This window comes from Amphiura filiformis, chromosome 4, assembly GCF_039555335.1.
Source record: "Amphiura filiformis chromosome 4, Afil_fr2py, whole genome shotgun sequence".
NCBI classification, from domain to species: Eukaryota; Metazoa; Echinodermata; class Ophiuroidea; order Amphilepidida; family Amphiuridae; genus Amphiura; species Amphiura filiformis.
In genome coordinates this window covers 30,763,732-30,835,820 of record NC_092631.1, presented here as the reverse complement: position 1 = coordinate 30,835,820, position 72,089 = coordinate 30,763,732, and the positions used below count along the sequence as shown (strand labels likewise).

General features: G+C 38.2%; 1 protein-coding gene across 1 annotated transcript; it reads right to left on the bottom strand.

The window, feature by feature from the left end:
* Nucleotides 1-51,436: 51,436 nt before the first annotated feature.
* LOC140150800 (solute carrier family 2, facilitated glucose transporter member 8-like) lies at nucleotides 51,437-68,228 on the bottom strand. Its single transcript, XM_072172929.1, has 8 exons — nucleotides 68,017-68,228; nucleotides 64,118-64,274; nucleotides 62,513-62,719; nucleotides 60,267-60,366; nucleotides 58,937-59,148; nucleotides 57,759-58,017; nucleotides 56,729-57,063; nucleotides 51,437-53,740 (listed from the first exon to the last, which is right to left on the bottom strand). Exons 1-8 carry the CDS (start codon nucleotides 68,145-68,147, stop codon nucleotides 53,576-53,578), a joined length of 1,566 nt encoding a protein of 521 aa, XP_072029030.1. The 5' UTR covers nucleotides 68,148-68,228; the 3' UTR covers nucleotides 51,437-53,575.
* Between the last annotated feature and the right edge of the window lie 3,861 nt (nucleotides 68,229-72,089).

Below are 72,089 nucleotides of genomic sequence, written 5' to 3'. Positions count from 1 at the left end.
AAATGGGCACAGAAATTTGTCTCAAATATGAATGAATTTTAAGAAACATACGGGATATGATGAACCAATGACCTGACGCCATGATAGTAGGATCTCATTAGTCGTTTTATATACAATGTATTATACCGTGTTGTCATAATACCAATATTTGACATAATATATAACGAGTAATATTTAGTATTGTAAATATGCAGTTCATATGCACAAACGAACACTGATCTTTATGATATTCAGGTTGTTGTACATCTCATATAACATGTCATATAGGAGGTCATATGTGTTGACCTTCTCCTATTGTATTTGTTCATCTGTGTATGGAGAGGATTAGCGCCATTAAAACTCCATCAGTATTTGGGCGTAGTTCAGTGAACTCACCAGATTGCTATTCCAAGTACTTTGATAAATACAGATAATATGTATTAATGGGTCGAGGCGATTGCCTTGAAAAACTAATAAATTATTCATAACAGTTACGTAATCAATCGATAGTGCGGACACTTTTCATTTACAAACCACCAAAATTCGTAATCTTTAGCGTTGGAAAAGAAACCACGTGAATAGAGTGTCATAGCCCTGGTTTTGCTATTAAGCATCAACATACACCCACTCGCACCGTATATTCGGACGCAAGCGACACTGGCTACATGGTGGTTATGTTGTTGGGTCTTCCCATTTGCATATTAATGGCTCATGGTCTGCGGTCGAGAAATTATGTAGCTCTACGTGGCGCGAGTTAGCAGCCGTATTCAAAATGCTTACTGAACTGTGCGAGGAGTTAGCACATGTAAAGGTCCGCTGGTACACAGATAACACCAACGTCCCTCGTATCCTTGAGCATGGTAGCAGAGAGTAGATATTCTTGAGAGGGCACTCTATTCACGTGGTTTCTTTTCCAACGCTAAAAGATCATGAATTTTGGTGGTTTGCAAATGAAAAGTGTCCGCACTATCGATTGATTACGTAACTGTTATGAATAATTTATTAGGTTTTTCAATGCAATCGCCTCGACCCATTAATACATATTATCTGTATTATCAAAGTACTTGGAATAGCAATCCGGTGAGTTCACTGAACTACGCCCTAATACTGATGGAGTTTTAATGGCGTTTAATGGCGCTAATCCTCTCCATACACAGATGAACAAATACAATAGATGAAGGTCAACACGTATGACCTCCTATGTGACATGTTTTATGTGATGTACAAAAACCTGAATATCATAAAGATCAGTATTCGTTTGTGCATATGAACTGCACATTTACGTTGCTAAATATTACTCATTATATATAATGACAAATATTGGTATTATGACAATACGGTATATACATTGTATATAAAACGACTAATAGATCCTACTATCATGGCGTCAGGTCAATGTTCATCATACCCCGTATGTTTCTTAAAATTCATTCATATTTGAGACAAATTGCTGTGCCAATTTTATTGGTGCACAGGTAGATCCATGTTTTTTTTAATTTTCATTTCCTTTTAATGAAAGAATTAAGGTTTTTCACTGCACGGGGCCACAGGGTGATACTAATTTTAATGCTATATTTTCAAAACGAATACGTGCTCCCGGTTGGCTCTATAGCGATTTCACAGAAAAGGTATTTCTAGTGCAATGCAGCGTCGGACTCTAGCTGAGAGCGTAGCCTAAGTCATTCCGGACTCCAAAAGGGCTCTCCATACACAAATGAACAAACACAAAGGAGGGTAGTCTCCTCCGTGACCAGCTTGATTTCGATGGAGCGGAACCAAATTGGCTGCGGAGGAGACGGGTCATTTGGATATGCAAATTAGGTAGTGTCGCTGCCCTGATGGTAGCATGAAACCTCATTTGCATGACTTGGCATTGTCTATTTTTTCATTGTCAATGAAGCACAACATCGTGCTATTGCCAGAATGGGTTCCTCGCGATATGAATACCATTGCTGATAAGATCAGCCGAGTTTCAGATTTTGACGATTGGGCCATTCATCAATCAGATTTTGATTACATTGATACTATTTGGGGGCCCCATACTTTTGACCGTTTTGCCTCTCCCGACACCTTCAAGATTCGGAAGTTCAATTCAAGATTTCGGTGCCGCGGCTCATTGGGCGTAGACACTTTTTGTCATAGTTGGTCGGGTGAGAATAATTATTTGTGCCCACCAGTTTCACTCATAGTGCACCCTTTGAGGCATTTACGAAAAAGTAAAGGTCACGGTACACTCATTATTCCTAGGTGGCCTTCGGCATACTTTTGGCCAGCCATATGCCCTGATGGTACCCATTTTGACACATCAATCCATGATTGGCGCTTGTTGAATATTTCATTTATCCCACCACGCATCACGCCCAATTCCATTTTCGGTAGCGCGCCCAATTTCATGACGCTAGCTTTGAGAATTGATCATAGATGCTTACCCAGGAAGATAAACAGAGGGTTTTGTGCCTCTGACCTTGGCTATTGCCAGGCTTGTGTTTAGATAATCACGAGGTCAAAGTACCCATTTAGACCTAAGCCTATTTGGGGCACGAGCTTGGGTATTTGCTTACTCGAGCAGTAATTTTGTATGCATTGAGGAACTTTGTTTTCACTGCCATATTGAGGCAGATATATGTATTATAGGCGCTTGCAACCATATGTATATTTGACGGTTTTTGGATGAATTTAGCCAGTTTGAGGCAAGATACTAAAAGGCTTTTTGTCACGAGTGACTGATTATTTGATATCAGCTCTACTATCGTTTCTATTGCGCATGAGTTCACTCTCGTATCAGTAGTGACATTGCCCTTCTTTTGCGTTTCTCTACGGCACGGTTTGCGCGCTCGACGCCGTTACCAATTGTTCACCAATAAGATTTTTTCGTGTCCTTGTCTGTTTCATTGTTTTATTTCTTGAGGTAGTAATAGAAAAGAAATCAATTTTCTGACGTAAGAATGGAGGAAGAAATATGAATGCATATCTACCCAGCAATGCTTCTTTATAGTATATATTTATATATATTATTGTGACGGGACCGAGCGGCTAGGTACTTAGCAAGTGGTTTTATAGGTGGGCTTGCCGGAGCTAGAATCCGGCTATGCACTGGAGGGGTCTGTGATGGACCTCAAAGAAAACTGCAGTGATATCTCGTTTTACTTCAATAATGTATTGTTGATTTATTCATGGCACTTGTCTCATCTATGTAACATACTACGGGTTCTCAAAATATACTTTATCTCCACAAAGTAGTACCATCTCACATATTGATCAACATCAGCTTTTAATCTGGCCAGCAGGCTGTCTCACGCGTCACAATAACCGGGCAGCAGGTAACCACAAGTTGCCGTACCACCAATAACACGCTACTCAACGGCAACAGTCTGATTTGTAAACCCGGGCCAAATTAACATGCTAAAATACGCCACACCAGCATCTAGAACGATCATCACCGGAGTGGGGAAATTTCCACTCCGGCGAAACCGCATGGTAAGCAGCCAATCAGCGAGGCTCAGTACCAGTTAATTGATTGATTGATAATGACGTAATGCAATTCGAAAATTCGCCTTTAAAAAGGCGCATTACGTGATTTGGATAGCAAAATTAAAGAATACTACTTTATAATATTTAATATTTCGAATCCCGTCACACAGCCCCCTCCCAACATTATTGACGCTCCGTCAAAATGTGATCTTTGAAACACTAACGGGGTTCGAAATTGTCTTACTCTACACATATATATATATACACAATTTACTCTACAACATTTTTTAAATATATAGCGTCCTATGCTCCTTCCGACTCAGTCATGGCAATGGTAGTCAGCTTAATCATCTGGCATGCCTGAAGCCAAAATATCCTTTGTCCAACATGGAGTCGGTCTTCTGATGACAGCAGATCCTTAGTCTTCTTCAGCTCCTAGCTGCGACCATTCTTCTAGACTCTGTCGATACTCTCCTTCCTCCTTCTCTTTTCTTTCTTGGTCCATGATTTGCCGCTCGAGCTCTTCTAGTCTCTCTTAGGCTAACGGTACCTAATGGGTCTCTGTCGGACTCGGCTTGGATTCCGACGTCCCACCCACATTTGGGGTCCATATGTGTCTTTCACATTAGGTGTTCCTTTAGGTTCTTCTGTACCTTCAACCTGCTCCACCATACGTCCACTCCCTGGGACTCTATTGCCTTTTCCCCATCTTGGGATGTGTCGCACTGCTACCTCTGGATTGAACTGAACTCTCTTCTTCTCTTCTGATCTTACTGGACGTTTCCTCAAGATACTTGGTCTCTCCGTGTCCTGTTTTGTACTTGAGTTCTTCTCTTCAGTTCCTTGACTCTCTGCAGGTTTGTCCTCATTTGCTACATGGTCATCTGGTTTAGGTGCTTCCACCTCTGGCAACACATCAGTCTCCAACTCAGACTGTTTCTCTGCCGGGACTGGAGCTTCGAAGACCCATGGTTCTAGCTCTGGTCCTTCATAGGGTTTGAGGCGGTCCGCATGCACAACCTTTGGTTTACTTCTGGCCGTCTTCTGTATGCGGAAGGTGACATCAGATAGTGCGGTCACCACTAGATAGGGACCTTCCCATGGCAGGGTGAGTTTCTTTGACAAGCCAGGTCTCCTCTTGACATCAAACAGCCACACAAACTGACCCTCCTTATAGATAGGATCTCGTGTTCGGCGGTCATAGTTTCGCTTCTGGCGCCTACTACTCGCTTCAAGAGCATGCCTAGCCCTTTCGTGTACACCTCTCATTCTCTCTCTCAACTCTTCTGCATAGTCAGTTGCACATTCTCCTTCTCCAGGCACTGCACCAAACACTAGGTCAACTGGGGCGGATACTTCGCGTCCTAACATCATCATATTAGGGCTTTCACCGGTAGATGCTTGTACACTTGACCTATATGCAAAGCCCACATAGGGTAGACACTTGTCCCACTCCTTCTGGTCTTGTAGTGGCAACAACATCAGCGACACTGCATTGGTTATGGTACGATTGTACCTCTCTACTAAACCATCAGACTTCGGGTTATAAGGGTAGTTCTTGTCTTGGTGATGCCCAGTATCTTGCACATTTCACTGAAAACTTCTGACTCGAAGTTCCTCCCTTGGTCTGAGTGCAGTTCCAGGGGAACTCCAAACCGGCACACAAATTCATGCACTAATTTGTTTGCTACTGTCTCAACACGCTGGTCAGGTATGGCGTATGCCTCCATCCATTTAGTCCAGTAGTCTCCTACCACAAGGACATATGAATTTCCTTGGTGAGTCTCTGTAAGGGGCCCTAGGACATCGATTGCCACTCGCTCTAGAGGGGCTCCAACACGGGTTTGCTGCAACGGGGCTCGACGTTTGCACGGAGGGTTCTTCTTACGGGCACAGTCTACGCACTGCCGCACATAAACTCTGACATCAGCGCTCATACCAACCCAGTAGTACCGTTCTCGCAGCCTTGGCAAGGTTTTCTCTCGACCCAAATGGCCTGCAGTCTTCGATGCATGCAGTGCATCAAGTGCCTTCCTCCTTAATGACTTCGGAAGCACTAGTAGCCATTTGAATTCTTTGCCATCGTCACTTTCCCATCGCTTCAGAAGGACGCCCTCTTTCACCGTCAACATGTCCCACTGGCCCCAGTATGTCTTTAGTGCAGCTGACTGATGTGCAACGTCTTCCCATTTGGGTCGTTCACCCCCAGATTCCTTCAACACTATAATGGGTGACATGGTCTCATCAGCCATTTGAGCTTCTCGGATAGAAGTCAGCGAAACTTCAGGCATGGTAGTGATACGCCTTAGCCATACTTCAGTGTCACTGTTCTCTGCTGCTTCTGTCACTGGTGTGTCCAGCATAACACCAACTCCTTCAACCTCAAGAGTGTGCTCTCCACCGCTACCATACTCGTTTTCAGTGCTGACGTGGGCAATCTCAGCCCCCTCATGACTTTCCAGCTCGAGTTCTGGCTCTGTCTGGGTCCCAATTTCATTTGTGGCCATAGGAATCTCATTTGTTTCTATTAACTCAGCCTCCTCAACTTCTGCCTCCTGTCTTTGGCTTTCTTCTGCCTCTTTGGCCATCTGCCCTTCCCATCGACCACACTGTTTACATGGGCGCCTGGACAAGCCATCTGCATTCTGATGACGCCTACCAGGGCGATATTCAAGGCAGAGATCGAAGCTTTGCACAACTTCCAACCACCGGGCGAGTTGGCCTTCAGGATTCTTGAAGTTCGACAACCACCTTAAGGAGCTGTGATCTGTCCTCACCTTCACTTGGCCCCCTCCCAAGTAATGTCTGTACTTCTTCAAGAACTCCACAATTGCTAGCAGCTCTCGCCTCGTCACACAGTAGTTCCTCTCAGCTCTCTTCAGGGACTTGCTACCATATGCTATCACCTTCTCTTCTCCTTCTTGCTCTTGTGACAGTACACAACCGATTGCAAAATTACTTGCATCTGTGTCCAGGATGTACTGTCCTGCTGATTTAGGGTAAGCAAGAATTGGCGCCGTTATCAATGCTTCCTTCAATGTGCCAAAGGCTTTCTCACAATCCTCATTCCACTGGAACTTTGCACTTTTCTCCGTCAACCTGTGCAATGGTGCAGCCGTATCAGCAAAATCACGTATGAATCGCCGATAATATGACGCTAGTCCCAGGAAGCTACGGATCTGTGTCTGTGTAACTGGCGTCGGCCAGTCCTTCACGGCTTCTATCTTGTCCGGGTCTGTGTGTATCCCCTTCTCGGACACAATATGCCCCAAATACCGGACCTCTTTCTGCAGTAGGGAACATTTGCTTGGCTTGACCTTCAGCCCGGCACTCCCAAATCTGTCAAACACTGAGGACAACCTTGTCAGGGACTCTTCAATTGTACGGCCAAATACAATGACGTCATCTAGGTAGACCAGCAACGCTTCCCAACGCAAACCTGCCAGCACATTGTCCATCAACCTCTCAAACGTGGCAGGTGCGTTGCACAGCCCAAAGGGGAGTACATTCCAGGAATACAGGCCACTTGTTGTCCTGAATGCAGACTTGTCACGGGCATCTTCGTCCAGCTCTACTTGCCAGTAGCCTGACGCAAGGTCCAAAGTAGAAAAGAACTTCGCCTCTCCTAGTGCATCGAGCGAGTCGTCAATCCGCGGAAGCGGATAAGCGCTTTTGACGGAAGCTTCGTTCAATTTCCTATAATCTAAACACAGCCTCTTTGACCCATCCTTCTTCTTCACAAGAACCACCGGACTTGCCCACGGACTATCAGAAGGTTGTATCAGACCCTTGTCTAATAACTCAGCCACCTGTCTCTCAACTTCTGTCCTCTGCTCAGGTGAAAAGCGTCTCAATGGCTGTCTAATAGGCTGGGCACCCTGTGTGTCAATGCTATGCTGGACCAACTTGGTACGCCCTATGTCATACTCGCCCCTCGAGAATATGTCCTGATACTTGACGAGTAGCTCGAAAATCTGCCTCTTCCCCTCAGGCTCTAAGTCAGTGGCACATCGTTCATACAATTCTTTCAGGTGCTCTGGAAGTTCCACTTCCGCTCCTACTTCTTCACATCTGCGTACCGACTGTTCGCATTCAACTTCCACATCTTCTTCCTCAATCTGGAGCAAACGGGCAACTACCTTTCCCGCCTTGAGCACCTTTTCTTCTGAGCCCAAATTCATAATTCTCACAGGTATGGTATCCGAGCTAGCGTCTACTACGGCTCGGGCTACCATCAAGTCATCATCTTCTATCCCCCGATCTATGGGTTCCACCAAACACATCATGCTACCTCTCCTATTACCAGCCAAGCATGCAGGGACCACCATTTCATGTTCTGCAGGTATACGAATCTCTGATGACGTAACCAGCTTTGAATACAATGGTTTGTCATCTTTTGTGCGACAATCCACTCTCTCGCCACGAATTATCAGCTGCAGACTATCAAAATCTATCTTAGCTCCGCACTTCCTCAGAAAATTCGTTCCCAGCAAGTTATCGCTGACTTGTGCAACGTAGACTGGCACACTCTCAACATGACCACCAACTTGCACTTCCATATAGGCTGACCCCATTATCTGCACTCTGGACCCATCAGCCTGTCTCAAGTATACCTTCTCTTCTTTCAATGGTGGTCGTCTCGCCTGTGGGATCTGACGGTACTGCTCCGGTGTCAATGTTACTTTGGAGGCCCCTGAATCAACACAAAGCATTACTCTCTCTCCCTGTATGACCGTTGAAACCCATAGATCCTTTATTTCCCCGGGCTCATTCTCCCCTATCCCCAAGGCGAATTCTCTTATGTCCGTGAGAAGTTCGGTCTCCCCGGTGTCTGACTCTGATTGTTCCCCTGTCTCGCAAATTGGTTCGGTCTCCAGCCTTGGTCCCTCCTCATAGGTGGCCTCCCCCAGGACCATTGGTTTGGCCTCGTTTCGTTTCCCTGCCATCTTGCAGGACAATTCCGGTACATGTGTCCTTCCTGATGACACTCAAAACATGCCAACGGGCGTTCACATTGCCACCAAACATGATCACGGCCTCCACAATTGCGACACTCACTCCACTGGTCTACCCTTCCACCAGCTAGCTGTGGACAGGACCTCTGCATGTGCCCTGGCTCTCCACATTTGAAACATCCCCGTGGGGAGTCTTGACGAGCTGGAGGACGCGGACTCACTCTACCATTTGGCGGTGGTTGCTGTGACTTTGCTGCAGGAGATGGCCGAGGACCCTTATTAACTGGACCTTGGCTCACACCACTCATCGTCTTCTCCATTCCTTCCACCTTCTCTAGCAAGACCCTCACCATCTCATCTTGACTCTGGTATCCAAGACTATCACTTCTCTCTACCCTACCAGAGGCAACTTCAGGTCTGGCTTGTTTAACTGACCTCAAATCACGCTCCATCTCGCTCACACGCGCAATCAACTCACTCACTTCAGAATCTCTGGGTGAGTAGTCTCTCTCTTCACTTGCTATTCTACTATAGCCAACCTGCTTCCCACGACCCCTGGTTTGTTCTGTCTTGCAGAATGACTCCACATTCTCAGCAAGCCCTATGGCATCCACCAGAGTTTTAGGGGTCGATCGGAAGAGTTCCTTGCGCAGCTCCGTATCAGCTATCGCCCTCTTAAAATGTTCTCTAGCTATGTAATCTTTCTCCGCTTTCTCAGACTTCGGGTGCGCCAACTCCACTAGTCGTTTGATCTGCTTCCCCAGTTCACGGAGGCTCTCTCCTTGCTTTTGCTCACGCCGAGACAGAGACAGGAAGTAATTCTCGGGACACTCACGTGGACCAAACTCTCGTTTAAGTACCTTCACCACCTTAGCATAACGAGCCTCACGTGGATTGATATCATTCACATTCAGCGTGGCCAGTGCCTCGTCTTGGCAACAAGAAAACATCTGGAAGGCTGCCTCCCTATCCGACCAGCCATTGTAGTCTCTACACGCATCGAACTGGGCGGCAAAGTCCTTAAATGAGCCTTTCCCATTGAACTTCGGGGGCTTCATACTTCCTCGTTTCTTAACTGTGTCGTCTGCACTCGTGGACTCATCCGTGGATGTCAATGCATGCTTATTTTTCTTCCTTCCCCGCGACTTCTTCCCCTTTGAAGGCTTCTTTTTATTTGACTTTACTCCTGAGGAAGCTTTAGTCTCATCGTCACTAGACCCCTTAGACTCCCTCAGAAGCTTTCCCGCTGGCTTGCTCCGTTTGGCCTTTTTGCTGACCTTATTACGCTTGCCTCCACTTTCGGACACTGTGTCAGAGTCACTCCCACTGCTATCGCTACTCTCAGTTTCACTCTCTACTTCTATCGCCTTCTTCTTTGACACCGATGCTCTCTTGGAAGACGATTTAGGCCTAAAGTCAGACTCCGATTCACTTTCACTGCTAGTTTCAGTCTCGCTAGCCAATTGTGACTTCTTCGAACACATCCGTACCTTATTCTTCTCCTTTTTGGACTTTTTATCCCCAACTTGATCTGACTTAGTCTCCTGGCCATGCAGAGTGCCCTTTGCTTTTGCCTTTCCCGATAGGGATCCAAACTTGGCCTCAAATTGGCTTTTCCCCTTCAGCCTCTTATCACGCCTTAAGGGGGGCGGTTGGCTTTGCTCTGCAGTGTCACTATCTTTGTGCCCTCGGCGCAGTCCTTTTCTTCTATTCTGCCGACCTTGTTTCTTAGACTGCCGTCTCACTTCTTCTCCTGAATTTGAATCATCGGTCTGACAGCCTACTTCCACCCCTTCTCTGGATGGCCATGCCATATTCACAGGCCCGTACTTTTGCTCACGCTCCCTGTCTTGCAGTGCTCGCAACTCTACCCCCCGCAATTCGGCTTCACGCATAGCACTTTCAAATTCGCTCTCTTTTTGCGATCTTTCCAGTTGGAATGCCTGACTTTTGGTGTTCTTTCCCCATTCTTGCAAGTCTTTCCACTGCCGCTCGTCACGTTGTGCTTGTGCAGTCTCTTTGCGTTCTCTCGCCATCTCTCGTTCCACCCTCTCACACTCTTCCTGCTCTCTACGACTATCTCGCAACTGGTTTATTCTCTCCTGCTTCTCTCGTTCTTCCCGTTCCATCAACCGTATTTTTTGATCCATCATCTGTAACTCCTGTTTCCCTTCCTCTTCCTCCTTATGCATTTCCTGTTTCCTCTTTTGCCTTTCATGTCTCCTAACTTGGGCATCAGCCTCAAATTTTTGCATCTTGCGCTCTGCCCGTGCATTTTCCTCCATTTGTTCTCTTTCCCGTTCCCTGCGTGCCATCTCCAGGTTTTGGGCATCCCGAGCTGCTTCCTCAAAAGCCCTTTTTTCATCCTCAACACTTCTTCGCTTCACTTCCACCTCCCATCGCCAATCCGCGAGTTCCTTCTCATACTCGCGTTTGACCCTATCCATCTCTGCTTCTTTCGACTCATACTCGCGTTTGACCCTATCCATCTCTGCTTCTTTCGACTGGTGACGTTGATATCTTTCCATAAACTCTCGGTCCAAATCTCTACTACTCACATCAAGCCTGTTGCTCGCTGTTCTCTTCAGGGCATCTTGCTCTCGAGAGTCAACATCCTCACTTGCCTCCAACCTTGACGCCATCTTCTCAGATCCCCTAGTTGTACCGTCGCCCTCTACGCTCCTGTCTAGCGCCATCACCATCAATCTCATCACTACCAGGTGCCTCTTCCTCAGACACATTTCGAGTCCTTCTTTTAACTCTCCTTTGCAACCGTTCTACTTCTCTCTTCTTCTGAGTCTGTTTCCTTCCTCAGAAGTACTATCCCTTCGTTTCCGAGTTATATTCTTAGAACATGCAGCCTCTCGCCCTCTATCATCAGGTTCATCCCACATATCTGAGTCACTAACAGCGCCTAAACTACCTCCGGACTCACTCTCAATATCACTTTCATTACTGCCTGCCTCCTCCAATTGATCTGGTTCAACCTTGCCCTCTGTTGCCTTTAACTCCGATGCATTACTATCACCGGGCCGAGGCCCTTCCCACTTCTCTTTCCATCCAGGGCTACCTCCATCTTTTCCTACTTCACTTCCCGACATTGCTCAATACTCTCACTGTTCCTCTATTTTTACTTCAACTTGCTCTTCCACCTCTCTTTGAATTCACGGTCTTCCACGACTTCGGGTTTACTACTTGCTCAACTTGTTACTCTCCGTTTACATCCCCGCAGTTTTCTGGGTCCATTTAACTCACAACTCCTCCTAATATCAGAACAAATCCCACCGCTGCCACCACTTGTGACGGGACCGAGCGGCTAGGTACTTAGCAAGTGGTTTTATAGGTGGGCTTGCCGGAGCTAGAATCCGGCTATGCACTGGAGGGGTCTGTGATGGACCTCAAAGAAAACTGCAGTGATATCTCGTTTTACTTCAATAATGTATTGTTGATTTATTCATGGCACTTGTCTCATCTATGTAACATACTACGGGTTCTCAAAATATACTTTATCTCCACAAAGTAGTACCATCTCACATATTGATCAACATCAGCTTTTAATCTGGCCAGCAGGCTGTCTCACGCGTCACAATAACCGGGCAGCAGGTAACCACAAGTTGCCGTACCACCAATAACACGCTACTCAACGGCAACAGTCTGATTTGTAAACCCGGGCCAAATTAACATGCTAAAATACGCCACACCAGCATCTAGAACGATCATCACCGGAGTGGGGAAATTTCCACTCCGGCGAAACCGCATGGTAAGCAGCCAATCAGCGAGGCTCAGTACCAGTTAATTGATTGATTGATAATGACGTAATGCAATTCGAAAATTCGCCTTTAAAAAGGCGCACTACGTGATTTGGATAGCAAAATTAAAGAATACTACTTTATAATATTTAATATTTCGAATCCCGTCACATTATATTGTGTGGTATTTTCATGACGCTGGTGTCTATTCTTCAGTCCGTTATCCGACTCCAAAGGGAGGGAATAATTTTACCCCTTAAAAAAAATTTAAAAAGAGAGGGGAGGAAAAAAAGAACTTGAAATCAATATGATTCAAGGAAGATTAATATAAAATGGACTGAATTAGGGGAAAACCGTATAACTGAGTATTATGTCTTATTAATAGGGATGCCCACTGTCCATACAGTTTCCACTAGAACGATTTTTCATTTACTGTGTGCGTGCACTCACACACGTATTGTCTATGGAGAAACTGATCGATACAAGAAATCCCAGGCCTGTTAAGGGATGAGTCTATAGGAATAACGACCAAACAAAGAAATTCTTGTTTAAGCCGTAATATTGTAGTCTTTCAACCCTTTCACAACTTCAGCTGTGTAACTTACAAAAATTCCCGCTAAAAAGTGGTTCTTTTAATTTTAGAAAATACATTAATAATCGCATTCGACTTTTCGTACTGATCGTACTATAGTGACCACCAGCCTATAATGTTCTAATCACACTATAGACTGGGATTACATGTGACGTCATTGCCAGGCAATTGGTCTCTATTGTTCCTTGTCCGGAAATATGCCCACGCAGTCAGGGACCGTGCTTTTAAAACTCCCGCCAGATCACAATAAGGCCATTGAACTGCGTAGTAGCCATACGTACTCATTGAAGTATAACGGTAGCACGTTCCCTTACCGACTCATTATTAATGTGTGGAAAGGGGTCAGGGACGGCATTCTGATCATTCTAATCCTTTCTTTTGAGGTCAATAGATAAAAGAAAGGCCTTGAACACTGGTGCCGAGTTGTAGATAATATTTAATCATCAAAGCTGATGGCATAAGAAATTTCGAGGAGGCAGCGCTTATTATTTCTTGTAAACACAATCTAATGTGGTACTCACTACATGTAGAAGGCCGGGCGGGTCTGCAAATTAGTGCATGAAGCTAGTAAAGATATAGCTTTATGTTCAGTTTAATCAATTAAAATACTATGGCTGGATATCAAAAAATCGCGAGGCATTAAATATTAATTTTTATATTATTATGACAAAATCCAGTCCCTTCTCAATTGAATAGGCTCCGAGATTAGACTTTCCTTTCCAAAAATAAATTATATGGCCTAGAGGACATGATATAGGCCTAATCTAAACCCATATTCGGTATCCAGAAACCTTTACAGTCTGAGCGGCGCTTGCACTCGCATCGCATTAAACTAGACAAAGTTCGCTAAACTGAGGCCTGCTTCAATTGCCAACCTTTATCGAGGGGCGAGTTTGAGGTTTCATAGTCATCTATTACCTATACCATTTTTCACCCCGATGTGGCAGTGATGTCAACGCGTTGTGAACAGCTGTTTCGCTCGCGCATCTATGCGGTGTCTTTAAGCGCGTGCGTATGTAGGCCTACACCAGCGCCATCGAACTCCAGCGAGTGATGCTGCGCCTAATAAAATTCGTTTCATATCTCTTTCCCGCCATGAGTGTCGCAAAATACATCATCTCCCCGGGGGAGTACATAGTTATGTTCATTGCATTCTGGAAAACGGACATTTCGGCTGGTGCCTTCATCACAAAAAATCCCCGATCATTACGATAATGGCGCGCGATCACGAACACCCGGCAAGCGGCAGAGCGTTTCAACCAATGACAAGTCTTGATTGTGTCCGTTTGTCTGCAATGCGCGTGCGCCACGCCGCTCATTGCAACCGGCATGGTAGTATGAAACCAGCACAGAGGAGTAAGATATCTTACTCCTCTGTGGAAACCAGCTTTATACTGACGTGACCCCGGATGTGACGTCACTGTCACATCAGGGTGAAATGTAGTCTCGGTACCAGCCGGTTTGTGCTCCTCCGTCACCGTTAGTGACGGAGGAGCACAAACCGGCTGGTACCAAGACTAGGTGAAATGGTATTGAACAACGCAAACCAGCCAAATTTGTCATAAGTTTGAATAGCCATTAGAACAACCGTGAATATAGTGTAAGAAAGTCTTACACATCTTAGTATAACCTTGTCGTTAGTGTGATACTGAATGCAGCGCCATATTTGGAATATATTCGTACACGGTGTGGGCAAATAGTTGCTCAAATGTAGGCTAAGTAGGCCTAAATCATGAAAATCGCTTAATCGGAATAATACTAACCAGTAACGGACACTGAGACAGCACTACGTTTGAAGTTTGAGGTAAGTAAAGCTTTTCCTTGTTATAAAAAACAAGGAAAAGGCAGTCATTTTTATCACAACGCGATATTTAACAAAAGTACATTTTGAGAGGGCCTACGCTGGTTCTTTTGATTCTAGTGTAAAATCTGTTCATCACATGTAGTCCGATTTGGTATCTATGGTCTCATCAAAGTCTTGAGAACTCTTTTTGATGTTATGTTGGTTAACAAAAACGATACTGTTAAAAATAGCGGTATTTATGCAAGCGACGTATCTATTGTGTAAAATGCATTGAAAATTATCGGCTAAAGAGGGCATAAATTAAAATCGCGAAGAGTAATAGCAACAATAACTATCTACATTCCAAGCGGAAACGCTATTAAAAAACATACCACCTTTTTCGGGCAATCGCTGAAACCGAAATATGAAATTCCAGGCCATCTGTAAAAAGTGCGTGAGCAGAAATGACCATGAACTTGGGTCACCGAAACAAGTGTTTATATTGGTGTCAGGCCTATCATAGTGATACAACAATTAGCCCCCAATAATGGCTTTCATTTGAACCGTTATTTGTTAAACTGCGATTTTTACTTTTTGAGAAATCAATGAATGGCATAACCCGTTAAATGGCGTACATACTTGTTTTTGATCCAAATGTAGGCCTATATCAGGGTGTTTCAAGAAATTCCTGATTCCACCGGAAAACATTAACCAAACTTTTTCCTGATTGGTCAGTAAATAGAGAGGACCTTCCTCCATGCAGAGATCAACTTTTTTAATGAAAAATTTAATGAGATGAGAACTACAACAGGTTGAAGTGACACCATTCCGTGCATCAGGTGTTCAAACGCAATTATTTCCGAATTTGGAGTGAATCAGACAAGCAAACTTACATAGTCATAAAATGTAACTATTTTTGAAGGCAAAATGTACAGGATGTTAAGAAATTTAAGAATGTTTAAGCCTACCGCAGCCCATCTCAAATCATGCACTTCTCACTACCATGTCCATTTCATATGCTATCCATCATGGCTTCCATGCACACACAGTGTATTGCTCAATGTATTAAAGATAACCTCTGAGTTGGAGCAAATTTCCCAAAATTGGTAGTGATTAATATTACCAAACTTATGCCATGATGAAATATAATAATTTTTGAAGATAAAATGTGCTGACCGTAAAAGATTGAACAATGTTTAAGACTACCGCCATTCATTGAAATAATGCACTTATTGTTCATCTCCTCTATGGAGATATTTTCCATGGCGGCCATCTATGATCATGCTTGCGGTTTCACCAAACAAACCATGGGTTTTGAGGTCTTATATTTTTGTTGTATGTCAACAAAATCGATTAAATTTTCAGGATGATCTTATTTTCATGTTGTTATAAGCAAATATAATGTTCCAGATAACGCTAGTTAATAAATACATTAAGAAAAAGTACCTTAAAATTGCCCTTTCTGTTAGTAATCCTTTTTGGACTTTAACTTTTTAACATGTTCTAGCAGCCCTATATAAAACCGTAACACTCAAAAGGCCATATCTCTGGAATGAAACGTCCGATTAAGATTATTTAAACGCCAAAATGTTTCTTTCATCAATTCCCAGCCAATAAGTTAGGTCTGAATCAATTTAAAAGTACTTCAATTTTTAGTGGACATGCCTATTATTAATGTTTTATGACTATTTTTGGAATGAAATACTTTTAGTAGATGGTCACTGGCTGACAGTGCCTGCTCTACAGGGTATAGGTAAATTCATTTAGTGTCATTTAGGGAAGAATTAAAATGGGTACATATAAATTAGCATACATGGAATAGCCCCTGGCTTTAACCCAGTGCCATCCAAAAATAATTATTTCCCTTATAAATAGATAAATCCAAGATATACATCCAAGATGGTTGAAATCATCCAGAGGTCAAGTGCTCAACCAAAAATGGGAGCGAAATAGTTAATTATTTCCCTTATATCATTTATTATACCTAAATAAGGAATTCAGTTGATTCTAAACAGGGCAAATAAGAAAATAAAAAGAATATATAAAAAGTTATTCCAACAAAAATACAGATTTCATTTTACACATTTTCAAAATAATTTTGCAAATCAAGATGATAAAACAGCGCGTTCATGTATACAAAGGTATTTATAATGACCTTCAAACTATACATATAATAGTTTTACATTAATGTTTTTCTAATAACGTCTTTTAATGCTTTCATTTTAATGTAACAAAATATTTACCATTGTAGCAAATGAAATATATAGATGTATTCGCAAACATGCATTGCTTTTTACAAACGTCATAAAAAGCACCATAAATAAACTATATGGAGGTAGATTTTAATATTGATTTTTTTCCATTAAGATTAAAACTTAACTTTTAAATACGTCCAATGTTAAAACTAAAAAACTTGAAAGTGTGTTTCGAAATACGTCCAATGTTAAAACTAAAAAAACTTGAAAGTGTGTTTCGAAATCCATGTAACTTGTCAGCGGTATATGAATTCAGGCATAATTGCAATAAAAATTCCCTTTAAAAGGGAAGGCCAGCCTCAATGCAGAAGAGGTCTTGTAAATAGTTTGGGTCACCGTGAAAGGGATTTTTAGGATCACGCTTACATCCATGTTACATGACAGTTCACCAAACCATCAATGGTGAGAACATGCACACTGAAACAGCAAAAAACATTAACTCCTATAACTCCTGTCAACTCTTTAATTCATTACTCCAAATTGTTCTGTATTTTTGTCTTTACTGCTTTTTACCCATGCTTATTATTAAAATCAAAAATACACTGCAGTTGTTAGTTAATTCGCTATGTAAACTCAACTTACATGCACATTTTATTTTATAATGATTTTATATTATTTCGCAATGTATAGTTTACTATAAAGTAGATAGTGGCAAGCACATGATAAAGGACGGATCATTCACTACAATCTTCACTTTTAAACTGTATTTTTTGAATGTGTTGCTTGTTAGTCCGAAACTCCTGCAAAGCTATGGACATGGCATCTTACCTACTCCATTCTGTAATAGTCTGCACTATGTGTTTTCTCAGTCTTCAATCATTTTGTTGAATGTAATTTTATGAATCAAATAAAAAAGATAGAAAGTGGCCTCACTTTAGTTATGTGTCATTTACAGTATTTATAATTTATAAAGTAAGACAATAATTTATTTATTTTCTATAAGTGCATGTCAAAATATGGGATATATTGTTCAATATTATAGCTAGCCCCTAAAAACTTTATTGTCCATCGGATTTTTCCCGTTGAAAAGACAAAACTGACGTTAAAGATAGCAATAATATCATCAATAACATTTTGAGTCGATTTTATCCATAAAACGATACAGGATAGGATAGATATTTACTTTGACTTCAATGTGGTCCATATAATGAAGATTTTGATTCTACAACATTATTAGATCTGTTATCAACATATCAATTATGCACTCACAGGCAACCAAACATCATGCTATGCTCAGTAGTCCACTGATATGACCTTGTTCCAGTGATCATTCCCCACTAATTACTAATTGTTGACCATGTCATTTTTTTGATATGCTGATTGCTGAACAAGTTTATGTTTATATGTGTAGGCCTAACCTATGATAACTTTTTAAGTCATAATTAATTCAAACATAACTTTGGCATTACTCAATCGTTTCTTTCGTTGAAACGGCAAAACATACTTTCTTTTCCTTGCAAATCGAATTAGCAGACATCAAAAACATTTCCACCACAAGAAGTAAAAAAATAATTCATACCAATAGAAGAAGGCTATAATCTTAGCTAATCTTTAGTGTACACAAATCCCATCTCAGAATTAGATACCAGCCCTATGGGCTGGCGAAAAGCTGCAATTTTAATGCTAAAATGTAGTTAACTGTCCTGGAACATGCCAAAGGGTAGTGTTACGAGTCATTAATGACTCAAGGCCAAAACACCTTTTAACAGAACTCACTTCAGAATACACAACAAAACGCACCGTTTGATTAAGTTAACAATATCGGAATCTTTAATCAAAAGTAAAGCATGATTTAACACTAATTTTGTGAGTGAACATAAATACATATATAATAGTAATATTAATGTTACTTAGGCAGCAGCTTTCAGTTCTTCTTGTTGCTGATTTCAAAGTTCTAATGTATATCCTAATTCACTTGGCCTGCAAAGATCACTGTTCAGCGAAGTCCACTGAAGATATAAAATCCTTGCACAGATGACAATCTCCAAAATGGTGCTCTTTTCACCTTTCACACAATATTTCTAATGGGCCTGCCTCCACTCAGTCCCCCTGTTTCCATTTACATTGACAGATGTGTTGATTTCATAAACCAGACTCAGCAAGTCGACGGAAGAATTTTATATTCCAACAACACTGTACATTTTCTTCTAAGCACCAAACCCCCATTATATAAATAGCTAATTACTACTTTCACAACATATGATGTAATCAGGGAATTCCCAAGCCCAATTGACCTTTTCGGTAAATCCCATAAGCCTTTGCGAGTACACCTAAGAACTCGTCATTCTGCGTCACGCCGCTCTGCGCCAATGCGCACATCGTTTATCGAACATCGTTACTGCGCATTGCAAGTCGGCGTGACGTAAAATGACGAGTTCTCAGGTGTACTCGCAAAGGGTTATGGGATTTACCGAAAAGGTCAATTAGAAGCATTAACCTTTCACATTACAACACTTCCTGGGGTTTTTCCCAAAAATGATGTCATCCACTTTACATGTAGAGAATTCCAAATACCATAAATACTGACTTTGTTTAATTGACAGAGGGGATTCCTAAAATATCATTTGACTCATAAGTAGGGAGCCTAGTTGTTCTAAATTGTAAGCAAAGATAAATGATCAAACTAAATTACTCATAGCTAGACGCAATTGTGCCATGTAAATTCCCCTTGTGGGAGACCCCTGAGTTACTACGGTTAAGGTTCTGCCAGTGCCGGGTTCTCATCTCATCTTTGAGACATTTCCTTGTTCTTTGTCTATCCTCTCAAATTTTGGACCCCTATTGATTGGACCCCGGTGATGGATCCGGGCCTGCACTTATACTCCTGTAGGAGTCAATTTTTTTTTCAAATAAATTTTTTAAACTAGGGAGACTGGGGTAATTGTAGCCCTGGGGTAAATGTGGCCCCTTTGTCTTTATCAGTGTGTCTTATACTATGCTTTGGTCAAAGTGACTTAATTTTGTACTGTATGAAAGAGTGGTCTTTATGCTACTGTTTGGTGATCATTATTATTCAAATAGCATTAATATTTTTACGAGGGGGGTCTAATTAGTCGAGCGACATCGAAAATGGCTTTAAAAAAGTGGCAAGTCCACTTTTTATTCATAAGGGTGGTACTTATTGGTTGTATCACTTACTATTTTGTATGGGTTTGACATGAAAGGTAATCAACAGTTCCCAATGATATAACAATTTTATTAAAAAAATTGTTTATTTAATGAGCTAAATTTGCATATTATGTAATATCCGGCTTGGGGTAAATGTGGCACCTGTTCATGTCTTATGCAAATTACTTGCATCTGACCCCCTAAAAAGCTATTTTGGTCATTAATCTGTTATATTTTGATCAAATTAGCCATTTGGGGGTCATTATTGAAACAAAAAAGATATATTCAGTATGTTTTCAAGTCAAAACAAGGAAGTGTAATGAACAGTCAGATTCGGCCGCAGTTTCGGCATGCAAAAATTAGCATAATAACAATTTTTTACAAAATGCCTTAAAATGACTTTTTCTGGAAAATAAACCAGTTCAAATGGCCTGAAATTATTGCAATGACTATATAACATGTTTTTAATAGTTATCAGGAAGAACTGGATTCACAATACTCTTTAAATTCTTTATTTTGTTCAGGGGCCACAATTACCCCAACGCACAGGGTAATTGTGGCCCCGAAAACTAATTAACATTATGTTAATTATTATGCAAATTGTAATATATTTTCAAATTATATTTATCACATATTATAGGTACCCATTGCCTCTATCCATTCATGCAGAAATTTTACTTCTCCAGTTCATACTTAAAGAATTACATGGTAGAAAAGCAAAAAGGGGCGACAATTACCCCGGTCTCCCCCCTAACTACTATACCATTAACAGTAGGTCTGTTACGTTACAACAACACAATTATTTCGTAACACATTAATCTTTTATATGGCTCTCACAATTTGCCGACAATCACACCTACCTTTGACTACATTTGCCGACAGTCACGTGGTTTTGACGACAGTAGTCAATTTTGCCGCCAAAATTGTGTATTGGGGTGTGTCACCCCCCCCTCTTCTAGCAGCTTCTAGCGACGGCCCTGGACTCAAAACTGTTTGAACAAATCGTTCTCTAGTACAGATCACAGCTAGCACAACAAAATGTAGTATAAGAACGTGCCTTGTCACCAACATCAAGTTCTGAGATGTGAACATGACGAAAGATCGATCAGATAACTGCCGTATTGTTTCGAGGCACAGATGGTCATATTGGTTGAATAGTTTAGATTTTATTCCATATAAGACGTAGCTGCTGACATGGCTGATGTAGCTCGTTCACGTAGCGATCCGTTGCCCCACGGTTAAAAACCACACCACTCTTCGTCATACATAAATTCTCCCACATTTCCCTAACCATAATATAATATGAAATTTAAAAAAAAAGGAAATTTAGTTCGGCAGAGCCTCCGCAGAGGTGGGGCTCGAACCCACGCTGCACTCCGGGGCTGCACTGCGCCTCTATCATGTCATGATGTATCGACATATCACTAGCGCCTTAGACCGCTCGGCCACATGACTTGTTAGTGTCATCGTGAAAACATAAAAAAGAAAGTATGTCTCAGACATATTGGGTATAAAATGTTAGAAGCTATGCGTTTTTGTTATTTTTTATATTTTTTTAAGAAATTGAGCTATGCGATATGCTATATATAGGCGTATATATTTTTTTACAGTCAACGGTAGACACAATATTTTAATGTACTTTTTGATATTCAAATACAGAAACATATTAATATACGCATACGCAATGAATAGTTTTGTTTATCTCTTTTACAATCATGGCTAAATGTATACAAATAACAACAACTGAACTGCAAAAAGACAAAATTGGATCGCTATACGATACTGAAAAATATCAACAAAACAAAATGAACAAAAGTCATGCTAAAAAAACGGCCAACGCGTAGCGCTATAGCGCTAAATTGGATTTCACATAGCAATGCTCGCGGGTGTCAGAGACATGCATTCTTTTTTTCTTGGCCTATGATCGCAACTTCGCAACTTCAACATACCACGTGACAAGCAAAGACAGAAAACGTACCATATTTTGGAATTGTATCTGCTTAAAACATTAATGTGTATTATAATAGAGCTACCATTATTAAGGTTACACGAAGAAACGTATAAAAAACGTATAATTATAAAAGACGTATAAAGTTGTTCTCTAAAACAGAGTTTTCTCAGTAATCAAATATCGCAGCAAGTGAAATGTTGGTGCATTGCATGTAGCTTAACATTTTTCTTGTGTGTTTATACAAATTTTTAGAATAAATTTGAAAATCCTTCGTTTAAAGCTGTTTTACGCACCATGTTCACAAGATCAAAAACGCGTTCCATGACGTTTTTTTCAAATGTGCGCTCCGTATAAAACCACGCCGAGTGATTGTTTTCTTCTTTTTTGTATTGTACTACAAATCGATTAAAGAAATAATGTTGCCATGGGGAAGAACCAAATTAATACAGTACCGATTAAATTTTAAAAGCCCGTTTTGGGGGAACATTTTCGAGAATCTTGCCTGGGAAAAAACTGTTTTGTGAAATTATCGATATCTTGATTACGGGACGCTAATTTAGACATCTGAATACCTACATTATTTCTCAACATTCTGCCAATTGCTATCCCATTTGATTCTCACTGCAAATTGAAGCTAGTATTGCAAAAAACGAGGTTTTTCCTCTATCAGTTCGTTCAAAATTTCAGCGCTGACATGTATATTTATTCTAAGAGCCATTGTGCGGACGCGATTGTAATCACGTATTGCATCAAATTATAGTTATATTACCGCTTCGAGAACACGCAATTGCGTAAGCTGATGTATGGCCGAGTGGATAGAGCGTTGGACTGGGAATCTGTTATGAACAATTTTTGTGGGTTCGAGTCCCCGTGTGGCTGAATTTTCTTCTTTTTTTCTCTCTTTTCTCAGTTTTACTTCCTTTCTTTCCTCTTTTCTTTCTCCTTTTCTTTTTTTTTTTTTTTTCATTTCTTTCTTTCTTTCTTTCTTTCTTTCTCGTTATATTTCTTTCTCTATCTTTCTCTCTCTGTGTTCTTTCTCTTTTTCACTATTTCTTTATTCTTTCTTGCTCCTTTCTTTTTAGTTTTATTTGATTGATTCGCTGACTGCAGTGAATCGTTATTTTTCACTTTATATAATTCAGAAATTTGTAGGCCTGCTAAGTCTGTCTTGTTGAATATTCTTCCCAAATTCTATTTTCAAATAATTACTTTTTGATATTGTTGTTGATGTTATTGTTGTACCCTTACATTGTAATCAGGGGAATAGCAGCATTGATTTATATCATCAAACATATCAAGGCTATAAATTCAAAATCAACACATTTTCCAGGGCGTAGCTTGATGAAAGTGCCCCCAATCAATTTTAAAATTTATAAAATCCTTATGAAAATTGCCGAAAACGGCTTGTGCCCCCCCCCCGGCCCTCATGACCCCCCCCCCCCCCTCCCCCCCCCGACTCACGAGCTCCGGGCACGAGCTAAGCCAAGTTTCACGTCTTGACCGTGGATCGATATTCTATTGTAAGTAGGCCTACTTCCCGGTACGCTTGTTCATTTTCTGCATGGTTGTTTCTGAATTATGAACTTACGCCCCTCTGAAATCAAGCGCATGAAAAACTCTCGGCTAACCTTAATATTGTTGAATTCTCAAGCGCATACAGACAATTAATACGAGGGGACTATGATGATACATGTACACAATACACAAATCGATTTTGATTTCGGCCACGTGCTCTGCAGGACACCGCGTAGGTTGCGAGGGTATGGAGCCCAGTCAGCCTACCATTTTTCTTGTAAGATGGTCTGAATTTTTGCAATTGATAGGAAAAGTCCACATAGGTCCCTTTTTTTCTTTCAGATATTAAAAGATTAGATTCCCATAAAGACGAAACAGTAATCTTTAGTCGGGACCTATGTAAAATTTACATAACATTTTCACCATCAATTCAGGGTTAATTTTGACTAAATTCAGAAAATATTTTGGCGTATATGAAATTGAAATAAAATTCTCTGCCTCCTATACCACATAAATTTTAGCTCGATTGGGTATCACGAATCGTTATATATGATGTGCAGTTAATATTCATATATTCTTTTATACATAGGATGCTTCAGTTTTAACACAAAAAATATTTCATTGAAAACCCTCCCACTCGGTGATTTCAAAAAGGTAACCACGCTTCCCTAGAATGTGCAATAAATTAGCATTAAAAATGTTCTTATTTTAGCAGCATTCTAGAAACCTTGGCGTACGGCGATCACTGCTGTAGTTATAATTAAAGACAGAGATAAAAAGAATTTATCGCGTCTGATGTCATCTGTCAATCAAATTCGAGCACGGTTTGTTTACAAGTGTCGTGATGATGACTTGCTGAACGCGGCGGTACAACCGGGCGCCTTATTGTTAATTCTGCACCTTCAAACATGCAAACCGTCTCAAGTTAGGTCTTGATAGTAGGAAACTTTCTTTGGCGAAGGCACCATGTCAACAATGCCTAGAAAAGCTGCTTTTTGCCTTGTAAAAGTACGTAATTTTTCGCCATTTGCTACTATTCCTTTTCTCCGATCAGCACCGGATAGATCGGTCTTCCTTTTACGCGCTATTAACCTGTGTAAACTAACCAAAGATCGTAATTGACGGTGACATCAGACGCGATAAATTCTTTTAAAAACGTAGATTGCATGGCCGATCAGAGTGTTATTGTCAGAGCACCTCGCACAGTGTCATCGCCCCAATATCTTCATGGCAGAAATCATGGTAGGTTGAATCCACAGCCACGCATGGCCATTTTGTTCCGACCTTTAAGACGCATAATGAGCCGAGGGACATACCGACTAAGACTACGGTCAATACCTCGGTGATTGACTTCTCTAGTGTGTAAGTGAGCTTGTATACGCCATGTGGGGTGTGCTCACACTACGCTGTGTGTGACTAGCTCTGTGTGGGGGTGAACATGTATACGCCATGTGAGTGAGTGCTCACATCAGAAAATCAGAATATTTTTGTCAGTTTATGAGTTCAAGACGCACGCTTCTTTCTCAAGACGCAAGCTAACGACTATCATATGTGTTGAACATATGTGACGTGTCATGTCAAAAGGAGACACTTTTGGGCAGCATCGTAAATGGAGAAATAGCCAAAAATCTGCCGGTGGGTGATTTTTTCACAATTTGGATTTGTTGCGAATTTGTGATGTTATCAATGTTAAAAATATTGTCTGATAGTTTCAGACCGGAATATAACTGGCATCTTGTATTTTTTGAGACATTTTTCAAGTTAATTCCTACTCTCAACATTGTCAATAATATTTTTAAAGGCCAATATCTCAATTTCCAATTTAATAATACCATAACTTCCGAACTCAATATCTTCGCTTAGGAATGTCCGATTTCATTGGGGAAAACGTTGTTGTGGAGCAAAATATCTCTATATTTAAAATATGTAAAAACCTCAAAATTCATAACCTGCCCAAAAGTGTCTCCTTTTGACATGACACGTCACATATATGTTCAAGTGCAAGGAACCAGATCTGGTTTCTTTATACTAAATCATTTAAGGGAGATATTCATCATTTTCTACCCCGGTATCCAAAGATTTATCGTCTGAATATCAATCGTGCATAGCACATTTACGTGTATCGATCCCGGGTATTCATTTCAGTGTCTCTGGCCATGGAGGTAGTACTACCTCCATGCTCTGGCTGTAATGTAATTATTAACCGGGCGATGTCGGTGTGCCTCGGACTACTGCCCCGGAGTACTGCTAATACAGCTCCAAGTAGTGATGACGCATGTCCTAGGCCTAAACTCACTTGCACGCAGTAATGTTACACCTTCTAGAAGTTTAAAATAATTATTATGTCACAACGTTATACATGATTATCAATGTCCTGTCTATTATTCATAGATGGTTTCTCATTGATCATATGAATTTATGAAAACTACATAAGATATGATGTTGTTTTTCAAATGTAACGAAATTAGAGTTTGTAAATTGCTTTAAGAGCTTTTAAGTATGATATAATTGTTCACGCTCCAATCACGACGAGTTAAAACATGAACCGAAATTGAAGGCCTTTTCTTAATAAATTGAATCGTTTGATAATGAATTGATATAGCCTACTTTCGTTCAATTAATTTAGACACACGGTTTATTGTTTTACTGAAAACTATGATATTCTTTGAAACAAGAAATGTCTTTAAAAAAGACAATGCCTCAAGAGATTCCAGCGGGCACCATCTGTTATTTGCCATAAGAGATACTTGAAATGCTAGCTTTAAGCCTAGTACAAGGAACTTATACGATGTCCTCATTTACAAACTGATACTATCTGTCCATCGTATAAGACTATTACCGTAAGGCAGCGTATTGAATGAATAATAAACAGTCAAGAATAAGCTCCGCCACCCGCTGTTTCGGATCCCTCACTGTCTCCCAAAACATCAAAAGCGTTGCACGTATACTTACTTAAGACTGTCCTTTTTCACATAACGCAGACAAAGTAAGGCCAACTTGCCTACAAATGGTCAAATTTTGGCAAGAAATATCTCTCTGCACTCCTATGCAAGTCCCACATCACATCCATCACATCGATATCGGCGATCGTATTTTTTTACTGAAGTTAGGCTAGGCTGGTTACCACCAGCGTCATGCACGTGACGTGACACAGCTAAAATAATCGACCGGAAATCGGGGATCATTAAAACGTCAACAATTTCAAAATACGCAATGACAGTAAACTTAATGGCGAGCGGTCCGAATTTTGAGCCATACAAGTTTACGTGGTGAACTAGCTTTATTTAAGCCATCTTGCAATGGTAATAATTCTGATGTATTTAATGCAGGAATACTTGCATGCCGGGTGGTAATCCGAATAATCAGTCCCAAAACAAAATATTCATTTACTGACATGATCGATGGACCCTGCATTTTTCAATACATTGATGCTGTAGCCTTCGTACAGAGTAAAGAAGGCTACACACAAGGAAGGCTATAATCACGTATCATGTGCCCCAGATGCGTATAGATAATAGAGGCCCTCCTTCAACTCCCAACTTGTGACCACGGAAATAGCTTAATAACTGTGTAGGAAATTTGAAATTTGGACACCAGAAACTTCAGGTTGAAAGTCAAAAAGTGTCAATTGGTACACCTTGATACAGAAGTTATCATACAGTGATAGTAAGATTTTTTCAAATAAAATCTCTTTTCTGTAAAATTGATTGCTGTGCTGAAAAATGTTGCATATAATGGGTACTTGCTTTTTTGTACAGTAATTCATTGTAAGGTACCATCAATGATGGTCACAGAATTCGGAAAAATACATTTGTCCATAACTTTGCTAATTTTTTTCCTACAGATATGATTGACCCTTCATTTTTCAAGTTAAATAATCACCTTTCTAAACAAAACAATTTCAATGTGAAATATCCTACTTGCAGGGTTGTCACCCGGACCAAAAAAGTACTAAAAAGGCTACTTGGAAATTTGATGATCATACCTAGCATCAAGGGCTTAGGCAGCCAGCCGTGTAGGGAGTGTTTTACACACCCAAATTTGTAAATACACACCCAGTTTTTGCCCACTTTGTACATAAATTTTAAATTTACACACCCAGTTTTTTAAATTTACACACCCAAACCTTCTGATCCTGCCTAAGACCCTGCCTAGCATGGAGGACAGGCCTAGGCAAAATAAACCTTTTTTTCTAATAATTTCTCCGCAAGCGTCATTTATGTCGACAAATTGTTAGCAAATCCACAGCAGGGTTGCAAATATACCATATGTCACTCGGAGTGCGACAATTTGTACAGATAAATTTATCACATGTATTTTTCTATTAATTTGGCCATTCGTCTGCATATTACCAAAAATAATGCATTTTGGGCGACCGTTTCTCCGTGAACGTTATTTATGTCGACAAATTGTTCGCAAATCCACCACAGGGTTGCAAATATACCATACGTCACTCGGAGTGCGACAATGTGTACAGATAAATTTATCACAGGTATTTTTCTATTAATTTGACCATTCGTCTGCATATTACCAAATATAACCCATTTTGGCCCACCGTTTCACCGCGAACGTCATTTATTGTGACAAATTGTTCGCAAATCCACCGGTTAGTTTTAAGAATATAATACATGGCATAAAATGTGACAATTTATCAAAATAAATTGATAATGAACGCTTTTGTGGATATTTGCCAATACAATTATACATCTGACATGTACATGGTATATGAATTATGATTATGTATTCAGGCTGTCTTCAGTCAGTAGTCAGTATGAGTACATGCAGCTGAGACTAGTCAATGCTAGTCTCAGGTTGTAGTAAGCTACAAATTTCAAATGTTGGAGGACTTGTTCTCATTGCTTACCTGTGTTTCACATCATATTTTGTGGTCAAAATGATTACAAATGTGTAATTTGCAATCATTTCCGACGGCTAGTAAGGATTTGGCCGTGACACTCGTATTCAATCCCTGTATAAAAGTGAATTCACTTTTCGGCAGTTGACACATCGTAAGTTTGAGTGACAGTTGCTAGGCATTTTAAATACACATAGTAACACTTAGCCTAAAATGTACGTACGTATGTACGACGAACGTACTGCGTACTACTTCAATAGTGAAACAGACTTATCCCCGTATTTAATTGACAATTCCATATTTGATTGCACCAACAAAGATGGCGGATGTCGATCGAGTACGTGCTATTTTATCAGCAAAAATACAGCTGATTTAGCCAAAGTCAACATGGGGTCATCGGTTATAATATTTTCCTAGCATATTGAGCTAACACCACAGCTACTTAGTTTTTCACAATATACTAGTAATAAAATAAAGAAAATCAGTAAGCTTAAGACGAATATACCTAGGGGAGATCGGGGGAAAATGGAAAAATTTTTTGTCCAGCCCAAACAGGATTACGAAGCAAGCAAGGCAAACCGTAAGGTTTACAAGATACATATTTGGTGCATACGCACCAATATGAACCTCGCGCCAATCAACCTTTTTGTTCCTTACGACCGGAGGAAAAGTTCGACATATCGCACGACTCTGTAGGATATTTGATTAAAAAGATACAGAGTTAAGTGCACAAAGTACAATAAGTGACTATATGTCATTAACCAATGATCGTACAGATACGCGACCACTGAATTTTTTGTTCCTTATGACCAGACGAAAAGTTTGACATATCGCACGACTCTCTAGAATATTTGGTTAAAAAGATAGGGGGTTAAATGCACAAATTTGAAAAAGTAACTCTATCTCATTAACCAATGATCCTACAGAGATGTGACCACTGACTTTTTTGTTCCTTATGACCAGAGGAAAAGTTTGACATATCGCACGACTCTGTGGGATATTTGGTTAAAAAGATAGAGGGTTAAGTACAGAAAATAGAAAAAGTGACTATATCTCATTAACCAATGATCCTACAGAGATGTGACCACTGACTTTTTGTTCCTTATGACCAGAGGAAAAGTTTGACATATCGCACGACTCTGTGGGATATTTGGTTAAAAAGATATAGAGTTAAGTACAGAAAGTAGAAAAAAGTGACTATATCTCATTAACCAATGATCCTACAGAGATGTGACCACTGACTTTTTTGTTCCTTATGACCAGAGGAAAAGTTTGACATATCGCACGACTCTGTGGGATATTTGGTTAAAAAGATAGAGGGTTAAGTACAGAAAGTAGAAAAAATTTACTATATCTCATTAACCAATGATCCTACAGAGATGTGATCACTGACTTTTTGTTCCTTATGACCAGAGGAAAAGTTTGACATATCGCACGACTCTGTGGGATATTTGGTTAAAAGATAGAGGGTTAAGTACACAAAGTACAAAAAAGGATGCAGCCAAAGATAGGAGCTTGTAGTCACCTGCTCCGCAGCCGACTGATGATTCCGCTTTGCCCCGTGTTCCACTTTGCCCCGGTCTCCCCTAAATATTCGTATCAGGCTGAACTATTTAGGTGCCGTTCACAAAATAATTCGACATTTTTGTAAGACGGGGGGTGCAGGCCCTCTAAATATCCGTAAAATCCTTCACAGATACCTTATTTCAGATTAACTTCTTTAAAACAATAAAAACTTCACACATTCAAAGCTTTATATTCTTTTCAAAGTCCAGAATCAAGTCAAACATTTTTATAATCACTCTTCAAGGCAAACATTTTACTACAACCCCGTATAAAGAATTTATGACCGTCCCTGCCATTTTTTTTTCTAATGCATAAATTCATTAGCCCGAAATGCAGACTTATTGAGCATTTTGTACCGTAAGAACTTCGTGGCAACATGGAAAACGTAGCCCAAATGTACTTAACAGAATGATTTGTCATGGCAATCCGGCTATTATTTCGCCCAATAGCCGTGTTTCATGTTCCAATTCCAATACATACTGCTTTCGGCAGAAAAACATACGATGACAGAAAATGCTTTTACATCCTTGGACCCAGCATCAGTGACGACTCCCAAAACAAATGTTATTTCTATTCAATTTACCCTAAATTTGGCTAGAATTTCAATTATTGCGACGGTCCTGGGACATACTATTTTCCTTTTGGCCTAATAGTAGTTTGGGAAATATACTACTTTGCCGCGGTGTTATGTAATAGAAATAAATGTATTGCATATGCAGTGTATTTGCGGTGTGAGCATGCGTAAGACGAGATCTCACTAGTCTCGCAATCTTGGGGTGGCGTTGGAGGAGTCGATTCTGTTTCTCAGCAAGACAAAATGGTATTGCGGTAAATGGAAAGCTGCATTCCTCGCGTTATTTGTACAAATGAGTGTATTGTGTAATAATAATAATAATAATAATAATAATAATAATAATAATAATAATAATAATAATAATAATAATAATAATAATAATAATAATAATAATAATAATAATAATTAATAATAATAATAATAATTTGTCCAATTCATTCTACGTTAACACCAACTAGAAACAATGCATTTCACACCTATGATGAAAATACAACGCATGATCACATGTTCTGATCGATTTTTGTTTTGTTCAGCAATTATCATTATCGTTTTTTTCTACGCCCAGATGACAAAATGCGTGGCATTTTATATAAATCGATAAAATTTACTATATATCAAACCGGGGAAACCAGCAAACTCAATGTATAAGGGACTAGAAAAAAATATAGAGGTTTTTTAGCCTGTAAACTTGTCACAATTTCAAACACTATAGAGATGCATATTTCAGGCTTCAGTCATAATCGTTTTCATTGTAAGCTCTGTTAAAATGACGTATTATATGTTTATAAAAACATTATAAATTATAAACACAATTAGACTGTCTTTGATCATTTATCGAGAGACCGTCCCCCGGATAAAATAATGCAAATGCGTATCGATAAAACTCAGCATTTTGTAAATACTACACATAACACAACTTCAGCAACAATTAAGGGTTGCTCATCAAATAAACAAACGCACATCAGGTTTCACACCGATATTTCAATCAAAATGATGGGGGTTAAATTTCAGACGATTTGGATGGTGATTTTTACAGTTCTATGTTTGTCTACTACAAATGCCCAGAGTTCACAAGGTAAGCTGTAAATTTTTATACGAATATAAATAACGACGACGATGAAAACATTACCAAGAATAGAAACTGATTTTTATTGTGTTTTGTACTCCTTATGAGCCTTTATTCCTTTAAAGCCACAATGTATACTATTTCTATCCCATTTTAATTTTGTTAATCAAATGTTGAAATATGTTTATGTCCATCTTAAGCCGAAATAACAACGTAAAGTGAAAGAACCCCGGTCATGCACTGACTAGTTATATGGGAACTTTTAAATGTCTGAATACTATATTACTCGTATGTCGAAATTGCTGTATTTTACTAGAAAACCTGACAAACGCAACGAATTACCTGTTCCATTTAGGTGTAGTTGGGACATGTGTAAACATTAACCAATTTTATATTAGAAAATCGTACATTTATAGATTTAACTAAAGTTTGAACCCCAATGCCGACATTTTTGTGGAAAGCCGGGGTGTGCAAAGTCCCTGAGTTGTGGTTAAATATTTTATGTAATAATGTGGGGCCGTAGTGGTCAGCGACAACTTGCAAAGCGTGCTGAGGCTTGTGGATAGCGCCACGGTGCGTAGCGCACTATAATTAAATCACTGCGTTGGTTTTTTTGGGTTTCTTTTTAAATTTATTTATTTCAAAATAGAATAATCTGCTTGGTAAAAACATGCAGGTTACCCCATAATTAAAGAGAAATAATCAAGCTTTAACATTGGCAGCCATAAGCGTAGGTTCCGAGGCTCGAAACCTTTTTCGCCCTTGACACCTATTTTTTAACAAAGCAACACTTAAATGCACAATATACTTGTATATATCTTCTTTCATTTCAGATATGCCAAAAATGCACAAAATAGACTTGGATTTCCAACGACCACAGAGGCAATACATTGTGAAGACGCACCGATCTGCAGACACACAATTACGTTATGTAATGGGCATAACTAAAGAAAAATTACAACGGCCTGGTCCCACATTCACCTATATTATGGGCCCAATGGAGCATTAAACAAATAATTTAACAACAATCAATGGCGGCAAAACAATTGTAATAAAACATAGCTAAACATCGGAATACATATAATAAATATAAATTTTGGCTTTATAAAGCGCCTTTCTCCAGATCTTAGAGGACTCAAAGCGCTGTAATTTCGCTGCAATGGTGAATCATCACAATCAGATCGCATCAACTAGGCCAGTTGCTGCCGAACGGCGCACACCTATCCACATTTAGATTGTAACATCCACCAATTATCTGTGCAGCTCCCCAAATTCCATTGGGTGAAGGAAGTTTTTGATAACCAAACAACTAATCAACGATTTTTGCGATACAGGAGGAAACCGGAGATCCCGGAGAAAACATGCGAGAGTGAGCATGGAATCGGGATATAAAACCAAGTGCACATGAGTCCTTGGGCCGCGCCGGGGCTTGAACCCGGGACCTCAGTGGTGCAAGGCGAGGGAACTACCGCTGCGCCAACTCGCTCCCCCATATCAAATAGCCTGCATGGTAAAGTGAAGTAACTATTCGTCGTCATGTTCATTTACGTAACTAGGTTTATTCATTATGTGCTTACGATGATGATGTCATTTTTTATTCTCGATGACAGCTCGAAGCAGTTATATCCTCGGCTGGAACGCGCTAACCCCATCTCATCCCATAGCGACACACAGAGTGGTACATTTAACTTTTCGATTTACCTATTAATACTCTCATGAGAATTGGCTCTAAAAAGTTTGAATAAATTGTATACAACATTGTATGCTGAAGATCTTTTACGTCAAGTAAGAATTATTAACGACGTCACGGCAATGTGATACTATAACTACAATGGGGCAGAACATTCATTTTCAGCGACAAGGATTTTCATATCGATTTTCCACGTTCGGAAAATCGCGGAAATATTTTCAGATTCTTAGATTTGTCCAAAGCCTTTGACCATAACAGTTTAATATAATAATACAACTTAGAATATTCTGGGCTTAGGCGACGAAAAAGAAATCCACCCTGTTCTACGGACCCAGAATTTGCGTTTTGGAGATTTTTTTTTCCAATTTGCTAAAATAAAATCTGCCGTTTGGGGGCCAAAATTAATTGGCTGTAAATATTATGTTTGCAAAAGTTCTTTGTTTTTGTTTTGTTTTTGCTTTTTTTTTTAGATTGAGGTGAACTTTTAGGGTAATTTTAGCCTCAAGAAAAAAAGAAAAGAAGACGTGCCCGATCGTAAAGTGAAAGGTACTTCCGCCCGTAGAACAGGTATTTTTTCGTCGCCTTAGCGGAAATATTTTAAATTGTTTGCAGATTATTTACTGGAAAGTCTGTATATTGCAACTCATGTAAATCCAGTTATAGGAACATTTTATGTGATGTACCTCAAGGGTCGATTTTAGGCCCCTTGTAATATATTCATTTTATGTCAATGACATAATAGACACTACCCCTGTTCTAGGATTCGTTTTGTTCGCGCACGCCTATTCGCATGCATATAAACTCCTCAACAAAAGTTTGGAAAGGTTTTTAAGCATCTATACCTCATTATTCGTGACATGTTCATATCGTGTTGCATATTAATAGGTATGTCACAGTGGCTGCGCAATAATTCTGCCACACTGTGCATGCAGCAAGCATAACAGTGAATTAAAAAGCGCGCCCATCAAAGTCGGCTGATTTTTGGAAAACATCAATGTCAAAAATTAATTTCCTTAGTATGTTCCATTTATCCCAATTGTTTGAAATTTTAATATATGGTATATGAAACCTTTCTGAAGCTACCATTGAATCCGACAAAATTAAATTTTGCTTTGTTCAAGAATTACTGCCTGTTTAATGGATTTTTTGACGATCGCTCATAAATCAGTAAATGAAGAGTTTGTTTCCAAAAGGCGCTAAATCCAAAGGCTGCTTTATGTAAAATTCAATTGCAGATATTCCTAAGAGTAGCAGTAACCTTGCCAATCTAATAACATTGGACCACTAGAATAGTCATAACAATTCTTTGGATACCTTTAAAAAAATAATTTCAAATCTCTTTAACCTCCTACGTGCGAAGACAAAAACAATAAATATAAAAGAAAATATATTTTTTTGTTCCAAAAGGAGCTAAATCCAATGGCAGCCATTTTAAAACTTTGCATTGGAGAATTTTTAAGGGACAAAATGATTTTGAAAATAGTTAGAAAATAAGCTAGAGTTACAAACATATCCATTCCAATCATTAAATGTCATTTAAACTTTAAAAATGTTAAAATATACCATAAAAATGTGACACAAGGCAGCTATTGGATTTAGCGCCTTTTGGAAACAAACTCTTCAAATATAGGCCTATTGAAATAGTCTGATCTACCACCATTTAGCTAAAATACTAATCTTTCTTAGCATGTAAATTATTTCCGTCTACATTGAATGAAGCACTTGAGGAACACTAGTTAAAACATAATATTATCAAAGATATTCCATAGGGAGTAGTTTTCCAAACCACAATAGTGTGTGTCCAAGGCCATACTAGTTTTGTATACGTGCTAGAGTGAAACGGCGCTTCCTTTTACCATTTGCCCTCCTACGTTAATCCAGATAACAAAATGTTAATTTTAAGTCTCATTGCAAATGAATTTTTATTTTTACTTTTCGGATTTGGCTTTGAGTAATGGTGACACATACCATGTTGACAGTAAAAAAGAAAATTCTATTCCAGACACCATCAAAATGTCAAACTTTGTATTTTTTGTATTATTTTAAAGTAATTAACTGCTGTTTCTTTATTCAACATCATAACAGGTTCATACTTGACAAATTTATGGTGAATGAATAGACTTTCATTAAATATTAAAAAACACCAAAATTACTCATGCCTAATTTACATAATAATATCATGAATACATAATTAGCTGTAATTAGCTAATTTGCATAATTAATTACTTTTTGTATATTTTTTGTTATCAATTGAAAGAACTTCGTATACATATGTGTGCAAAAAAACCCGCACCCTGATATCGTGTACGGTTTTCCACATATTAATTAGCTGAACATAGTCATTTTTTCAGCTTTAATTTGTCTGCAGATTGGCCGAAATTGCTAAAATAGTACATTTGGTTAATTTATTATAATTATTCAATGATACAATTTTTAATTTTGTTTTCTTTAACGAAGTCAGGAAAGATAGACATTTAACCTGTGATACTTAAATTAACGCTGCTTTTTCAAGCAAGTGTCCAAATAAACCGTCAAAATCTCGGAATGTGCCAATTTTGTCATTGCAGCCATTTTGTGGCAGGTTTTTATTCCATTTACGAGCATCTTTAAATTGACACTACATCACATTGCATTGACCGATTTCAATTCCGTTTTTTGATTTTTGATGCTTTAATAAAGCTCATTCATGTAGAAACATTAAATAACGTGTTTCTGCTGCGCTTATTTTTGATGTGATATACCTAATAGCTACTTCATTCCCCTGTACAACGACCCCACATTTTAAACAATCACCTTTTTCACGGTTGAGTACACTTCTTGCGGATGTACTGTGGTGGGGTCTCAAACAGAATGCGCCAATTTGACCATTGTTCTGTGCTCAAACAACACTACTCCTCATTCCAGAAAAATACAGAACTAATTTTTTTTTGGATTAAAAATATTATCCTGTTTTGCCAAATGAAACATAGCTTAATCCTTTAGTTAGTACTAACTGGCAATGAAAGTTAAATTTTAATATTTCTGCAATTTGAGGGAAAATGGTCCAAATAATTACAATTGTAGTCACAAAATTGTACGAATCTAAGAATTCAAAATCTTGAGTTAGCTCATAGTTTTAATATTTTATGTTATTTTTGCTAATTGGTTATGAAAAAGATTGGAAAAATGTGTTTTCCAAAAACTAGAATGCATAACTTGAAATTAGTCTTTGTTCTAGTCTTTGTGCTTGATTGTCACAAAATACGAAAAAGGTCGAAAATGCATGTTTTTGGCCCTTATTTCCAAAAATTTGCCAGTTAGGACTAGGATTTAGCTATGTTTCATTTGACAAAACATGATAATATTTTTTTAATCCAAAAAAATTAGTTCTGTATTTTTTTGGAATGGGGAGTAGTCACTAACCTCAATAGCAGGTGGAAATAAATAATTTTTGACGGATGAGAGTTCAATATACACGGTATAAACTTGATGTGCGAAATTGGCAAAAAGTGACCCAACTCGGGCGATTTTATTCGGGCATAGCATTTGAACCTGAACTGGGAAAGACACCAAGTCATAGGCGTAGATCCCGGGGGGATGGGGGGGATTTATCTTTGTTTTGCCAGGGGGATGCTCCATACAATCATCCTCCCCCCCATGTTGACCCCTGAATATAGGTTTCTGACCAAATTAACCTCATATTTGCCCATTATAGCCCCAAAAGTGCAAATTTTCGCGCGCTTCGCGCGCATTTATTCCACTTTTGCACCATATTTCATCAGTTTAGCTTCAAAATAGTAAAATTTTTCGCACGCTTCGCGCGCATTTGTAACATCAACTTATTCTGTCGCCAAAAGGTGCTGCATTCATTATTCTTCAAGAATTTTTTTCAACACCATCCCCCCCAATGTCAAAAAGAAATCTACGCCACTGCACCAAGTTAACTTTTTTGGTTAGCCAAGATATTACTTATTCTACTGCATATCACATTTATGCCATGACACCTTTGATTTTTTTCTGAAAAGTAAAAATGCACTTGCTAAATATGAAAGTCGATTTTACGCAATGCAAGGTTGATATGCGCGAAAATGTCAACATAAACTGGTTCTATTTTGGAAAAATCGCGTTCCTAGCGGCAAGTTTGCGTAAGAGTTGGCAACCAGCTTATTATTGGGCTATTCCAGAAAATAGATGCACACCCCCTACAGAGGAGTTCGGATATCCGGACTTTTTGTCCAGTCGTGACTGTTGGAAATCAAGACTTTTAAAGTGTCCAAAGGCAAAAAAATCCGGCAGTAAAATAGTTTAAAATCAGAAATCCTCACTATGAGAGCTCATTTTCAACATTTCCGTGATTTTTCCTTTATTTGATTGGATTTCCAAGCTTTTTCCAGTAACATTGGCAACTGGAAATCCAGTCGTTTTCAGAAAGCAAACTTGGAAATCCGGACATTTCTTTGATTGAAAATTTACTCCTCTATAGGGGGTGTGCACTTATTTTCTGGAATAGCCCATTGTTAATTTGGGTATGCTGAACTCGAATCTGTTGTCTGCCAAGCAATATTTTGAGACTATGACCTTTCCAAATGACCTCATTGGATCGCATAGGGGGCAAAAATTATTTTTATTCCATAACACTTTCAAACATGTAAAATTATTTTTCTGGCCCCACGGATCCCAGAAATGTAATGCTTGTGCGTGTACGACCACAGATATTGGAACTGTGGTACGACCTATACTTCAGCAGAAGTTGTGCATGGGTCAAAAGTCAAATTAGTCAAATTAGTCAAAAAAAGTCAGACATATTCATTTTTCTTAAAATTTCGTAAAAGTTGAGGCAAATTATTCTCCTAGCTAAGAGGTTTCAGAAAAAGAATAATATGGACTATCTGCGATGTCTAGTTAGCATGTTACACAGTAAAAAGTCCAAAGATATGTAGGATTCCATAGGATTCAATGAAATTTGTATTCATTTATCATTTCTTCTGAACTTGACATCACAGATAGTAAAACTATTCTTTTCCTGAATCCCTTGAATTTGAACAGTTTGCATCAGTTTTTACGAAAATCGGAGCAACTTTAATTTTCACCCCCTCATTGACCTTGGACCTGTTATTGAGCCTCATAATTTGGTAGGTAGGCCCTAGGCCTATATATCCTACGCGCAAACATGATACATATTCTTAGACCCAGACAAATAATTTGACCCAGACATATTCATTTTTCTAAATAATATTTTTTGGTAAATTTGAAGCATGTTTAATTTTTTTCCCCTAGGCTATATGAACACGGAGGGTGTCTTTTTCAGGGTCACGGGGTTCCAATATTGCTTGGCAGACAAAATTGCTCAGCATATACCCGAATTAACCAAAATAGTTGCCAGCTTTTACGCGAACTTGCCGCTTGATGCTTAACTAAGCACATAATTTCCAGAATTACTAAAGAGTATAAACATTAAAAATACTTTATATAAACAGCATTTGCAAAACCCAAGTTCTGAACGCCTTCACACATTTAAAATATATAGAAATAAACTTCATGCTTTGATACGCAAATCTAAGAGGAAATATTATTTTACCAAGTTTGAGCGTTCTAAAATAATATGAAACAAACATGGAAAACAATCAATAATATCATTGGCCGTGGTAAAATAAGACAAGCTCAAAAGAAATTTAGAAGTGACAACGGCAATGCTATTACCAATCCCCATGATATTTCCAACCTTTTTAACGATTTCTTTGTACATGTAGGTCCTAATCTAGCATCACAAATTCACAAATCAGGTAAAGATTATTTTGATTACCTAAAAAATCCAGCATCTAGCAGTATGTATATGAAGCCAGTTGTTGAAATGGAAATCATTAAAATTATTGATAAATTTAATCAAAATAAAAGTGCTGGTCATGATAATATTGGAAATTTTATTATAAAAAGAGTTGCAAAGGAAATTGTTCAGCCGCTTGCCTCAATCTTTAATCTCGCCATTTCAACCGGTGTTGTGCCACAAAAAGTAAAAATAGCAAAGGTAATACCAATCTATAAAAAAGAAGATTCTGAAGTATTTTCCAATTATCGCCCAATTTCGGTACTACCTTGTTTTTCGAAGATACTTGAAAGACTAGTGTTTAACAGATGTATTGCGTATATAGATAGTAATAAAATACTAAATGATAAGCAGTTTGGTTTTCGAAACAACCATTCTACATACATGGCCATAACTCAACTAGTTGACAAAGTTAACTATGCCGTTGAAAGAAACGAAACCACAATTGGAATTTTCTTAGACCTTTCCAAAGCCTTTGACACTATCGACCATAACATATTAATTCATAAATTGGAACACTATGGTTTTCGTGGTATCGTACTTCAGTGGTTCACTAATTATTTAAGCAACAGAAAACAATATGTACATTACAACTCTTGTGAATCAGAACTTAAAGATATTATTTGTGGTGTACCTCAAGGTTCTATACTGGGTCCCTTATTATTCATTCTCTATGTAAACGATATTATCAACACATCAGATGTATTAGACTTTATATTATTCGCAGATGACACTACTATTCTGTACTCACATAAAGATATTGAAAGTAAATATCAATTAATTAATAATGAATTGAAAGAAATTAGTAATTGGTTCAAGTCGAACAAACTATCGGTAAATGCAAGTAAAACAAATTACATGGTTTTGGGTACACCACATATGACATCAAAAATAAACTCAACTGTGTGTGATGTATCTCCTGAGATCATTTTAGATGAGTCAGTTCTGGAACGGGTTACTAATACAAAATTCCTGGGTGTGATTATTGATGAATGTTTGACGTGGAAATACCATATAAACTGTATAGCAAAAACCATCTCGCGAAATATTGGAGTTATGAACAAACTTATATTTTATGTACCTGATCGTATCCTGTATTCTCTATATTGTACTCTTGTTTTACCTTATTTAAATTACGGAATATTGATTTGGGGTGATACGTGTAAAACATACTTGGATAAAATTATGAAATTACAGAAATGGGCTGTGAGGACAATAGCAAATAGTCATTATAGAAGCCACACTGCTCCCTTATTTGCCAAATACAATATTTTAACTCTTGCAGACACCTACAAACTTGAATTGGGGGTATTTATGTACAAGTACAGTAATAATGAATTACCGGGCGTATTTGATGGCTTCTTTACACTACGTTCTAATATTCATAATTACCAAACGAGAAACGCAGATAAATTCAACTTAATGAAGAACAACAAAACATTTACTGACCATGCCATTCGTACTGCTGGTCCAATATTATGGAATTCATTGCCAAATTCAATAAAACGGCAAATTCATTGAAACATTTCCGTAAGATATATAAACGTGACTTGATCTCAAAATATGATTAATTCTTGAGCATTGTGTTTCTCGTTTGTTTGTTATGCTTTGTTTTGTTTTTACTTCTTTTGATTGTAACATTTTTTTGTTAAGGGGGTGACTTCCTCTGGCCTTACTGGCCTTCTGGTCATCCCCTCCATAATTCGTTTGTTTGATATTGCCTTTGTTTTTTAAAATATATACTTGTGTGATTTCATGTGAATTATGGGAAAATAAAATATCTTGTATCTTGAATAGAACCAGACTAAAAGTGGCCCATCTCGTTTTCTGGCCGGGTTAGTTAATTGTGCATAACATCTGAGCCCAAACTTTGCTTGCATGTTAATAGTAAATGACATCAATCGAAATATTTCATAAAAACAGATTTCATAAAATGTCTTATGTGGGTAAAAATATCGTCATATGATGACGAATAAAATTAATCGATTGTTCATCCATGGATTTCCAGTAAATTAAACTAATAGTGCTGCAGAATGGTGAAACCATTGTTAAATTTTGGTGAAAAGTGTGAAATGTGGCTCAGATGTAGTATTCAGTCTGGTGAACAATTCTAGGGGAGGGCCAAAAATGTTTTTTCCAATATGGCCGCCATAGAGGTCATCAAATTCTTCCTCTCAAAGTTCCTACATATGTAAAACATATCCTACTATGGAATAGTATGTTGAGAGGAACAATTTGAGACCATTTTGATAACAATTTATCAAATTTGACCACTGTAGAAGTCAAACCATGACCTTTGACCTTTTTGCTTATAACTTGAGAACCGTTCATCATAGATAGGTCAAACTATACTTTTGCCCAGAGGAATACTTTAGCATGGTTTATAACTCAATTTGAACAACTTTGAATTTTTTCCCTTATAAAGTATAAAGTTCGATGACCTCTACCCGCCAATTTAATTTGGCCCTGGATCCAAATTTGTTAAGCATATCAAGAGCTACATCTGTGCCAATTTGGGGGCTTTTCACCAAATTTTTTTTTTCATATGAAATATTTTAAAAACGTTTTCATGACTTTAAACCCGACATTTAAATGTTATTAAAATATTTTGAATAAAACCAAAACGGGTTTTAACACGTTTATAACGCGGATTTAAAGGCCCATTCAGTGATTTGCTCATCCGGACGATCGTAAAAATCATCAAAATTCAGATTTTGGTACCTTTGTAATTGGCATAGATGTGCTAACATAGCCTGCTAGTGGTTCGGTCGAAAGCCGTGTATTTTAGACAAAATAAAGCATTTGCATTATTCTGGACTTTTGATACTGACAGTACAAAAAGTCCGACTCGAGATCGAAAGAAGCTCACTCTCCACGTACCAACACGCGTTGCGTATTGTTTCTACTACTTATTACATCAGTAGCTACTATTTAGTAAACAAAATACACAATTTTAACTGTTTTTCATATTTGAATTGACCGTTAGTCTGCCTCGGTGACCTTTAATTGTTTATTTTGTTTTCTACTACAAAAATTAAGCGTCTCTTTTAAATCAATTTAGACTCTACTTCCCCGTGTTAGAAACACTGGACTAGGAAGTTTTTCCAGTCGATTGGTGGCGCACTGTACGAAAATCTCGATTTTCTCGAGTCGATCTGAGTTGAAGTAGAAAACCTTTCTAAAACTTCTGTTTTTTGACTGATTTGTCGATGTATTCATGGGAAAAGTGGTTTAATGAAATTCTGTAGACTTATTCTTTATTTCTAAGCAACTCTGACAAATTTCCATTTTTTTTTAATGTTCCTGTGAAATCACTGAAAGGGCCTTTAAGCAAATTTTTGTCTTTGCTGGGTTATTTCTATTATTGAAATACAAGTACTTTTGCATCGCATCAAAATATTGAAACAATTATTATGAGCAATGGTCTTAGAAAATTAAACACTTGGATTAAGTCAAATAAACTATAAATAAAAATCAAATATGCTACTTGGAACTCGTACATAAAACTAACCAAGTTAAAGACAAATTCAAACTTTCACTTGATAACACAGAAATAAATCGTGTGAATGAATTTAAATTCTTTGGTGTTATTGTTAATCAAAATCTGACCTGGAAGAATCATAAACGGTTCCAAAAAAGTAAAGCCCCCAGACATTTTGGTATAATCCAAAAATGGATTGACCAATTCTCTTGTTTTAAGGGGGTACTACACCCCTGCCCAATTTTGTGCCCATTTTGCATTTTTCTCAAAAATTATAAAGCATTGGTGACAAGTAAGATATTTATATTATAGGGGCAAGGACTACAACTACTGCACTGGAAATTTTATTTCAGCACAGACAACAGTTGTGGAGTTACAGTCAAAAATGAGGGAAACCCAATATTTGATCAATAAATCAATAACTACTTGCCTTGAGTTGCTGAATTTTCAGTGCAGTAGTTGTAGCCCTTGCCCCTATAATCTACATATCTTACTTGTCACCAATGCGCTATCATTTGAGAAAATGCAAAAATAGGCACAAAATTGGCCAGGGGTGTAGTACCCCCTTAAAGTTTGGAACATAGACTGATTAGTTATGCATCAAGTGGGTGGTTTTTGTTGCTACTTTTTATCTTTGATCATCTTCATTGCAAAATAGTCATTTATGACATTTTCGGCCCCAAAAATGTGCATTTTTCAACATAGTTTTTATATGCTTCAATGTGTTTGTCATTAATTGTTTCCCTTTTAGTGAGTAATTTAATCAAAATGGAGCATCTTTAATTTAATTAAATTTAAGCTTTTCATGATTTAGGTGTCACACATTCAAAAACAGTTTTTATGGTTCAGTGAATAAATTAAAATGAATGTTGCAGCTTATTAATGTCTTTCAATAATGAATAGGCCTTCCTTCATGTAAGATGGCTTCCAAACATCGTTCTCCTCTGCTGTTGGTCAAGCTGGTTCTCCGCATGCTGCAGGATTTGCTGGAAAGTCCTTTAAGATGGCGAAGTTGAGACAAGTTGAGTCTTAACGTTAACGGCCACCAATATAAATGATTTTTATACTGGGATCCAGCATAAAAGATTTAACCAAAAATCTGTTGGTCCATTGGTTAAATTAATCAATGAACACAAGATTTCTAATTGAAGTTACAGTTTATAATTAGAGAGGGCGGCCTATATAAGCTCCATTTCTGAAGTTACAGTTTAATAAATTGTTAAATTTCTAATAACTTGTTAAATTTACGCATGTTAATGCATACAAAGAGTCAATTTAGAAAAGTGCATAAATACCGTATATGTATAAAATTTCATAACTGGCCCGGATTTCTCACTAAAACCATAAAACATGTTTGAAATGTGTAAAAATTAAGTTATTTTGATTTAAAACAAATGTATACATGTGTATAGAAACATTCCTTTTTGATTAATTTGCTTTAACATGTTTAAGGGGAAAGAGGTCTGAAACCAAAAGTGATGTATAATATTAAAAAAAACCTTTAAAAGGGTTAAGCAGTGTCAATGGATTATCTTTGAATTTCTTTTTTGGGGGATGGGGGTGACTTATTAAATGGGGTATACAAACCAAAGCAATAACGTGTTGTCATGAATAGCTATGAATGTTAAGTTTTTAGGATGTAGAAAAGTGCAACGTTTTTTTGACCGAAAATTTTATAAATGGCGAAAATGAAGATGATAAAAGATAACAACAAACCCTCGTTCACTTGACGCATAACTTATAGTCTACGGTATGTTCCAAACTTTAAAACAGAGAATTGATCGAGTCGTTTTTTGATTATACCAAAATGTCTTAGGGGGCTTACTTTTTTGGAGCCGTTTATAGATGAACTTGCGAAAAAGTGGCATTGGACTTTTGTATGAGGTCAAAAGATATCTCAGTCCTGAAGCCGCACATAAGCTATTACCTGGCCGAATTTGTTCAAATTTCGTTGCTATGTCATGGGAAGCTACTGAATTCTAAATTTGTTATTATGTCAATAATTATCAAAATCTTATTCAATTGTGGTCAATTTTCAACTTGAAAGTAAGCCCCACACTATGCAAACTCTTATTGCTTGAAATGTGTATTCTTTGGGCCCTTGTAAACAACCTAGTATCCCTGATGACCAATACGTTGCTGGCCCATGTTGAAATGTGTATTCTTTGGGCCGTTGTAAACAGCCTAGTATCTCTGATGACCAATACGTTGCTGGCCCATGTTGAAATGTGTATTCTTTGGGCCGTTGTAAACAACCTAGTATCCCTGATGACCAATACGTTGCTGGCCCATGTTGAAATGTGTATTCTTTGGGCCCTTGTAAACAACCTAGTATCCCTGATGCCCAATACGTTGCTGGCCTATGTTGAAATGTGTATTCTTTGGGCCCTTGTAAACAACCTAGTATCCCTGATGCCCAATACGTTGCTGGCCTATGTTGAAATTTGTATTCGTTGGGCCCTTGTAAACAACCTAGTATCCCTGATGCCCAATACGTTGCTGGCCTATGTTGAAATTTGTATTCGTTGGGCCCTTGTAAACAACCTAGTATCCCTGATTCCCAATACGTTGCTGGCCCATGTTGAAATGTGTATTCTTTGGGCCGTTGTAAACAACCTAGTATCCCTGATGACCAATACGTTGCTGGCCCATGTTGAAATGTGTATTCTTTGGGCCGTTGTTAACAACATAGTATCCCTGATGACCAATACGTTGCTGGCCCATGTTGAAATGTGTATTCTTTGGGCCGTTGTAAACAACCTAGTATCCCTGATGCCCAATACGTTAATTGCTGGGCCATGTTGAAATGTGTATTCTTTGGCCCTTTAAAACAACCTAGTATCCCTGATGACCAATACGTTGCTGGCCCATGTTGAAATGTGTATTCGTTGGGCCCTTGTAAACAACCTAGTATCCCTGATGCCCAATACGTTGCTGGCCTATGTTGAAATGTGTATTCTTTGTGCCCTTGTAAACAACCTAGTATCCCCGATGCCCAATACGTTGCTGGCCTATGTTGAAATGTGTATTCTTTGGGCCCTTGTAAACAACCTAGTATCCCTGATGCCCAATACGTTGCTGACCCATGTTGAAATGTGTATTCTTTGGGCCCTTGTAAACAACCTAGTATCCCTGATGCCCAATACGTTGCTGGCCCATGTTGAAATGTGTATTCTTTGGGCCGTTGTAAACAACATAGTATCCCTGATGACCAATACGTTGCTGGCCCATGTTGAAATGTGTATTCTTTGGGCCGTTGTAAACAACCTAGTATCCCTGATGCCCAATACGTTAATTGCTGGCCCATGTTGAAATGTGTATTCTTTGGCCCTTTAAAACAACCTAGTATCCCTGATGACCAATACGTTGCTGGCCCATGTTGAAATGTGTATTCGTTGGGCCCTTGTAAACAACCTAGTATCCCTGATGCCCAATACGTTGCTGGCCTATGTTGAAATGTGTATTCTTTGTGCCCTTGTAAACAACCTAGTATCCCCGATGCCCAATACGTTGCTGGCCTATGTTGAAATGTGTATTCTTTGGGCCTTGTAAACAACCTAGTATCCCTGATGCCCAATACGTTGCTGACCCATGTTGAAATGTGTATTCTTTGGGCCCTTGTAAACAACCTAGTATCCCTGATGCCCAATACGTTGCGGGCCCATGTTGAAATGTGTATTCTTTGGGCCCTTGTAAACAACCTAGTATCCCTGATGCCCAATACGTTGCTAGCCCATGTTGAAATGTGTATTCTTTGGGCCCTTGTAAACAACCTAATATCCCTGATGCCCAATACGTTGCTGGCCCATGTTGAAATGTGTATTCTTTGGGCCGTTGTAAACAACCTAGTATCCCTGATGCCCAATACGTTGCTGGCCTATGTTGAAATGTGTATTCTTTAGGCCGTTGTAAACAAACAAGTATCCCTGATGCCCAATACGTTGCTGGCCTATGTTGAAATGTGTATTCTTTGCGCCGTTGTAAACAACTTATTATCCCTGATGCCCAATACGTTGCTGGCCTATGTTGAAATGTGTATTCTTTGGGCCCTTGTAAACAACCTAGTATCCCTGATGCCCAATACTTTGCTGGCCTATGTTGAAATGTGTATTCTTTGGGCCCTTGTAAACAACCTAGTATCCCTGATGCCCAATGCGTTGCTGGCCTATGTTGAAATGTGTATTCTTTGGGCCCTTGTAAACAACCTAGTATCACTGATGCCCAATACGTTGCTGGCCTATGTTGAAATGTGTATTCTTTGGGCCGTTGTAAACAACCTAGTATCCCTGATGCCCAATACGTTGCTGGCCTATGTTGAAATGTGTATTCTTTGGGCCGTTTTAAACAACCAAGTATCCCTGATGCCCAATACGTTGCTGGCCTATGTTGAAATGTGTATTCTTTGGGTCCTTGTAAACAACCTAGTATCCCTGATGCCCAATACGTTGCTGGCCTATGTTGAAATGTGTATTCTTTGGGCCGTTGTAAACAACCTAGTATCCCTGAAGCTCCCTGATGCCCAATACGTTGCTGGCCCATGTTGAAATGTGTATTCTTTGGGCCGTTGTAAACAACCTAGTATCCCTGATGCCCAATACGTTGCTGGCCTATGTTGAAATGTGTATTCTTTGGGTCCTTGTAAACAACCTAGTATCCCTGATGCCCAATACGTTGCTGGCCCATTTGCACTATATTCCTTCTATTTCATTCATGAACTAAGCTATTTGTATCCAGGCAGACATTAAACACAAAATAACGTAAAACAAAGACAACAAGATTATTATAAAACTCAAAATATTTCATTTTATTAGAGTGGCAGTATTCCACGTCATACAATTTCAAATTATAGACACCACGATATTCTTGTACAAGTACACAATAAACTAATTTTGGCATACATGTATATAAGACATTTTCATGAAGAATATTAATCATTATAGGGTATATTTTTGTTTGTGTATTTCAAAGGATGTAAACATTTTACTCTAGATATTGTAAAATGCTAAAATGTAATTTTAAATGACTATGTGTATGCTGTCCAATTCTGCCTTGTATTCCTATTAAATTTTAATGTTCTAGTATTACTCCTAAAGCACAACTAGTCCTGGCCCTGTCCTACAGACCCGTATACAATTTTTCAGGGAGAAAGTTTGAATGTTGATTCGAGTAGGGTATGCATAGGTCTTTTAGATATATTACAATTTCATGTAATATGACCTATTTTGCCTTTGAAATAATCAGCTTTCAGCTTAAAGCCATAATTTACGATTTTATGATTTTTTTCCAACCTGATTTTTGCTATATTTGAAATGTTTACACATGTCCCAACTTACACATATGTGACCCCTCAGCACAACTGAGCCCTGAAGTCGCCACTCATCATTTTTGAGATATTCAACCAAAATATTCTGCTTGAAATTAGCTTTAAAATGATGTATATCATGTCTATAGTACTTGACATTTAAGTAGTGAAAATCAATAAAACAGTCAATAAATCCTTTGTTTCCTATTGTTTATTGTTAAGTTCAATGGAGCATATCTCAATAGTGGCACTGGCGACATCCGGGCTCAGTTGTGGAGGATGGTCACATATGTGGAATTTCTATTATACACCTATCCGACTTCGCCATTACTGCGGTGTCCCCGATGTAAAACTGCGGTGTCCCGAGGTCGGGGGTTCCATCCATTATTTATTGTGTGCTATACAGAATTGTACCCGGAATTGTACACAACAGTGATATTCAATACACAATCATGAGTATTGAATTACGAATTAAATCTCCCGCTCTGGTACATCTGTGTTGCCGTCAATAGAGGGCCAAATACAGTAAACGCTTCTCGGATTGGTGTATAGCCATACTTGTAACATTGATAACAATATGTGACCTGCTCCCACAAAATGTGCGTAAATTCATGAGTTGGTAGATTCGAGACCTCCTGGCAGCTGAGTTGATGTTCTTTATTTGGTCCACACATGTAGAAGCCAGTAGTGTGTCTTTTGGGGCTCATTATTGAAATACCCTACCATGTTTTCACACAGAAAGAAGGCAGGATTCCCCTCGCTAAGCGCACGCCTCAGGAAAGCTCGGTCATAAAACGGCTGGATTATATGCATCAGTGATACACCCTGCCCAGGATTTTAACAAAAGAAGGCTAGCACAGGAAAGCTGCAGGATGGCGCACACCTTCCTGTGTAAGGGAATTTCAATATGAGCCCTTGTAAATGGCCATTGTGCCCCATTTACAAAGGGCATACCACTGGTTTGCAAAATGCCTCATTCACAAAGACATACTACTGGCCTGTACAGGTGTGCATTAACCAAAGAACAACTTTACACTTTATTCCATTTGAGCAGGTCACATAAGTAACCGATCACATTGAAATACAGCGGTTGTTGGCAACACTCATTTAAAGATTATAAAGAACATAATATGGAAATTATTTGTCCCAAAATATCAATATTCTACATCCAACATCAATGTATGAGATGACATTTACAAGCAAAAACCAATAAGTTTTGCCTTCATAGTTGGCCGGATGATGTATCCAGGATAGGATGTGAAATCTTATTACCACTCAAATAAAAGCAAGTCCATTTGATTAAAAGTTAACATTTCTAACAAAAACATGCAGTTCTTTGACTTGGTTACCCAGCAAAAACAAAATATTTTACAGAAAAACATTCTGACATTGGCCTAATGTTATTAGGTGTTGACAATATATTTCGATTTTGTCAAAAAACATTTTCCCAAATTCCATTGGGTGAAGGAAGTTTTTGATAACCAAACAACTAGTCGCCAATTTTTTGGTAAGCAGGAGGAAACCGGAGATCCCAGAGAAAACCTGCGAGAGCGAGCATGGAATCGGGATAAACCAAATGCACATACAGTCCTTGGGAACTGCCCGGGCTTGAACCCGGGACCTCAGTGGTACATGGCGAGGGAACAATGTCTGCACCAACTCTCTCTCTTTTAAAAATGTTTTCATGAACTTTATATATCATCTAACATTAAAATGCTATTGAAACGTTTTGACCAAAACTAAATCATGTTTATAACATTTTAAACACAATTTGGTGTTGGCTGGGTACATGTATATCTGAAGAAGACAATTACTGTTATGTTCTGATGTAATGGGTCACATGTGGATCAATATAACACTAGGCACCCACATCTCAAAATTTGGATTTTGGGATTTAAAATGCACCACATTTTTCTGTGGCATCATTATTGCTACACCTCGTTCCACTTCCAAATATGGTGGTGACATAGGTGTAGATTTCACTGGTTGCAGTATACAATCACACAGAGCATTATAAGCACCACAAGTACAACATATCAGCTTCAGCCTGCTTGTGTTGCTGGTGCAACTGTGTAAAAGCACTGTCACTACCAAACTTGAGGCAAAACATATTGTACACCATCGCTGTAAGTATCAAATCGTCGGTCGCAACACATAGTGGCGTAGAGTGATTTTCCAAACTTTCCGTTTCACATAGTGGCGTATAGCTTTAGAGCTAACTATTATCCTATAATAGTTATTCCTTGTTAACTATTAAAGACACAGTTTAATAGTTTGAACCTTAAACTTCAATTTCAAATGAAATCGGGCCACTGAGAGATAACAGTGGAGAAGTATAGACCCTGTTACTAGTAGCATATCCTTCAAAAACGGTTTGCTCGGAAAGGTATTTTGTCCTTCACGTACGCCACTATGTGTTGCGACCGACGAAATGGTTGGCACTATTGCATAAAGTACAAAACAGTCAGAGTCAGGCTCATGATTTCCTTTTGTCTACTACAATATCGTCAAAAGTATGTGAAGGGTGAGATGGTCGAGTGGTCTAATTAGCTGCATTATCCGCTGGGAGATTTCTGGAATTTTTCTCATCCCCATACACTGTTTAACACATGCAGGTATATATTTGGGGTTCGGAGGTCATATACAGTTGGTGGTCCAGTGTACAGAAGAGTCAAACCTGTGCATCTTAAAGCCATTAATGTATGATTTCTTTCAAATTTTAAGTGTGTTTTTCTGTACTAAAAATGCTGAAATAATATAAGTTATAACTGTCAGGAAAGGTTTCTGTCCATTTTAAGACGAGATAATGTGAAAATTGCTCTGTTGACCTACAAACACAACCAGTTCTGATATCTGCACTAATTCGCAATTCCCACCTGTCACATATTGTTCATGTTGAAATAGCACCTACCGTATTGTTTGTAATAAACGCTCCCCCTCTAATAAACGCCCCCCCCCCCTCCAATTTTTCTGTGAAAAATTGACAAAAATGCGAACATTTCCATGACATATTGTGTAGGTAAGCTTAAAACTTGCATCAGTCATCAGTCACGATCGCTAAATTGAATGGACAAAACCTATTATGACTCAACTCCCATCCATTTCATTGCCTAATTATGGTAGAATTTCACTAATTCATGCACTTACAGGTGTAATTTTGTTGTATTTCCCACGAAAATATCACTTTCCGTGGGCGCCGCCATCATGTATAGTGTAAATCCCTCCTTTTAATAGGAGCACCATCGGGAAATTGAACACGATTTTTAAGCTTTTTTCACTGACAATTCACTTCTAATAAACGCCCCCTTTTGAAAAATGCAACGCCCCGGGGCGTTTATTACAAACAATACGGTACTTCTTTTTTTTTTTTTTTTTAGTGTTACATATCAAAAATCTAAACAATAAATTGGTAAGACTGCATGATGAACATATTGAGAAATAAATCAATCTTTATATTGTTAATATCTGGTTTATAAACTTGTAGTATGAACACAAAGCGGCAGTCTGCTATGCTAATTGAACAAAGAAAAAAGTGTGGTTCAAGCATGCATTAGTAACGTAATCACCTTAATTATTTCTGATTATTCCCTTTCATTTGTTTCATTATCATTTGTTCTTATGCAAAGATTGGTGAATAGATATGTTTATATGCATGATTGAACCATATTTTGTACATTGTTCTCAAAATCATTGTATTAGGATTGTTAGCACATCCATACATCAATAGTCAATACAAAAATCTGATTTTGATTTCTTCTATTTGGTGATTTAATCACTGATTGTGTCTTCAATGTACGATGGGTTATGAGGCATTTTCTGGAAACTAGAAAATGCCCTCAGCATGTATTAAACAGATTAATTGAGTAGGGTAAAGCACACTGATCAATATGCCTTTTGTTTGAAGCAAATCTGACATGGGTTTTCATATATCTATTTATATTTTCTTTGTAGATTATTGTTTTTATCAATAATCAATGCAGTTAATGAGGTAATATGACTGAAAAAGCTCATGAATTGTAATTGTTTCCTAATTTTTCTCAAATCAATGCATGAATGTTCAGTTTTTAGCAATATTGGCTACAAATTAACATATTAATGAGCAGTTCAAGTCATATTAGCTCATTAAATTAATTATTGATAAAAACAATATGATACAAAGAAATTAAAAATATGTGTATTATGAAAACCATACATAGAGCACTTAATACAAAGTGCATAGCCTGAATGTTTTTCTATATACAATATATTTTCCAGGATAAAGGCTCAATGTACAGTACTACAAAATGTACAATATAATGTTTAAGAAAAAAAAGTGAGTTGCTCAATTGCTGTTTCCACTGGTTTTTAAGAATATACACCAGGGAAAATAAACAGTGAAAACTATATAAAATGATGTTCAACTTAACACCTTCATCACAGGAAAGCTCACAGTGGTTAATGCATGAACCAATTCTACAAAAAGTTTGCTTATAAAACTAAGAAAATATAGATATAATTCTTAATTGAATAATCAGTCACATTTCCTTATTGCCCTTCAATTCACAAGTGCCAATAGTAAGCCTTTGTCCAAGGCTCTGGGATTGTAACCTCTTTTCTTATGCTGGATTCATACTTTTTGCCACTTGCCACTGAGTGGCGTGATGCTTCACCATGCCGCTGAGCTTGCACTTGTGTGCAAGTGGAGCGGCACACCACTAAGCAGCTGCAGCATGCTAAGAACCGCTCCAAAATTGTATTTTGTTCTCATATGTCAGAGCGGCGCCGCTCCAAGTTGACTTGAATTCAACTCCCAGCTGTGCTGCTGCTTGGGCAAAGCAGTGGAGTGATCGATATATCAGTTTGCTGCTGGTCACCGCTAGCGTTTCTGGTGCAACTGTATGTGCAGTGAAGCAAAATCATCTTCAGAGCGGCAAAGCACCAGGAAAGTATTTAGGGTGTCTTGATAAATGTTTATTCAGATCTCTGTTTGTCCCATCCACCAACCTCTGCTGTGTGTTTAAAATATCAAATTACTAGCTGTGTTGGTTGTCATGGTTAAGATGTAATTGCTTGTTAGCCTAGGTTGGTCCATAAAGGTCCCAATACCTGGTCCATGTAAAATCCATAGTCCAGACCTATGCAAAATGCACAAGCCAGGTTAGCAATAACCTATAAAAAACATGCTGGCCCATAAAGTTAAAAGGAAGAAAAGCAAAACAAAATAGAAAGCAAAGAAATCCACTCTCAAGAATGAATATGATGATAAGAGTAGCATGTAATAAGGTGACAGGTAGGCAGGACAAACAGAGATTTCATTACAAATAAACAGAGAAGTAAAAGAAATAAGAAAAACAGAAGAAAAAGAAGGTTACTATCCCAGAGCCCCTTCTGTGTCGGACCAAGGCTATAGCTTGTGATAATCTACGGCCAATAATTAAACCTTGATTTTTAACAGGATTTGTTGTGAATAAACAATTTTCTCATAACTCTTATTACTTTTTACAGCGCTTGAAATAAGCCCAAATCTAGGTGTCCTCATCAATGTTCACGGTACCAAACTCAAATTGTTTTAATTTTAATGTGACACTTGTCCGCATTTCTGACACTTAGTAAGACTTTAGATGCATAAATCAACAACAATACTGCCATGGATTGATGTTGAAGTAAGCATTAAGTCTGTCGTATCTGATTTGGCATATTTGGAAAGCAAATAGCGGATAGGCAAGCCCACAGCTTTTGGCCCTAAGTGCCCATCTTAATATTTCAAACACTGCTTACATTTGTTTATATAGTGCAGTACCTTGTAGTGGAAAATCACAAAACCCGTTTCAACAATTAACAAACAAGAGCTCTGTTAAACCTTACCAAGTAACAAAACATTGTCTTTTGTTTGGTGCTATGTCAGACTTCAGGGTGCTCATGTGAACGGCCATCAAATTTGGCTTCTATTGCTTCTAAGGCAAGTCCTTTTGTTTCTGGTACAAAGAGCGCAACAAATATTACACTAACAGCACATATGCCAGCAAAGAGGTAGAACACACCATTTTCTCCAAGGGCGTGGTCTTCCTGTTCAAATAAAGCACACAGCATATAGACATGTGAGTGGAATGATGAGCACATATGTGACGTGTCATGTCAAAAGGAGACACTTTTGGGCAGGATCGGAAATGGAGAAAAAGCCAAAAATCTGCCAGGGGGTGATTTTTCACAATTTAGGTTTGTTGCGAATTTGAGATGTTATTAATTTCAAAAATATTGTCTGATAGTTTCAGACCAGAATATAACTGGCATCTTGTATTTTTGGAGACATTTATGAAGGTAATTCCTACTCTCAACATTGTCAATAATATTTTTAAAGGCCGATATCTCAATTTCCAATTTTATAATACCATAACTTACGAACTCAATATCTTCGCTTAGGAATGTCCAATTTCATTGGGGAAAACGGCGTGAGTGGAGCAAAATATCTCTTTATTTAAGATATGTAAAAACCTCAAAATTGATAACCTGCCCAAAAGTGTCTCCTTTTGACATGACACGTCACATATATCTCTAGCTACAAACCTTTTTGTCTATACATCATCATGCACTATACCCAGGTCTATTGGCAATACTATCATGTCTGCACTCACTTAGAATGTCAGATTTGCTTGGTCTGTGTACAACTCTTGCACAAAAATTGAAGTGCTGGAATAGTACACGATGGTATATAGTAAATGGTCTACAGTGTTTTGCTGTGACCAACTACACCACCAACCATACAGCCCGACATGACAACATTTAAAGTCATTCTCCACACGCCTCCCCCCCCCCCAAACACACACACTTATTTAATTTATGTGCATCGTGGAACATACTCTTTGCGTGCCTTTGAGTATCTAATAGTACGCTGTTGTACGCAGATAATATGGATGCGTAGAGTAGCGTTGTACGCTCATTTATTAGCATGATTAGTTGTGGAGAAACAAGCGTAGTTGAATGTTCTACGATGTACATTAATTTAAAAAAAATTCTATAGTTATTTTTATATAACACATAAAAATATTTCTGTTACTTGATTGGAGGATACTACATCATCTGACTGAAATATCTGTATTAACCCCAATACTTCACATCACGGAAAAAATTCCTGTAAAAATATTATATACCTCATGTAGAGATTCCTGTCATCTGATTTGTTAAAAGTGTGGTCATCCAATTAGCTATGCCCCCTTTTTAAGAATTCCGTCAAAAATTAACTATTGCCCAGGCAATAGTCTTACTTTTTTTTACTATTCCTTCGGCAATAGTAATTTAAAAATCTCTTCTTCTCGATTGAATAAATCACTGTTTACACAGCCAAGTGCAACATTAAGACTTTAGAAGAGACTGATTTTGTTTCAGCGATGCCAACACTGTGATTCACCAAGCCAGTGAAAACAAAACAACCAAGCACTGAAGCAGAAAAATTAAGCCCAAAAATCAAAATCAGAATGTGTTGATGAACTGGATGAAGAATTGAAGATACTCTACAACAGGGCTCCGCAAATAGCGCCGCGCGCCACATGTGGAGCGCCGTGGCTTCCCGAGTGATACGAGGCGCCGTTTAAATTTAAAAAACAAACAAAAAAACAATGCGATTCCCATGTTATCCTTGTAAAGACAGGCTAAAATAGTACAAAATGTTGCACCAAATGGCGTCATTTGCACCTCAAATTTTAAAAAATCGATAGCTTCAGAGGGGGGAAACCACCCCTATGACTCCCCCGGCGACTTCGCAGCCATTGAGTGGCGCTTTGCATTTTTTTTTTAAATTTCATGTGGCGCTTCAACAAATCTATTTGAGGAAGCCTGCTCTCCAAGCTGTAAGCATTATGCAGTACAGTGTGAAAATACGAATAAGAGGCTTAAACTCGCTAAAACTAGGCTTAGGCCAAAGCTTCAAAATCATCTTTACAAACTTTGAATTCTAGAAAAAAAATCACATTGAATGTGCCCATTATATCAATTGAATATATGAATACAAAAGCCACCCAAGTCCATACGTTGGCCAAATTTGAGTCTTGTAACACATTGATTGAAATCTAGTATGTATAAAATTCCACTTGTAACACATTAATTGCTAGAGAGTAACTTTTGAAAAAAAAAGGGTTTAATAAAGGAAAGTGTGTGGTTTATATTACATGGCAGAATGCTTATCAACATTATATATACCTGTGTGCCTTATTTTGTATTATCTTACTAGTGGTAATCTCATTCCAACATTGTTGTCTTTGTATATGATTCAAAAAACCACCCAAGTCCAAAATTTAAAATGAACCCCACGAAGTCCCTGAAATGCTAATCGTCATACCTAATACAGGTTAATCCACTCATTTGCACGTAAATCTTACCATATTGACCAGGTAAATCTAACTGAAGGAATTAAAATGATACACAGCTTTTTCTCTCAAAATCACTTCCCATGGACTTGGGTGGCTTTTGTATTCATGTATTCAATTGAATGATAAAACCGCAAATATGAGGATCATCTGGAGAAAACATTTGGTAAGAATAAACAAATGTTTGCTCCTAAATCCAACCATATCTCTACATACTGATGGGCATTGACTGGGCTCTCTGACAAACCTGGGTCTGCCCATGGCAAACAGCCTAGCCTAGCCTAGCATATTCTTTTAACCCATTCTTTTATACAAGAATCTATTTTATTCGGTATATAAAACAAATATTGACTGCTATGAGGGGCATGGTTAAATTATAGGCCCACTGTAACTTCAAACCATGACCATGCCCCTTGACTTCGTCTCGGCATGGTCATGGTTTTGAGATCACCTTCGGCCTATAATTTTGCCCCTCACAGCAGTCAATATTTGTATACTATAAAACCGGCAATGACATCATAGCCAGTCCGGAGCCAGTCATAGTTACTTTTTATAGGAACTGTTTTCTCTGAAATGCCCAACCAAAGTCACACACCACATGTAATTCTTTTCAATTTTGGTTCCATGATAAACCTTCACCATAAAAAACCAACAATTTGTGAACATAAAATAAGTCAACTGACAGTAGTCCTACCTTGAGTACAAGAAAAGACTTGGTGACAGCAAATGCAAAAATCCAATTAGAAGCTGTAGCTATTGCACTCGCCGCCCCTCTGGCTTTGGATGGAAATATTTCTGACATCAGCAACCACGGAATTGGTCCCCAGCCCAGGGAAAATGACACAATGTAAACCACCATACTGGTCAAAGAAAGCCAGCTAAGATCATCTACACATGGCGCTGCTGTGGTTGATACACTGTCCATATCGTTAAAAAACATACTGGAGTTGTGGCTATTAGACGTGCAGTTTTTTTCTGTTAAATTGTAGTACAGACCAAATGTTGTAGAGCTGAGTGCCATACCAATACCTAAATACAGGAAAAGAGAACGAAAATTACAGGAAAAAAGAAAAAAATCAAGACTGTGCTTTAAAGAAAACAAACCAAAGAAATGCCTAAACCCTATTATAAGCTTTACAGTGATTTGTGACATCAACTTGTACCTAATTATCACTGTAGCGTAAGTCAGTCACTTTCAAAAAGCACTTGTTAAAACAGTGGAAAATTACACAAAATATAAAGCATAAATAACAGCACATCTGAAGTCAAAATCACCCTGATCCTAATTAAGCTAATGTATAGATGGTATTTTTATTTAAGACATTTAACATATTTATTTTAGTTGTGTATTGAAAAGAATGCTTATAGAGAGTTGTGACTTTAACCCCCTGAGCACTACCTGCCGAGCTGACATTGCCTCTGATTGGTCAATTATATGAAATCTTCACTTTAATCACCAATCAGAATGGAGCTTTGCAAATAATTCACCCAAGTTTTTTTGTGTGGTGAAATTATTCTAACAATGTTGCTGATTGGGCCAATTGATAATGAAAACTTCATTTGGGCCAATTGGCAGTTAGTTCTCATGGGGTTAAACATTTCCATATAAGTGATGCTTATTAGGGGCGGCCACTATAATAAGATTGCATTTGGTACATATTAATATGAGCCTTAAATTGTATGCCCAAATATGAAAATGACAGAATACAAATACCAATGTATACCTGCAAGAAGAAGCAGCACCCTTCTACCAGCTCTATCCATTAACAAAACAGACACAAGCGTCGCTACAACTTGAACAACACCGACAATCACTGTGGAAATGTGTGCATCAATAGTGGGCGCTGCTGTCTTGAATATGTCTACAGTGTAAAACATGACAGCATTTATGCCACTCCACTGCTGGAAGAACATGAGTACTACTGATATCATCAGAGGTTTGTAGAGAGATGGTTTGGTAAATTCAAGGATTGAAAATGGCTCCTGAAATTAACAAGCAAAAATATGTAATACAATATGATGAATAGACTATGCCATAGTCAATATTTGATAAATAACCAATATGTTATTAGCATGAAAGTTCATCTGCATTGGTAAATCATATAAAAAGATTTAAACTCTTGATCGCAATACAAATATATTTACCTCCATAATTTTAAGCTACTACTACAGCCTTCGTCAGCGGAATGACCCGGGTCATAGACATTTGGTAACTTATAGCGCCCTCCATCTTTGTTCAGAGATGATTGGTTGGATGGCCTCCTTGACTCCTCTCTCAAACCAGCGGGATTCCCAATCCAAGATTTGGACTTTGTCCAGGTCTACGTGATGGCCTGGTGACTCTATGTGGATATGTTTGAAAACCTCAGACGAAGTTGTGCTAAGAAGTCTGTGTTCAAGAAACCGGGTCTTGAGACATCACACCAGGGCCAACCAACCATCTCTGAACAAACACGGAGGGTGCTACAAGTTACCACAGGTCTATGACCCGGTCATTATGTCACACTTTAAGAGCGCACGATCAGGTCATTATCTACTGTGTGACCTGTTTAATGGCAGAATTATCCTTTAATATTTTGGCCCTTTTCAGCATTAAAATTAAACATTTCTGCACATGTATGTCCCAGTAATATCATTTTGATATGTGGGTCAGCTGGAAAAGTTTGCAATTTTGCCCACCTTGGGAATGTGTCTGGTACACTATACTGATAACTAGACATTGCCCATTAAGCATCGACACATAAAAAAGGGACAGGTTAATTTCAGGAAGAACAAGTTACTTTAAGCACCCTGTCCTGTAGACTGGTTACTTTTTTTGCTCAATTTTATACACTGCACTTTCACCTTAAACACCAAATGATTCATCCAGATTACAAAAATTTAAATTAAATTAAAATCTTACTTGATTATCCAACCCATCTTCAATGTCTCGACATTCTGTATCTACATCCACAGTTGGTCCTCTCAACCACTCCAAAATTCTCAATGCTTTGTCTCGCTGATGTTTGATAAGCATATAACGAGCTGTATCGGGCATCAGGCTCATTAGCGTGATTAAAGCTGCAGCAAGCCCAGCGGCAACAAGGGCAAGATATTTGTAATTCAAAGGTATACCTGTACGGATAATAAAAATCAAAGTAAAGTTTTGCTTAAAAAGTGTTAATCATCATTTCATGAACTGAGGCAAAGAGCAGAGTCACACAGAGCCTAACAAATTTGACAAAAGTGGTCAAAAAAGGCTTAAAATAAAAAAATATTACAGTGGACAGCATTCCATGGAGGGGTGGTTAGGACAGTAGCGTAGCCAGCGGGGAGGGGGGGCAGGGGAGGCAGAGTGCCCCCTGACAAAAAAAATGAAAGAAAAAGTGCCCCTGTGACAAAAAAAAAATGAAAGAGAAAATCAGGAGGGCAAAGGAAAAGAAAAGGGCAAGGAGCCCCTTTTCTAGCAAAATTCAGGGCCAAAAAAATGTAAAATAAAAAATTTTTCCACGCTACACGCGCACATTGTAACATTAAAGCCCTTTTTAGCCGGATAATGGCCGAAAATAGTGTAAAATACCATTTTTTTCACGCTACGCGTGCACATCATCCCAATAAGGCCCTTTTCGGGAAGCTCGAAGACATACAGTCTCTACATGTATGTATTGTATGATGCAACTGCAATTTTTTTCGTCTGTGCCCCAAAAATTTTATTTTGCCCCCCCCCTGACCAAGAAAGCTGGCTACGCCCCTGGGTTAGGGGTAGCTGCCTGCCCCTGTATAAAAACACCTGTCCAACGAAAGCGTGCATATATGACTTGGGCTGATTGGGCATACACAGCATCTGCATGCGCAGTGTTTTGCTTTGTAAGATTAGAGTTAGATTAAACATATCATCTGTTTCATTGCACAGTGGCGTAAGGTGTGCACTTGAAAATAAACAACTCTTCCAGAAAATCAGGTTTAAAGAAATGCCTATATCTAAAATCAAGTTTCTTGTAAAAGTAGATTCAACTTATCGTGGGATGTTTTTCCAACAAATCCAGGCTGCCGGTCAATCACCTGCCAGTCATGCATAGCGTGAAATGCATGATCGCCCGGTAGCCTGAGTTTGTTTGAACAATGTCCCACAATGAGTTGAATCTGCTATAGCTAAGGACATGTTTTCCAAAGGGGGTGTATGAATTTCAACTGGCATAGCCCATTGTTGACAACAGCCTTGTTCTGATATGATAAATGAGTCAATAACTTACCGAGTGCATAAGCAGTAAGAATACCAAGAGTGATGACCAGCTGAAAGCTACTTCCTAATAAGCCTCTCAAATTAGGACTGGACATCTCAGCTATGTACACCTGTATAATACACATAGAGGCACACCAGAGGTCCATTTCACTCAACTTTACGAAGCTTCTTAAGTCTCGAAATCATTCATAACTTACGATGAATGCTAAGTTCCATTTCACTAAACTTACTTACGAACGACACCCTTCGTAAGTAATAGGGTACAGGGACCCTTTGTAAAGTTACGTATAGTATTGGGTATTCGTAACTTTACAAACGGTTACTTGAGTTACGAAGGGTTAAAAGTTTAGTGAAATGGATCCCGGATATTATATATCAATGACGTAGAAAAACATAGATCGCTGAGCTCGAACTGGTACGTTGCCGTTTCATTGACAATCACACACTGAATACGCCATTATGAAATGAAGGGACCTAACAAAATCAGCATCAAATGCAACTAAAATGGAAACTGAATTTACTCTAGCATGTATGGATTAATAAAATTAAATAAATTACTTGTTTTAGCATATTCAACTTTATTGTGTACCATTTTTTATCAATTTTGCTGAATAATAAAGGCAGGCACGCTCCTAAATCTAGTTCATTCGCCTGTTGCCATGCGGACGCTAAACAACTCTACCACCATGACCACTGAAGGCGAAATTTCGTAAAGTGATAGAGTTGTTTAGCGTGGCAACACTGGTGATATACCAGATTCAGGCGTGCTTGCCTTTATAATTCAGCAATTTTTTGATAAAAACAATGGTATACTGGGAAATGTAATGCTTTTAATACATGATTTGTTCAACTTTGTGTATTTATACAGCACCCAAACCGGGACCCAAACCTGCTTCACAGATTCGGCGAGCAGGGCACTCTATCCTTTCTACCTCGTTGTTATATATAGAGTCAGTCAGTGGGAGGGAGAGTGACTTTCAAGGGGAGGGGGCAAAATTTGAAAAACATTGTCAAAAAAAAAAAAAAAAAAAAGAGGCCAAAATATCATGGTGGCTAGCATTCCGCAGCAGGTGAGAGATTATACTACCTTACTGTGAGATTTTAAAATGTTTTATATAAATTTGCAAAATATTTTGTCAACACTTAACGACATTAAGTTAGAAAGTTTGGCAGCAAATTTTCAAAAATGTTTTTGCATCTTATTAAAATGTTTTATACCCTTTCCCCCATATATAAACCCAACATTGTTCTGCAAAGCATTTTGTGTTTGCTGGGATGCTGTGAAATTATGCGGCTATTCATGGGTTACACATGTTTTTGTGTGTTTGGCACATCTTTAGTCAATAGTCATACAGTGTGCAAAAGAGTCAAGGTACCAGTTATGTTCACCCCCTGACCTGTATATCCTAAACAAAGATAGATATATTGTAATAATAGGAACCAGCTGCAGCCAATGGCTGCATCTTTTAGCTCAAATTTCAAAAGTTGCAGTTCGTTCCAATGCATGCCTATTAATTTGTACACAAAGCATTCTAGAACAAGAGAACTAGTGTTGTGCTTCCATTGATTAGCACATTAAAACTAGTGTTGTGCTTTCATTGATTAGAAAACAAAAGTGCAATTTTTGATTTTGTTTCTTTTTTTAGGCTTTACATTAGATCACCATTTCTAAATTCTCAACCAATTTCCACAAATGAGTATGAGTTTTTTCCACAGGTATTGGCTTCTTGTTTTAATTTTGACATATTATTTTTTTGTTTAGGAACAGGGGTGAACATAACTGGTACCTTAATTCTTTTGCACACTATACATATTCATATCTTTTATTGCATAATAGCCACAGTATAACACGTATAATAGTAAATAATGCAATAAATATAAGATGAAGAAAAACACTAAAGATGGTAAAGCAACGGTTGGGGCAAGAAAAATTTGATGAATTTAACCCAAGTTTACAAATCTAACATCTGTCAAGATTCACCTATTTATGGTGCGTATATGGGCCCCCTTGATATTAAGTGGAATTTTAGGCACAAACTAAAAATACCCTCCGATAAAATTCCCACAAGCAAATAAGGGCTCGGACCTTTAAATCTTGTTGGGATTTTCAGGAGCGAGCTCTTTATTTGTAAATGAAAATTACCACAAATTAAGGAATGCATCTGCGTCATTCTAGGCAAATCTTTACGGTAGTTATTAACTACCAACATGTATTTGTTTTGTTATAGTATAATAGTAGGTGGACACTACACTTACCGGGACTGCTAGTGATGCCATTCCTGCTCCAATACCCGTCAGAATTCTTCCAATATATAAACCATAGATACCCCTTGCAGTTGCAATAGCAACCCAACCAGCCACAAATGGAATAGCACACAGCATTACCGTCAGTTTTCTACCAGACTTGTCAAGAAGAAAACCAGCAATTGGACCGCCAAGAATGGCTCCCAGAGCGAGAATCGACTGAAATAGAAAATTTATGACCAATTAAGTAAAATGTGGGCAATGGTATAAAAGTTGGTGTGTACATACTACATACGTATACATGTAACATACTGTTGCTGATGTTAGTGATGTACCATGTACTTTTCCTCATTTTGTGTACAATTTTTGTACATAAAATTGAAATTCAAAACTGCAGACTTATATGGTCAATAATGTACCTACCACAGCAGCACTGTATGTACATTAATTATGGCCCTATAATGGTACAGCGTAGGCCTATTTATACTACATTTGTATAGTCCATTACCGTATTCATTCCAATAAGCGCCCAGGGCGCTTAACAAAGTCATTTTGGGTGGGCGCCTATTTTTTACCTTGTTTACCTAATTTTTTCGTAAGGGGCATTTATTAGAGACGAATTTACGTATGTTATAAAAGTGTCCTGAGACTGTTTGAGACATTCTAATAGCTTTTCTGATGCAGAAAATGTATTGCAAGTTTACGCAGGACTTGTACATTGTAGTCCTGCAGCTATTTCACTGTATCAACATCTATCACTTCAACATTAATGGTACCCTTTAGCAAATTGAAAATACCCTGAGTGGGTGCTTATTGGAGCATGGGCGCTTATTGGAACGAATACGGTACATATGAAAGAGAAAGTGGACAGTTTGTTGGTATACATCAGTTTCATATCCGTTTCAGTGGTTACTCATGCATACGTTGTATATACACAAACTCCCAATCACCTCCAGTTCCACAAACACGTGTAATCACAGGGGTCGTAATAAGATGCTCTGAAGCAGGGGCATCTGTTTTTGAAAATTTTAAATTCACACCAACTTTTGGGCAAATGCCGAGCAGAAATGAATATTACATTTTCTGAAGATAGCCATGCCTTTAGTAACCTTTAAATAAAAAGTTGCCCTGGTCATGAAAATTTCCATGTGAACCAGGGGCATTTGCAGGGTTAGAGGGGGTTAACCAACGCATACATGTAGACAAACAGTCTGAACCCAGTTGGCAACATCTGTACAAATTAAGACTTCCACTCTCTCTCCACATGGTACATTTGGAGTTGGGTAAATAAACCATGACAGAATTCCTTCCTTTGGAGGGGATGTTGAGCTGTCAGTCCCTTGTAGTACAGAAGCGCCATACCTGTACATTTAGCTCGCAGTCAGTTTCGAGATGACTGTCCCAAACCGTCACAGTGTTGAATGGAAATGCAATCAAAAATGGGCTATTCCAGTTGAAATCCATACACCTTACTTGTATGGAAGACAAGAATTTCAAATGGGGTTACCTGAATGGATGACTCAATTTGAAATCTACACCCCCATAATGAGAGATTAAATGCATGTCTTCCATACGGGGTGTATGTATCTCAACTGGGAGAGCTCATTATGTACTTACCCCAAACCATGACTCTTCATCATTTGAGTTAATAATATTCAGGTGTCTCATACTAGGTATTCCAGGGGATGAATACCCTAATGAATAGCCCAAACTGAAGGCTCCCAACAGTACAACTGCTGTACACAAGAAGAGCTTCCCATTCTGAACTCGGCCACTGTAAAGTAAACGCAAGAAGAAAATAATAATAATAATAATAATAATAATAACACTAATAATTATTAACAAAAATAATAATAGACCGGTGTGAGATTTTAAGGCTTTCTAAAGGCTCAGATGTGGTATTTTCACCCCTTTTTTCTGTTAAAAATTTATGCGAAACAAATTTACCGTGCAGTGCACCACTTCCAAGTGCTAACTCCAAGCGCCACAAGTGGCGCACGTGCCGCCAGTTGGGAAGGCCTGCTCTAGATCCTCAACAGTATCACAACAGGTATGTGCCCAAAAAGTTGCTCAAATGACACGTCAGTGAATAGCTATTTAATCTCTTACAAATTAGCAAATTTTCTCTGAAGATACAGATCAGATAAGTCATTAAAATAAATTTCCGTAACATTTAACTTCTCTAAAATTTGTTTTAAAAGGGCACTTTGTGATCCACAGGCTCATCCCCCCACTTTTCTCAAAAAAAGTTGAGATTTTTATACCACTGGACTGGAAATCTCTGGCTACTTGGCAAAAATATCGTCAATTACAACAGTGAACTATGTACATGTAGAGCAGTGTACATGTAATACACGTCATATCATAATCATGCATAACTCACAAGTCTAGCCAAGAATTTGCTCACCAATAGCTTCACTTTCTAGGCTAGAGTAGAGACCATTGCATTCAAAATTTAGACGGATTCGCTCAAGCGTTAAGCCTGAAGCATTACATGTGTAAAGCAATGGAAGTTCTGAAGTAAACACAGCCGATCACGAGGGGGGTCACTCCCATGAGGCCTGTACACCATCAGCGATAATAAAAAGCGTTAAAAGGGTACCGGTAGTTTTTCGTGCCATCGTGGAGGCACGATACGCACGTATCATGGTGTTTAATGTGTCAAAAACATGAAAAATTGGAAAAAAGGGCAGCAAAACTGCAATTGCTAAAACGCGAAAATAAAATTTATGGTATGAAATTTGATGCAAGGAATAAAATCTCTGTTTAGGGTGTGAAAACTGGCGCGTGTTACCTGTTTAGGATATCGTTTTAGCCATTAAGGGTTAAATCCTTGCATGCTTGTTTAAGGGTGCTTTTCAAATGTTGATTATCGCGGATGGTGTACTGGCCACAATGGGAGTGACCCCCCCCGGGACTAGTCTATGAGTGACGTACATGTACAGGACGTATTAAAGGAGTATTTGGGCCATTCTTCAGAAAATGAAACTAATTTGAAAAAAATCAAATTGTAGTTATCATTTATTTTAAAACTTTTTTGTGACAAGTACAGTTCAAAGTTTTAAGAACTGTAATTTTCATGAAAAATTAATCGCCGAACACCCTAATTTGCATAAATTAACATAATTGTTAGTTTTGGGTCTAAAAGTAAGGTTTTTGGGCCATTTTAACACTTACTGCAGTTTTAACTTCTTATAATTGTGTTTTTTTAATTTCCTGAAAAATATGCTGTTATGACGCCACTAAAACAAATCAGAACTGTTGAAAAATTTTTCAAACCACAACAATCGCGTAATAAACGAAACAAATTAATTGGTTTTGTATGTCACACACGTGACCAAAAACATGCAATTGTTTTTACCATCAGAAAAGATTTTATTAACTGAACTTCATATTTTATGTCAAAAGGTAGACTGATTATACCCTCCATTCCAGCTTCCTAAATGGAAAATATTATTCTTAGTTTTTACGTAATTCGTGATAATTAACAAGTCACACACGTGACCAGGGTCACGTGTGTGACAAGTTTGGTAACGTGTGTGACATACAAACTCCGCCATGGAATTCCATTAAGAGCACCCTGTGATGTTGAATTTTGGTAGCAATGTATAGCTATGGGTCTCCTCTATCCACTGACACCAAAATAAGTACCAACATTTTTGATACCTTGCTGCTATGGTATCATTTTGTGGTTGTGTCCTCACAAATGTGATAAAACCTTGATTGTACACACAAATAGGCTAAAATGGACTTTATGGAAGAAAAAAATCCAAACATGTAATTTTTACCTGATTTGTAGTTGCCATATAAAAGTAAATCACAAAATGAACCTAAACACAAAGTTTTAGTTCAACATCACCTGAAATATTCTAAAAAGAGCAAAAACTGACCCATATTTTACCCCTACCCCTAAGAATATGGATTTCTGTGTCACCATCCGGTTATTTCAGTTTTAATGGAAGGTTTGTATGAAGTGATTGTTGACATGACACCACTGTTTTTTCCTAAACAATACATTTAGTTGGTTATAGGGCATATAATAAATAAATTTGGAAACAAATTTGCTTTTATAAAATACTTTAATTGTTCACCCAAAAGTTTGGTAACGTGTGTGACATTCAGACGAACAAAACCAAATGTCACACACGTTACCAAACGTTTACATGTAGTATCAAACCCTCAATTAACACAGCTAGGCATGAATGTTTCTTGTCAATGTTGGTGTCATTGTAATTGCTAGATATCAATGCTTTACTACATTTGGTATGAATATGTAGGTCCTTTAACATTCACAGAAATTTAGAAATGAATTTTAAAATCCAAAAACTTGCATCCGTCTGATGTCACACACGTGACCGACCCTTTGTTGACCCCTGACACGAAAATAACACAACGTAAAAAAAAAAAATTTAAAATATTTTTGAAAAGTATAGACATTAGTGTAACTATCATGCAAAAGATATGGTGTTATCTGTTTTATTTATAAAGCAGGCACAGGAGTATTAGTAGGCAGTTCAGGCAATATTTAAAACAGTGATAAAATGTTGAATAATGGACATTACTGGATAGAACATAAATTCAGCATGAAAATGCTTTTTGAATTTTTCAAAAAGGCCAACCGGTTTTCGAGCTATGGCTTGTTTTGTCGGGATAACTTGGCACAAAATTTGAACGTTTTAGGAACCTATTTCTTATTATAGTCTTTGTTTTGGCATGGCACCATCATAATTTCATTAAGAAATTGTTTTTCTATAATAATTTTACAATTATCTTCTTTAAGCTATCCCACATTTGTTTTCATAAGAAAATAAGTTGTACCAAATTTTTGATCAATTATTTTGAGGAAATAGTCGCTAATTTGCATAATTAGTAATTTAATTAACAATTTTAATTAATTTTTGCAGTGGGAATTGTGATTTTTTTTTTTTTAATAAATGAAATGTTGCTTTAAAGTGACTGACACACAAAGAAATAATCAAAGTATCAAAAAACATTTAGAAAATGTGATTAAATTCATTAAAAAGGTCTAAAAATTGCATTAATTAGTGTTCAGTGAGCATGAAAACTGGCAACACTGTACGTTGGTTTTCCTCATATGAAGCCCAAATACCCCTAGTTATGTCACACACATGACCGAAGAATGGCCCATTTCGTGATCCTAGCATCCTCTATTTATGTCATTTTTCATTAGATATCCACGAAAAAAACCTATTTTCAGTTGATTCCGATTTTGCGTTCGCGAGTTATGCATGATTATGTGCATCACACTGCTCCATAGACAATGCGATGTAATTTCGTTCTGGTGCACCAGAACGAAATTCAAATTTCACGATATCTTTGCTAAACGAATTAATCTGCAAGAAATATTTTGTACATAAACATTATGTAGCCAGAGGTTTCCAGTGATATAAAAATCTCAACTTTTTTTTCGAAAAGTGGGGGGATGAGGCTGTGGATCACGAAATGCCCCTTTAAAGCTTAAGTTACAAAATGTACATACAAGCCCATACACTCACCCACTCGATGATGATGATGATTTATTGATGAGATGAACTCTTTCTTCGTCCACCTGTACGTTGGCCATGTCGTCTTCATCAAGTCCTGCTGCCAGTGCTGGTGCGTAAAGTTCGACGTCTGACCTTGACATAGACTCACTAATCAAAATAATCTGATCAATCACAGAAGACAAACAAAACAGTCACATGCCTATGAATTCAATGCTCGATCACTTGACTAGCACCTGGTCAAAGGTCAGTGAGGATTCAGCTTCCGATTCCACACCACCTCAATGCCTTCGGCAAAATATTTCCCTAAAATATCGCAAAGTAGTTTGATTGACAGATTTCACCTCTGACCTCGATCACAAACATGGCTGCGCCCAGTGAGACATTCACACACACAAAATGCAATACACACGATAGTTGTGCAAAATCAATCGCATTATTTGCCTCGTTTACCGACGTGCTTTGACAAGTTTGCAATAGGTTTTCAATTCATCTTGTATCAGAGAAGCAAATAATAAGATGGACTAAGGACAAATATTGCCACGGACATCGAATCCCGCATCGAATACACGGCGAAAACATGACGAGATATCGAGATTTGTTCCACCCAATACCACCACCATGTACTGCACTGCCCGTGTGTTTTCATATGCATTGATCATACCTTTATCTGTGTGTACAGCTAGCTGAGCATGCTGAGAGAATGTTGGATTGTGTTGCTTGTTGTGCAATTGAATTGTGTACACATGGTACACGACTCTGCAAGGTGGGTTTCTTTATATTTTAACCATTACTACCGTTCACAAACACTTAAAAATGCAAAAAGGGGGGCCCTGAAATTTTTTGACCCTCCTAAGGGGGGGGGGCCCTGAAAAAAATGACCTCAAATGTTCTTGGAAAAATTGAGTTTATATGCTTTTCTATGGGGTTGACCCATAATTTTCATGTCATAAAGGGGGGGGGGCCTGAAATTTTCGAGGTCTGTAAAGTCCCCCCTTTAATACAAGTGTTTGTGAACGGCCCTTTACATTTAATTATTTTGTTTAAAAAGGTGATGATTTAAAGATTTAACTAAAAAAAATGAGGGGTCTTGCCACCATGTCAGTATGTCAAAAATTAGCTAAGTTATGGGCAAATGACTGTTTTCAAATTCTGCATATTTCTGCAGCCATCATTGACATAGGGCTGTGCAATAATTATGAACGGGGGATTTCCAAACGGCTTGCTAAAAATCACTTGCCCCCCCCCCTTCTTTCCCCGCCAAAATTCGCTTCCCCCTCTCGGCCTGCCAAAAATTCTTTGCCCCCCCCCTTTTGTATGCCAAATTTTGGGATCCCAATTTACAAACCTCAAATGGTCTAGACATATGTTGCGAAAGCAGCAAATAGCAGGAACATTTACATATTTAAGCGTTTCCGTCCTGTTTTCCATTAGCCTTTTATTTAAAAGGTGCCCCATGAATGTGTGCCACAAATCGTTTGCCCCTCCCTCTTGGCTTGCCAAAATTGCTTGCCCCACCCCTTTCTGCTCGCCAAACATTTCTTGCCCCCCCCCCCCCCCCTCCCCAGGGCTCATAATTATTGCACAGCCCCTTACTCAGTTACTGTACAAAAAAGCAAGTAATGCATCATTTTTCACCACGGTGATCTGTATCGCCATTTTTCTTCTATTCTGCAACCTACTACAGGAATTTTTAATAAATTGTGACAATGTGATTTTCAATTTTTAAAGCGAGTGCATCCGAGTTAAAAGAATGAAACTAAAAGCATCGCTGGATGCTGTCCATGGTAAAAGGCAGTCTATAATCCTGATACATGGATAATAATTTGTAATTTATCATTGGCTAATATTATTTTACAATTTATTTTATTCTCATTTCCAGATGCAGTAGAACAACTGAGGATAATGGCGCAATTCTTGAAAGACCGAAAAGATAATGATTTGGAAGCGAACAGCTGGCATCTGTAAACCATCTGTTGCATGCTTTTAAAACTCTCCCAACATGCTGCTGGACCGATAAAGTCAACAATTTAATTTTTTGAAGAAAAATCTTATCTGGAGGTTGAACATTTTAAAAGAAATTAAATACCGTAGTAAATATGAACTCCAATTATAAAAACAATAAAGACCTCACCTCAACAAGTGACACTGACATCATGACATGTGATGCCTACAAGTACAATGCAGAGTTCCATACATTTTGTAGACTGTAAATTATAGCACAGAATGATTGGAAATGTTCAATGTGCAGGCACTTTTATTTGGTTCGCCTCAAGTTCGGTAGGCCTATTGACATCAATGTCTTTTCGCGGTTGTGCCATTACAAACCAACTAAGGCTCTCACCAATTCCGAGTTCCCGCCTGTTCTTGGCCTACCCGGTCAAAGTACCTGAAAAATGCCAATTTTTTATACAAAATTTGAAAAATAACCTGGCAGTTATAGGCTTTAAATTACTTGTTATTTGAGGTTGGAAACCAGAGAAATACTGCTATATAAAAAAAAAAAAATTTAAATTTGATTAAGTTGTACATTTTAATAATATTACTTTTGCTTCTATTGAACAGCTAGCAATGCATACTAATTCAATTTGTCCCTGCCTGTTCAATAGAAGCAAAAGTAATTTTTTATTTTCGAGTACCCAGATTCCCATTTTTTTCGAAAATTCAATCAGGTACATGTACCCAGGTACATAATTACCTGTTAGTTGAGAGCCCTAAAACCAACATTGTACATGTGCGCTCTACGCAATTAACTTTACGAAAGTGCGATTCAATACTCCACCCCGCCCACAAAATTTTGCACCAACGTCACTACCGAACTTGAGGCAAACTAATGAATAGCCAGGGTTCCGGTGGGTGTGGGTGGGCAGTGATGGGTAAGGTGTACCTTCATTCCAATAATTAAATATGATAAGTATCCACTTCAAGGGTTTAAGTCCAGAAGGCCCCAATTGCAATAGCTGCCATGTAGACATCTCAATAATTTTTGCATTATGTAGTGTACATATCTAAAATATGACACCCGTCAGCTATTGCAGATAGGGCCTTCTGGTCCTAAATCTTCGACTTGTAAATGCTTTATTTTTGGCAGACAAACTATTTCTTTCATGAAGACTAGCATTAGCAGGTGTCAGTCAATGCTAGTCTTTTGTGAAAGTACCATATTAAGTAGGGCTTGAATTGCAGTGAGGCCACCAAGGCCATTGTGTGCCCTATTTCAGTTTTGGCTTTGGTGCCCCATATCATTTTCAAGGCATTCTTCATCACTTGTTGGCCTTGGTGCCCTCGCTAGTCTTTTGGGAAATTGGGAAGGCTTGTGTGTAGGCCTCGAATTTCAATGTTTTTTTTTGGGGGCACCCATTTTCAAGCCCCCCAAAAAAACATTGAAATTTGAGGCCTGCACACAAGCCTTCCCAAAGACTAGTGACTGCCAATAGACAAAGAAATGATCTTTTGTACTTGCAATTCATTACTTAAGTTATTTTTACACTATATATAAAAAGACAAGAGTTCATGAAAAAAACAACAAGAAAGCATGGTGAATACGGCCGGTATGTAGTTTTGATCACTGTTTATTTTGAGATTTGTAAGAAATTTAAAAAAATAAAAGCACTATTTTTTAATTAAAAAGTATGAAGAAGTTCTGTGTTTGCTTGTGTTTGGCATCAATAAACAATCAAACCAAAATAGTTCATCCCACCTACTAAAAATAGCTAATAAATGATGGGAATTTTTTTACTAGCCTCTACTATTGTGTGATGGAAGATATCCATACAGTATAACGTTCCCTACAAATTCCTCAAACTAAAAAAATCAGTCTACTAGTGATTGTAATCAGAGACAAGTCCAAAATTGGATTAAAACATTTAAATGAAATTTAACTGAATTCTAATCTATTCTTTTACACTTGAGAATGTTCCTGCAATCTTATTGGTTCTTACCCGTGTGATATGACACGGGTCAGCGCGTGTGCATCGATGCGATACGCGTACTCGCTATTTGAACCAATCAATAGCAACAACAGGACTGATTGATTTTAAGCCCTAGGTATAATTCCTTGCAAAATGTAGGATTTAATTTGATTA

What these genes read in the sequence shown, in the direction of transcription:
- LOC140150800 (XM_072172929.1), bottom strand. Translation starts at nt 68,147, where the DNA reads ATGTCAAGGTCAGACGTCGAACTTTACGCACCAGCACTGGCAGCAGGA. An exon ending in AAGATGGGTTGGATAATCAA is followed by an intron (nt 58,018 to 58,936) that starts GTAAGATTTTAA and finishes TGTTAATTTCAG; the next exon opens with GAGCCATTTTCAATCCTTGA. An exon ending in AGTCTTTTCTTGTACTCAAG is followed by an intron (nt 53,741 to 56,728) that starts GTAGGACTACTG and finishes TTATTTGAACAG; the next exon opens with GAAGACCACGCCCTTGGAGA.